Genomic DNA, 72,089 nt, shown 5'->3' with positions numbered 1-72,089 from the left:
GAAGAAATTTCTATGTACTTGCTAGCATGAACTTAGATCACCTCAAGAAGAAATTAAGTTCGTTCTAGTAGCTAGGTCTCGTATTCGAATTTTGAAAATAAAATTTTACGTAGTTAGGAAGCACTTTACTCTTTCAATAACGAATTCAACTAATCCGGAGAAAAAAAAGTTCATTATAGTAATTCACTAGTTAAGGTATATACCTATATTGACGGTGTAAAAATTTCTTTATAAGTGTATAATATTTTGATATGTTATAGAAGATTACTTCCCCTTTTTTAAGACTACCAATTAATGTTTGTATATTAAATTGATTTTAAGTTCTATCATATGACTTATAAGGTAACTATACATAACTATCTTGATAAGCCCTAATTGGTAATATTTATAAACTGCTATTAAAATTAATTAATAGTGCAATTTTTTCTTTACATTGTCATAGAATATAACTTAATTAAACCCTATAAAATTATTTATATTTGCCTTTTATATGACATGATGGTATAATTTTTTTTATATCAATACATGAAATTGTACTCTTACCTAATTGATCGGCAACCCTATATGTAGCTTCACTATGAAACTATATTCACACATTAATTCTAAAATTTATTGCTTTAACATTTATCAAAATGAATGAATATCTCACATTTAATTCATTGACAGCAAGCTCACTATTAATTGATAAATGCCACACAGCCACATAAAAATTTGACTGGCTGACATTCAAAGAAATTACATTTTCCACTGATTTTCTCTCGCAACTTGTCATAAATTTAATACTCCTACATTCTTCTCTTGCTCATTAATTTCAAATAAATGCACATACAGACACACACGAGTGCAACATCACATAGTTAATTAATTTAGTTAGATGAGAATTACCATGATTAAATGATTGAGGTTCATATGCAAGGCACATATCATATATCTATTGGTTTTGTGTAAACACTCCGTGCGGGCAAGTTTTTACCTCACATACTACCACCAGATAAGAATGCAAATATATAGGTTGGGTTTCACCTTTTGCTTTGTTCTTTCTAAAATTTCCAAAATAAGGAACTTTTCTTATTAGGGATAACTTCAAATATTTTGCGTTTATTTCTTGTTTTTGAAGGAACCTTGGTGCAAGGTAAAGTTATTTTCCTGTGACTTATAGGTCATGGGGTCGAGCCGTGGAATCAGCCATTGATACTTGCATTAGGGTAGGCTACGTACATCACACCTTTTTGGGGTACTGCGGCCTTTCTCCGGACCCTGCATAAACACAGAATATTTCGTGCACTGGAGTCTGGACTGCTTTTTTTTTTTCTTTTTTTTTTTTAGTGTTTGATAATATAAGATGTAAGATCTCTAGACTTTTAATACTGCAGAAAAAACAAGTCCTTGTTAGGTTGCTCATTTTGTGGATGATCTTAACTCATACGGTTCAACTAAAATTGCTCCTAGACATAATTTCATGTTCCTTTCACCAATTGAATGCCTATGAACATGTCAAACAGAATTAACACTCACAAAATAAATTAAAAATTTCTCCTCAATATATGATATCTTGTTCCTTTCACCAATTGCATTTTCTTCTTATTTCCACTCCCCTTTTTTCTTTTGTTACTTGTGGGGCTTTAAAGTCCAGAGGTGAATTCAAGATCTTGACATGGTGAGCTTAAAATGAGTGTGATTTTATACTATATATTATTATTAGATATTTTATAAGTTGTCACTAGCGTCATCTATTGTTTTAATTTGCACATAGATCGATCACTTTACTGGTTATTTGAAACGCTAAAATCGAAAGACAAGCGATCGAGAACACTAGAAACGCTTGCTATGAGCGCTAGAGGTGGATATGTGACACATCAAAACATTAACCAAATAAATATAATAATAATTTCAAAAAGTATTAGAACTCTCACGTACAAAAGATGAAAGTAGCAGAGATGAGGATGTTGAGATGGATGTGTGGGTGTACCAGGAGAGATATGATTAAGAATGAAGCTATCCGGGACAGAGTGGGAGTAGCCTCCGTAGAGGATAAGATGCGGGAGTCGAGACTGAGATGGTTCAGACATGTTAAGAGAAGAGGTATTGATGCTCCTATCAGGAGGTGTGAGAAGTTGGCCATGGAGAGTTTGAGAAGAGGTCGAGGTAGGCCTAAGAAGTACTGGGTAGAGGTGATTAGACAGGACATGGCGCTGTTTCAGCTCACTAAGGACATGAACCTTGATAGGAGGGTGTGAATGTCGACGGTTAAGGTAGAAGGTTAGTGGATAGTTTTAGTTGTTCACCGATAGTCTTAATAGCATGCATGTCCCTTCATATTCTTAGATTTTTATTACGTTATGTGGTTTTGTTCACCTCAGGTATTGCATTTTGCTATTATTTGGTACTACTTATCCTTTATCTCTCCCTTTTTCTTTTCTCTTCCGTCTTTCTTCCTTCCTTGCTTTCCTATTCTTCTTCTTGCCCTTCCTGAGCCGAGGGTCTATTAGAAACAGCCTCTCTACCTGCATTAGGTAGGGATAACGTCTGCGTATAGACTACCCTCCCCAGAGCCCACTAATTGGGATCATACTGAGTTTGTTGTTGTTGTATTAGAAATCGATTTTGTTTGAGAATAATTCAAAATAAACATCGATTTGTAATAATAAGTAGAGTTTTAGAGCTTCTACAAACTCAAACTTCAACTCACACGAGGAATCAAGTTGTGCTAATAGATCGATACTACAACAACAACAACAAAATATATTCAGTGTAATTTTATAAATGGTGGCTGGGAGGTTAGTGTGTACATAGACCTTATTCCTTTCTTGTGAAGATAGAAAAACTGTTTCTGAAGACCCTCGGGCCAAGAAAAACGAAAAAATAGTGGCGGAGCCACATGCACCCAAGGGGTGTCACCGATACCCCTTTGTCGGAAAATTACAATGTAGCTGGGTAATATTTTTAAAAATATGTATATATACTATATATTGACACTCCTTGACTTCTTGATGAGTTTATTTCTTTATATTTTGACTCCCTTTAATGAAAATTCTGGCTCCACCACTGCGAAAAATGAGGCAGAAATCAACAGACAGTAACATATCAACAAAATAATAAGCTAACTGAAGCAAAAGAAACAAGAGGTAATAATAGAACTGTAAGAGTACGAGAGTACTAAACTAATACTACTTATCAACTGGTACGGGACAAATACGCTCGACTATCATAAATTAGAATTCTGCGTACGTAATTGCAAAATTAGAACGTGTTATTTGTACATCATGGCTCTTTACAATTTTGAATTTAAGAAAATGACATTTAGATCTCTTATGTATAAAAGACAGATCTCTTACGTGTAAAAATAAATCTCCCAAAAAACTAAAAACAAGTTTGTAAAAAGCCAAAAAAAATAAATTTGTAAAGAGCCAAAAAACCAATTAATCCGAAATAGAACAGTGTGGGAGGGATGTCTCATCAAATTATTAGTGCGTGGGTGTATTGACAAGCTGGACTCACCAAAACCATGTAGCCAGCAACTGACAGAAACATGACTGCTAACCTTGTAAGTAAGTTGTACTGTACATAAGAGGACCAAACAAGAGATTCTTTACAGCCTATACACCACAAAGGAGAGAGGGTATCCTATTTTTTTGGTTTCTCACCCGGTGTTCGGTATCTTTATTGGAGTCCGATTATATTTGGATTTGCGTCGGGTAAGGCCCCATACAGGGGGTAGCGCTACCTACCAAAGATTTTTTCATTCTCGGGGGTCAAATTCGAGATCTCTGATTAAGGAAAGAGCAGTTCCATCCACTGCACCACATCACTTGACGGTAGAGGGTATCCTACTTACCACAATATAAAGGTATCTTATATCTAAATCACTTACCCACAAACATGGATATATAAAATTGATTCTTTTGTTTCGTAAAATGTTTCTTTTTTAATAATAATATCTAAATCCTTTTCTTAGCCCTTTATAATACAATTTCCAAATCAAGTGTTTCACGCGTCTTTCGACACATTGATACCAACAAATTTGTACTTCAAAGTTTTTTTGAGTTTGATACATATTAGAGGCCGAACAACATAATAATCATTACACTATTAAAAATACGGTGAGACGAATATGATCCCTCCATGACTCTATCCTTAATAGGAGGTTTTTAAATCGTATTCTGAGTATAGAAAATTATTGATAAAGAGTGTTACCCCGTTTAATGAGCCTTATGTGAGGGTGGGAGGGGGGAAGAGGAGCAAATCGCAATTAATCGAGGCCCCAATACAAGTACCGAATACCAGGTGGAAAACCATTATATTGTACTTTGTAGCATCTCAAAGGAAAAAATAAGTTGCATTAAATTTAGAAAGGTCTTCATTGAGAGAAATATTCATATAAGGCTAATGGATGCTAATATTGATAGAAATTCGGAAATACAATAAACATAATATGGAAATACAATCATAGAAGATGTGAACATAATAATAAAAGGTACGGAAATATATATGTGCTAAATATATCCTAATAATTATTATACTTGCATTTTAGGTCATTTAGAGGACTTAACAGGAAGTGTCTCTTTTTTTCTCGCAAAATTATCATTAACTAATTTCTATAAATATATCAAATAACATTGATAGTCATTAATTTAAAGAAGATTATATAAATAACAAAAGAGTTAACAATCATAAACGAGATTATTTATCTGATAAGGTAACTAAATACAAATTTGTCACAAAATTCTACCTCAAAAAAGAAAGAACAAAAGGGCAACAAATAAGGCAGTATGAAAATTAATGTTTTATTTTCCTGATTTTTAATAATTCTGGAAATGCTTTTTAACTGTGAAACCTAACAAAAAATTGTATAAAAAATTTCTTAATTTATTATCCTACATACATACATTTTTATTACAATTTTAAGTTTGTCTCCTAATAGGACTCATAAACAGATCTTTCCTATATTATTAGTTAATTGTACTAATTAGGAACATGAAATATTACAATAAAACTTACTAATAATTGGGGTTATTTGTAATTGACCATAACACTTTAAATAAAATAATTACACATGTAATTAGAAATTTGATAAAGTAATTCCAAAAGAGAAAATATCTCTTTCTAATTAAGACATCAATCAGTTTAAATGTAGTTCTCTCTTCTATTTGTCTATATTAAATTCCCACTTAAAACGTATCCATCATATTATCATGACTTTTTCAAAAGCTTAGGATTAATGATCAATCAAGTGCTAATTAATGAATATTAATTTGTACGTTTTTGCTTTCTATGCATGACAAGTGACCTTCCAACTACTCAAATTGACTACTACAAGAGGCAAAAATTAATGATTAATGGACCGTTACAAATGGAAAAAAAAAACAGAAAGAAATCAAAATTTTAAGAACCTATTGAATCCAAAACATTATACAGTCAAACCTCTTTATAACATCCCTGTATAACAATATTTCACTATAAAACCAAGCTTTTTCGGAACCAACTTTCATGTTTTGTCATAATATAACATAACATGTTATATTATAAAAAAAAATATGTTCTATATAACAACACTTCGCTATAACATTCAAAAATATTCGGAACAAATGAGACTATAATAAAGAGATTTGAATGTACATTTCTTCTATAGGTTATCTCTTTTTTTGTTTTAAAAAAAAATTAACCATCTAGATGGTTAAATTCAAAAAGCAGTTCGGTGCACAAAATATCTCGCATTCACGCAGGGCTTTCTTTGGATCTTGCGTGACCAAGAGTTGTCTTGTGCACATAGCTGCCCTTTTAATTTAACCATCTAGTATTGCTAGTTCACTTACCCGACTAATATGAGTTCGCGTCGAGTAAATTTACCCTAAGATGGGCATTCCCTACCAAGAAATTTTTCATTTTCGACTTATAAGTTCTATTTATTGAGCAAAACATAAAAAGCTTTAAGAAAGGAAAAGTATCTAAGAGAACAAAAAACATATTCTTTACTGCCACAAAACTAACAGTTTAATTAGACAAACAAAAATGGGAAGTTACAACGCCCCCCCCCCCCCCTACCCCCACCCCCACAAACACACAAAAAGAAGAAAAAGAAAAAGAAAAAAAAACGTCTACCCTATCCACCTTACCAACCTGAGAATCAAGGTCATAATTATTGCATAGAATGAAAGAGTTTGCCATTGTTGGTTTTGGAATCAAAAGCATATAAATCTCTTTAAGCAAACTAACGCCCCACCTTCAATTACATAACCAATAAAATAAAATAAAATCATAAATATGTCATATTACTTTAGGATCAATAATACTAAAATGGAGTATAACATTGCAGTAGCCGGAGAAGGACCGAATCACAAGGGTCTATTATACGCAACATTACCATATATTTTCATAAGTTGTTGTTTTTACGGTTCGAACCAGTTATGCCAAGACTCCCATTCGGAAGTGTAACATTAAAAGCTTAATATAAAAAAGTGAATATTTTTTGTAACTGACCAAAATAGAAAATAACTAAGAGCTCATTTAGATGGGACTTATTGTAAGTGACTTTTAAGCCAAAAGCTATAAGTTAGAAATTCGAGCCCGTTGGATTGGTTTAAAAAAAGTGACTTTTCAACAGAAATAACTTTTAAGCCAAAAAGTAGTAAGTTGGGGCTACCGAGCTTATTGCTTTTGGCTTGTTTTAAACAGTTTTTAACTTATTTTAAGCAATTTCTAACTTTACCAAATATTGAAAAAAGCTAAAAAGAACTTAATTTGGCCAGCTTAAAAGCCAAACGAAACACCCTCCTAGTTTTTGGCTTATTTTTGTCATTTTAGCTTAAAAACAAGGGTTTAAAAGCATTTTTTACTTTATCCAAACACTGCAAAATAACTAAAAAGTAACTTAAAATAAGTCAATCCAAACGGGCTCTAAAAACACTTGAAACGAAACAGTATATGGGAAGAAAGAAATGACATTTTTGTGCAAATACATCTCTTTAAGCAAATTAATACCCCACCTTCAACTTCATAACAAAGAAAACACTTATAAAAAGTGAGGAAAAAAAATTTAGTTATAACATAATTTTTGTGCATTATTGAAGGTAGTCAATTGTTGCAAGCCATAAAACCCCTAGACCAAAACTTAGAAAAATTTCACTAATTTCTTGCACAAATATGATAAGGAGATGGAGATTCAAAAGCTGCTATCCTTTTCTGGTTCTTCAAATCCTTATAAAAATTCTTGATAAATTCTTCAGCATCTTTATCAACTTGAGAATTAATATTCTCCTCTGAATCTTTTAAAGGAAATGGTGAATCAGTTATTCTTAATTGTCTCACCGTTGGACTTTTTCCAAATCCTGGTAATGCAAAAGGTGAAGCAACAACAGCTTGCTCATAATTTGTAGTTGTAGTATTTAATATCTCAAATACTTTTTGAACCACAGCTATTTCTTCTGGCTTATACCGATGATTTCGCCTACGTTTATTGGCGAAATAGAGGGGGAAATTAGGGCTATTACTGCAACTAAATTCGTATTCACGACGTGTAACCAAGGATGACATAGCCACATCATTGGATTTACAAGTGAAAGAAGATGAATATTGATGGTGTAACATTAGGTTGCTAATTGCTTTACCAGCAATTTTTCCTCTTTTTAACATATCTTGTAGAGAATTTTGTATGTCAAGAATGAGTTTGCTTTTTGATAAGCCTTTCCTCAACATGTAGAAAACAATTCTCACTACTTTCCATAATTTTTTTGCTATTAATTGAGGAGCACTTGACTCGATTTCCATTATTATTTGGGACGGATATCGACAGACTGAAATTAAGATTTTGCTCGTGAGTGTAATGGTATAAGTCTGACTGTGAGACCGACTAGTTTCTTGGAGAGGGAGAGAAAGAGGAGAGGGAGAGGGAGAGGGAGAGGGAGAGAGAGATGATGATGTGTTTGTTTGGTTGTGAATGAAGAGAGAAGAGGATTAAAGAGGTATATATATAGGTCTGTAAAATGAAGGAGAGTGGTCATAAAAATATTAGTTTAATAATATTGGTTTGTTTTGGGAGAAAAAAAAAACAAATTATTATTGCACTCTCTTTCAATGATAGCGAGTGGGTTAAAATAATATTTTTTTCAAAAAAGAAAAGGTTGTAAACTGATTAAAATAAATCAGTTCAAGATTCGGCTGCAAGTTCTCCAGTATATAGGGGGGAATTTCCTACCCCCTTCTTCCCTTTTGGACAACCAAAAGAAATAATAAAAATAGTGTATGCTTTAAAACTAGTCACTTAAAAAGAAAATGGAGAATTAACGGAGCGAAAAAAAATTATTTTTTAGTCGCTCCCAAATATAATAACCGATAAAAAAAATATTTTTTGGATATATGAGTTTTGCATTATTTACATATAATATACATATTTTATACATTTTTAGCTAGCGAATACAATTAATTTCGACCGACTAACCAATTTTGCATCCCCCGAAAAAATCAACAGACCAAAACAAGTTATTTAAAGAGAAAATGGAGGATTCGAAAATTTTCTATTAGAATGCAAATAACGTATTTTTTTCTTTTCTTTTTCTTTAATTTGCATTCTAATAGAAAAATTTTAACGTATTTTTTTCTTTTCTTTTTCTTTAATTTATTGACTTTAGGTGTGCAATAAAGAGAGTGAGCGTTCCACTTTTAATGCAACAATTTCTTTTTAACTTGCAAAAAACGCATTTTTTTTTCTTATATTTTTCTCTGGTTTTTTGACTTTAGGTATGCAATAAAGAGAGTGAGCATTTCATTTTTATTGCAATAATTTCTTTTTAACTTGCAAAAAACGCATTTTTTTTTCTTATATTTTTCTCTGGTTTTTTGACTTTAGGTATGCAATAAAGAGAGTGAGCATTTCATTTTTATTGCAATAATTTCTTTTTAACTTGCAAATAACGTATTTTTTCTATTATTTCTTGACTTTAAGTATGCAATAAAGAGTGTGAGCGTTTCATTTTTAGTGCAATAATTTCTTCTTAACTTACAAATAACGTATTTTTTTTTCATTCATTTTTCTCTGGTTTAATTTCTTGACTTTAGGAGGGTATGCAATAAAGAGAGTGAGTGAGCGTTTCATTTTTAGTGTAATGATTTTGTCTAAAATAAGTGGATAAACACATATGTTTGTTAATTTCTATTTTATTTAATTTCCACAACTAGACAAATGTTTCATTATACACAACGCGCGCATTTATACCAGTGTTTAACCAGAAAATTAGAATTTCGGTCAAAGCTTAATTTTAGAAAAACTCGGGTTACTGATAATCAAATAAGGAAACGACTAGATAATTAAAACGAAGAATTGAATTGAAAGATAACAAACTAAGCAAAGCAAAATAAATCAGTGTATTCCAATAATATTCTCTGTCCCTTTACAAATGTTATTCCTCTCCTTTTATAGCTATTTGTAAGTAATACGTTTCTTTCTTCTCATAACAGAACCATTATGAGCAATTAATGGCATTAATGTAACGTTATAATTGGCAATCGTAACTGTTTCGTGAAGATTCTATAGCGTTTTCCATCATTGATGCTCATTAATTACAGATAATACGTATCTGGACTTTTTGCTATCTAGGTTCATTCCTCCGATGTCTCTTTAAATTACCAAGAGGTCCGAGTAACCGTTCCTTCTTGTTTTCTTGAACCTTTGCTCGTACCTATTAAGGCTCGTGTCTCTTTGAATATTCTTTGCTAGCCGTCATTCTTTCATTGATCCACGTATCCTGACATGTCAGCACATAATTAATTCCAAATGTTAACTTGATTTTCCCAATACATATAGTCCCCTCACTTGCCATTTATTCATCCATTGAATATTTGGGAAGTGGATCTCATTATAGCGGTAATTTTTGCCGCCATTTTACATACCATTATGCCTTCTCCAGAACTGACATTTTGCATGTCACTTCCATTTAATGCAGGTGACACGTGGTGACTTTTGAGTGGTTCTGCAACCTTTCAGCACCTTTTAAGGCTTTTTTACGGCTTACATCAATCACGAAGTGACAGTTTTCATTCTGACGTTCCCATCATTACCTTTTTTGTTTGACGGTTGCTTTTGAGTATAAATATAACCTTTATTTTTTCTTTCTCATAAAAGTGTTCCATCATTGAATATTCAATCTTCTCTTCTTCCTCGTAGAGCTATGCCTTTTTCGAACCCTAATCCCCTAAAAGTTCTTATTGTTGATGAACTTCCTCTTGCTCCTACTAGAAGCAGAAGAGGGGGGAGATTACGCAGTCTAGGGTCGGTTGCTATTAGAGGTTCTTCTTCTCTACGTAGTTCCACTCCTCCTTCAACTTCTAGAACTAGGGCTTCTCTCACACATAGGTCCTCTGCTAGAAGTAAGGATTCCAATGAACCAATCCGTGAACCCACAATAGACGAGATTATCCCTTCTGAACTTTCTTTTTATACTGATAGAGAATCAATTAGAAACCAGGTTTCCTCTATGTCCTCCCATGATCATGCTGATGTTTTCCCTTCACGGATTACTGAAGGCTTGATTTCTGTTATTCGTAGAGACTGCCACTGGAGTTTTGATTTCCCAATTCTGATTCCTAATGCAAACCAAAGAATTTCTTCTTTTAAAGCTGGCTTTTCCTTTGTATATACGTACCTTTTTTACTTTGGGCTTTAGACTCCCTATTGATCCAGTTATTATTGAACTCTGTCGTTTCTTCAATGTGTGTTTAAGACAAGTTGGTCCTATTGTGTGGAGGGCTGTTGCATGTCTAAGGTACTTGGCTAATTTGGCTTAATTGCCTTTCACCTTTTTCCATATGATCCACCTCTACTCCCCCTAAATTGTTCCGACATGGGATCTTTACTTTGGTGGCGAGGAGTAAGAGGGTTTTAGTCAACCTTGAGGATGACAAGGACCATGGCTGTTACGCCAGATTTGTTGATGCTCCTACAGTAGGGTTAGTAGGTGAAGAAAATATAACATTCCCTGAAAAGTGGAATTTTGCACGTAAGTTTACTTTACAACTTTCTTTCTTTTCTTTTTCTCCTTCTCTTTTTTGAAAAAAGGGCTTGTCTTCCCGTGACTGTTTCACTTTTCTTTTCTTTTTTTTTAGCAACCATGGGAACTGTTGAAGATATTTTCAATTTCTGTGGTTGGGTAGAGAAATTGTTGACCATTGCTCCGATGGAAGCTAGATCTTGGAAATACCTCACAAACAGGTTTGGTTGGAAGGTTAAGACTCATGATAAAAACTTTATTCTTTTCCTTCTATTTCTGTTCACTCTTCCTTTAGAATGTATTTGACCCTTCTTTTTATCAGGGTTTCCTATTCGTGGTGTAAGTTCTGAGTCAATCGCAGCTTCTAGACTTTCTTTGGCAAGAGCTCAGGAGATTATCTTAAGTTCTTCATCAAAAAGGAAAAATGACAAACCCCAGGACTATGAGGAGGAAGAGGAACAGGATGGAGGTTCTTTGGTTAGAAGGTCGCGGGCTAGAAGACACATCATTTCGGATGACGAAGTTACAACTCCTCGTTCTGTACCTGTGATCGAGCCTGTCCACTTTAGTGAGTTCTGATGAAGAAACTCCCATGGCTACTCGTGACTTTGATGAACAACTTTTTTCGCGTGAGTTTGATAATGAAGGTTTTGACTTAGTGTCTGAGGAAGCACCTCTTGCCTCTTTCCCGTATTTGTTCCAGTGGAATGCCTTTTGCCTGATCATACTACTATTGTTTCTGCTTCGCCTCAAACCGTTATGACTTCCTCTACAATCCCCACTACTACTATTTCTCGAACTGAAGTTGGTTCTTCAAGTGGAAGTAGAGTGATGAAGCAAATTACCATTGAAGTTCCCGCTTATGGTAATTTTTTGAAGAAGTCAGGCCAAGCTGACCTATGGTTGAAACCCTTGATTGGTCCAGTTGAAAAATCCAAGCTAGAAAGTCATAGTTCTTTGACTTGGATGAATGATATCGTACAATCATCACTAAAGGTATTAATTTTTTTTCATGATCTATTCCATTCTCTTTTTGCTGAGATTCTTACCTTTTTTTATGTAGATCAATCTCATCGGTACGGAGATGATGAGAAGGGTTTCCCATACAGAGCAATTGATGCATGATTACTAAATTGAGGCAGACAATTGGAAAGAGCAGTATGAGAGTCTTCAGCTTGAAATGGAAGTTTTAGAAGAAAGAAAATGTACCTTAGATCAGCAGCTGAGAGTCATGGCATCGGAATTAGCAGTTGAAAAAGCTTCTTCCAACCAGGCGGGCAAGGATAAAAACCTCCTCGAGTCTTCTTTTGCTGAACAACGCTCCAAAATTACTGAAGAGATCAGAGGCGTTAAGGCTCTGCTAAATAAGAAAGAGGTTTATGCTGGTGAGCTTGTTCAAAAACTCACGTAGACCCAAGAAGATCTCCGAGTGTCTTCTGACAAGGTCAAGTTTTTGGAGAGTTCACTTTCCCCTTTACAGTCTTCTTACGATGCAGCTTTGGCTGAGAGAGAGAAGCTCAAAAGTGAAATTGACCATTGGAAAAGAGACTACGAGGATCTTGAGGGCAAGACTGTTGTTGAAGTAAGTTGAGACATTTTGAACACGAGCCATGATACTCTTATGGAGGTAAGCCAGGAAGGTTTAAATTGGATGCTGAGTTAGCCAAGATTAATGAATTAATAGAAAAAACTTAGCAAAGCCAGGGCTTTTCTTCACCCATGGCTGATACTCCCGAAAATGTTGAAGCTGATCCTGGTGCGGTGGATGTCCCAGCTCCTTCAGACCAAATCGAGCCTTCTGTTGCTGATGATGCCGTCCTGAACTCTTCTTCTAAACCTGCTCCCCAGTGAACATTTATTTGTGAAGTTTGACTCCTTTTTTTTTCTTTGGTGGAATGTGTAGTGATATTACCCCTGGTCCCATTTTGGGGGTTATGTATTTGGTAACAGCATGTCCCCTGGTCTTTTCGGGGCTTTTAAAATGACAATCAGTTTAAGACTAAGTTCATACTTAGTTTTAACTTAATATTATAAAGTTTTTATTTTAACTTAATTCTTTCGAGTTTCTGTTATACTCTTTTAATAATTTGCCTTGCTTTTTTATAAGCCCAAAGTCTTGCTTTTTAATATGTGGGTTTTTGTCTTACCCTTTTGGCTTTTTGCATTTTTAGAAATGCTTAATTAACTTCATGGATTTTTGAATCAAACATGAATTATAAAAGAGGGCCCTTTTATATACAACACTTAATGAAGAAGACGTCTCAACTTCATAATGGTGTAATCATACGAAAATAGAAATAAGAACACACATGTTTCTTGGAATAACTTTGAGAAAAGTTTTCATTCGAACTTGTCAAGCTTAAATAATACCTTACATGTATTTAATTATCTTCTATACTCTTCCGTAACTGTTTTCTTTACAACAGATTTGTAAAAAAGAAAATCCAAGGGTTTCTTTTATGACCCATGGCTAAATACTGCATTTAACCTAAATATTCATAAGATTTTGAAATTTGTATCCACGAGTGTATTTTTCACAGGTTTTTGGATCAGGCTTGCGTTTTTGGCTCGTGACTTTGCTCTAAAATTGATATTTATTGAGTAGACTCTAGACTTGACTTGAAATTTAATTGTTTCAGCCTTCTTTGCCTTTCTTATACATATATCATATGTATATTATATAGTCCCCCAAGTGTTTGAGATTTGAAGTATGAAATCTCGAGCACTTGATTATTCCTTTCATGCGGTCCTTTTCCTGAAAAGGAAAAACATACGGGACTCGGAGGTACGATTTTAGATGAAGACTGCTTAACCCATTTAAAATTCCATCAGAATAGTTGTAACCCTAGATCGGGAATTATGTTATTTCCACGTGTCTTTCATGTCGTAATTCATCGTTTAGTACGGGCTAGCTTTTTGCCTATCACCTAAAATCATTAGTAAAATTTTAATAATTCAAAAATAAAAATCGTGGGTGGGGATACCTAACTTCCTTTCCTTGGAAGTAGTATCTCTTCAGATGAACAACATTCCAATTTGAAGGTAGAATCTTGACATCCAATGTTTCAAGCTCGTATGCTCCTTTTCCTGCGATACCATGAATCTTGTAAGGCCCTTCCCATTTTGGACTTAACTTTCCTGCGTTGGCTGCCCTCATGGATAGGAAAACTTTCTTGAGTACATAGTCCCCAATCTTGAAGTATCTGAGACGAGCTTTCCAATTGTAATACCGCTCAATAACTTATTTTTGTGTTGTCATCCTTATTAATGCAGTTTCCCTCATTTCTTCAAGTAAATCCAGGTTTACCTGCATCTCTTCTTCGTTTGATTTTTCAGTAGCTTGAGTGTATCTCGTACTTGATTCCCCTATCTCGACTGTAATTAAGGCTTCAGCTCCGTATACAAGTGAAAACAATGTTTCTCTCGTACTTGTTTTTGCTGTTGTTGGGTAAGCCCACAAGACTCCAGGTATACCTCTGGCCAATTGCCTTTAGATTCTTTTAGTCTTTTCTTCAGGTTGTTGATAATGACTTTATTTCTTGATTTAGCTTGTCCATTACCCACCGGATGGTAAGGTGTTGAGGTAATCCTTTTAATTTTCCAACTTTGAAAAAATTCTGTGATTTGTGCGCCTGTAAATTGCGGGCCATTATCACATACCATTTCCTTTGGCACCCCAAATCGGCATATGATATTTTGCCAGATGAAGTCTCTGGCCTCTTTTTCTCATACCTGTCTGAAAGTTCCCGCTTCTACCCACTTAGAAAAATAGTCAGTGAGCACTAACAAAAATCTTACCTTGCCTTTGGCTTGTAGTAGTGGACCTACTATATCCATCCCCCACTAAATAAAAGGCCACGGTGCAACAACTGGATGTAATAATTCAACTGGTCGATGCATGTTGTTATCATATCTTTGGCACTTATCACATTTTTCCACAAAATTTTCCTCGTCTTCTTCCATTTTTGGCCAATAATAGCCGGCTCTAGTTATGGTTTTTACTAAAGATCTTCCTCCAGCATGATTGCCACAATGTCCCTCGTGTATTTCTCTCATCACATATTCCGTTTGAGAAGGCCCGAGACATCTTGCTAGAGGACCACCGAACATTTTTCGATAAATATTGCCTTGATTTAAACAGTAACGAGCAGCTTTTTGGCGAAGTGCTTGAGCCTTTTTCTTGTCTTCAGGTAGTATTCCATATTGCAGAAAATTAACAATCTCGTTTCTCCAATCACAAGTTAGATTATTGTAATTTACCTCGTTTTTGTCTTGGTCGAGCACTGAATGAAACAAATGTATCACTGAAGCGTTTTCTTCATTTGTTATTTCCGTAGCGGATGCAAGGTTAGCTAGAGCGTTTGCCTTGGCATTTTCTTCCCTTGGTATCTGCATGACTTTCTAAGTTTGAAATTGCCTGACCAAATCTCGTGCCTTTTCCAGGTATTGTTGCATCCTTGCTTCTCTAGCTGTATAAGTCCCCTGTATTTGGTTAACCACAAGCTGCGAATCGCTTTTGATTATAAACTGCTCTATTCCGAGCTCTCGCGCCAATTCCAAACCTGCAATAACAGCCTCATATTCTGCCTCATTATTAGTGATTGGATGACACTTTATTGCTTGTCGTATAGTTTCACCCGCAGGTGGTACCAGGACAATACCTAGACCTGCTCCTTTTACATTTGATGAATCGTCAGTAAATAAGGTCCAAGTACCCGGATTAGACCCGTTAAATACATGTAGTTCTTTTTCTGCTTCTAATTGTATCTCTTGGCTAAAATCTTCCACGAAATCTGCCAAAACTTGTGACTTTATTGCAGTTCTAGGTTGATATGTAATGTCATATTCGCTTAGTTCTATAGCCCACTTGGCTAATCTACCCGATAACTCTTGTTTATGCAATAGACGTAAGGGGTAGGCGGTGACCGCAGAGATAGGATGACATTAAAAATAATGTCTTAATTTCCTAGATGTCATAATTAAGGCTAATGCAAGTTTCTCTAAATGAGGATATCGAGTATCCGCATCTAACAAAGATTTACTAACATAATAAATTGGTGATTATTTACCTTGGTCTTCTCGAACTAATACGACACTTACCGCTACTTCTGAAACTGCAAGGTAGATAAGCAATTTCTCCTCATTTTTTGGTTTGGCTAGCAATGGTGGATTTGATAAGTACCCCTTCAAATTTTTAAGCGTTTGTTGACATTCCTCATACCATTCAAATTGGTTTTGCTTTTTTAAAGCTGAAAAAAATTTGAAGCACTTTTTTGATGACTTGGAAATAAACCTACCCAAGGCTGCTATTCTTCCTGTCAATCTTTGTACATCTTTTTTGCTTGTGAGTATATCCAGAATTTCTTCAATAGCTTTAATCTGTGCAGGATTTACTTCAATGCCACGGTTAGAAACAAGAAATCCCAAGAACTTACCTGATGAGACGCCAAATACACATTTCTTAGGATTTAACGTCATGTTAAATTTGTGAAGAATCTGAAATGTATCAGTCAAATGTTGAATATGGTCCCCTGTTTGTTGTGATTTGACCAACATATCATCTATATACACTTCCATGGTTTTTCCTAGGTGTTCTTGGAACATTTTAGTCACTAGCCTTTGGTATATGACCCCAACATTCTTTAAACCGAATGACATGACTTTGTAACAGTAAGTCCCCCTATCTGTGATGAAGGAAGTTTTTTCTTCATCTAGAGGACCCATTTTAATCTGATTATATCCTGAATAGGCATCTAAAAAGCTTAACAATTCATGCCCTGCAGTAGCATCAATTAATTGATCTATGTGCGGTAATGGAAAAGAATCTTTAAGACATGCTTTATTTAGATCAGTGTAATCTACACAAACTCGCCACTTACCATTCTTTTTGGGTACTACTACAGTATTAGCCAACCAATCTGGATACTTTACCTCGCGGATGAGCCCGATTTTTAAGAATTTTTGCACCTTATCTTGAATCACCTAGTTCTTGAAGGAGCCTTGCTTCCTTTTCTTTTATTTGACATGTGGGTATGATGGATCTTCATTTAATTTGTGGATCATTACCTCCGGTGCTATACCTGTCATATCTGAATGGGACCAAGTAAAACAATCTGCGTTAGCCTTTAAAAATTCAATCAACTTACATTTCATTTTTGGGCTGAGGTTGGTTCCAATATAGACTTTTCAGTGTGGTGAATGTACAAATAGCACCACATCTTCCAGTTCTTCGATCGTTCTTTTGATATTTTCATTTTCTTCTGGTTCCTGAATAGTATCGAGCCTCGAATCAACATCTGTTCTCCCATCTTCAGTTGAGGTTCGTGTTGTTGTGTCCTCAACTAAATTTTGTGATTGCTATTTTCGTCACTTTTTGCGTTTGAATCTGTTATGGAATTAATGCTGCAGCTTGTTGGTTACCACGGATTTTCCGTATTCCCCATTGTGATGGAAACTTGATAACTTGATGTAAGGTAGATGGAACAGTGTCCATCTCGTGAATCCATGGTCTGCCGAGAATCATATTGTAAGCCATATCCATTTCTACCACCTGAAATTTCATATTTTTGACTACTCCTTCTGCGAATGTGGAGAGTATTATCTCCCCTTTTGTTACGACGCTCGAGTTGTCAAAATCAGACAAGGTGTGTGCCTTGGGTATCAACTTATCATCGTCTTGCATCTCGTTTACCACTCTTAACAGAATGATATTCACAGAACTACCTGGATTAATCAAAACTCGTTTTACATTAGTATCATGTACAAGTAAAGATATTACCAGTGCATCATTATGAGGGATTAGCACGCCATCTGCATCTGCATTATCAAATATAATACTATCTTCTTCCAAAACCTGTCGTACTCGCTTCCCATATGTAACTGTAACTTTTGACTCTTTCTTTGCTGCCTTATATTGTAACGACCTGAATCGTCGTTTCCTGTATTTTCGTCTCGTATTCCTCGTTAAATGCTTATTCAGTTTCAATATGTGTACTTGGTGAATTTGAGTCAATTCGGATCGAGTTTGGTATGAAATGGGACAATTAGTCTCTTTAAGGAAGAATTAGTTTGGAAAAGTCAACTGGACGTTGACTTGTGAGTTAGAGGGCTCGGAATTGAATTCCGATGATTCAGTTAGTTTCGGGGGATGATTTAAGGCCTAGGAGCGCAATCGGAATTAATTTTGGAGGTCCGGTGAAGAAATTAGCTCATTTTGGCGAAGTTAGTATTTTGGCGATTTCCGGTTGATAGGTGAAATTTTGATCCGACGGTCGGAATGGAATTCCGAGAAATTCTGTAGCTTCGTTATGTCATTTTGGACTTGTGTGCAAAATTTGAAGTCAATCGGACGTGATTTGATAGGTTTCGGCATCAGAAATAGAAGTTGGAAATTCTAAAGTTCATAAAACTTGGATTGGAGGTTGATTCATGATTTTAGCATTGTTTGATGTGATTTGAGGCCTCGAGAAAGTCCGTAATGTATTTTGGGACTGGTTGGTATTATTGGTCGGGGTCCCGGGGGCCTCGGGTGTGTTTCGGATGCCCAACGGGTCATTTTTGGAAGATTTTTGCCGTTTTGAGCATAAATGTAATGATCTAAAGGTTCATTTTTAGTTATAGAGATCCAAATTTGATTTCGAGACTTCCAAAATTTAAATCATGAATTATAGGACTGATCTGTAAATTTTGGTTTAATTTCATCAAGTCGCGATTGGTTTTTTGACGTGAAATGTGAGTTAATTGTTTAACGTGCGAAATGGGTATTAAACTGGGCAAACGAGCTCCGAATTGAGTTTTGATTGAAGGGTTGTGTTTGTATTATTATTTGTGACTCATAGGAACAAGAATAGTCTAATTCCGAGTTTGTATGATGGAGTTAGAGCCATTTTAGTGAAAAATGGTTGTGCTGCAAAATTCTTAAAAGCTGATGTATTTTCTGCAGCAGTGAACAGTACCCGCGCATGAACGGTAACCGCGTGGGTGAACAATGACCTCACGCGCATGAACAGTGCCCCCGCGTGAACAGTACCGAAATTATTTGGACAGATGTAATGTCCAGCAGTCCGAGTTTGGTCATTTTTTTGACTTCCAAGCTCGGATTTTGGGCAATTTTTAGCAAGAAATCTTGGGAAATCTTGAGGTAAGTCACTTGTGATTATTTCTACTCCATAATATTGAATTATCATTGAATAATCCGACTAGATTACATGTTTTTGAGGAGTAATTGAAGATTTAGGCCTAGGGATTTGAAAATAAGATTTGAAGATTTGAGGGGCCATTTGAACTCCGATTTTGGTAAATTTTATATGTACGGACTCGTGGAGAGATGAGGAATCCGGTTATATAACTTTCGTAATTTTTCTAGAAGTGGGCCCGGGGCTCGGGTTTTGCGAATTTCGTGAATTTCGATATTTTTCGAGTCTTTTCGATTGGGTTATATTCCCTTAGCCTATTGTAATGTATTCATTGTGGTTTTGACCAGATTCGACGCGCGAAGAGGTAAATTCGAGAGGCAAGGGCATAGCGGAGTAGACGTTGGACCGTCTTGAGGTGAGTAATGATTTTAAATGATGCACTGAGGGTTTGAAACCCCGGATTGCACAACATACTGCTATGTTGAGATGAGACACGCATTGTATGACGAGCGCGGGGTCATTTACTATTGGGGATTGTGACTTGGTCCATCCCAGTTGATATTTTTACCGCGTAATTGATAAAGATTTATTGTTTTTCACTATGATTGGGCTTATTGCCATATTTGGGCTTCGTGCCAATTATCTGAAATCTTTTGTGAATTTACATCACTATTTTCCTCACGAATTGAAATATTATTTGAACTCAGTCCAATTGAATTATATTATTTTGTGAACTCAGCTACATTTATACTCAACTCGAGATTTAATGATATTTATAATGCTGTTGAGCTGAGCACTATTGTTTTACTGATGCCCAAGAGGCTTATGATTATTTTCTGGACTGATTGAGGCCGAGGGCCATACGTGAGGATATGTTGAGTGATGTGAGGAGGCTTTCAGGCCTCGAGTGTTATATGAGGAGGCTTTCAGGCCTCGAGTGTTATATGAGGAGGCTTTCAGGCCTCGTGTGTGATGTGTGAAGGCTTTCAGGCCTATTGATATTGCGCTTGGGCTGTAGGAGCCCCTCCGGAGTCTGTACACACCCCCAGTGAGCGCAGGGTACCCAGGTGAGTTGGGAGTGGGCCCGAGAGGCCGTTGCTTGTGTGTGGTGAGTTGGGAGTGAGCCTGAGGGGCTGATGTTGTGTGCTGGTGAGTTGGGAGTGAGCCCGAGGGGCTGATACTATACTGAGATTTACATATTGAGCCCAAGGGGTAAGCTTTTGATTTATCCTTTCTGTGAAAATTATTTGTCTTTACTGTTTTAAAAGAAGAATTATCTGATACTCACTATTTTACTGTATAACTGATTTTACGCTTGGGATAGCGCTATATTGTGCCATTATGAGATTTCATGTTTTCAGTCGTTATTTATTTTTATTACTCACTGGGTCGGAGTACTCACATTACTCCCTGCACTATGTGTGCAGATATAGGCAGAGCTGAGTTCACTCCTGAGCGCTGATTCTTTCCAGACCAGGCGGTGACTAGGAGTAACGAGGTAGTTGTTGACGTCCGCAACCCCGTTTTCTCCCTTATCTTTGTTATTTATGATAATTCCAGACTTTGTAAAATATTAGTAAACTCTGTAGTAGCTCATGACTTGTGACACCCTGATTTCGGGCTGAGTTGGGAGGGTTTTCCTTGTTCTATCACGTTTATTTCGCATTTAAGATTATATTGCCCATGATTTAGACTTATTCCTGCTAAGTAATTATAAAGAGATGTACTGTTTTGTTGATTGGCTGGCCTTGTCCTCACGAGAGGCGCCATCACGACCGGGTTGGGATTTTGGGTCGTGACAAGTTGGTATCAGAGCTTAGCTTACTAGGTCTCGCGAGTCATAAGCAGGTTTAGTAGAGTCTCGCGGATCGGTACGGAGACGTCTGTATTTATCCTCGAGAGGTTGCAGAACCTTTAGGAAAACTTCATATTCTTGAATTCTTATCGTGCGTCCTTGATTCAGCTGGAAAAAAAAAGTAACTCTTATAATTCCATCCACGTGTTCGTATGCACGAACGAGTGCTCAGTATTAGATGTGCCTTGATGGCTTGTAATTCCCCAGACGAAGGGCGAGACGTAATCGCTATGAGTTTGATGTTAGGCCAGTCTGGAGGACTTGAGGCTAGATCCTTGCTTATGGCTTGAGCACTGAAGTGCTGATTGTGCGAGCAAGAGTTTTGAAATTATATGTCTGGTATTGTCCCTATTAGTGGGAATAATGGTTGGATAGCCACGTGAGGAGTATGTTAGTACTGCGAGATATATCTATATGACTTGGAGGTGACGAGGAAGGGCGTCAGGATAATAAATGAACTATTAAGTGTTTAATTTTCATTGTGATCTGATGTGTAGCCCCGAGTTATGGGCGCGTGAAGAATCTTTTCATGTCTCCTATTTGGAGTGAAGTAAATTTCATGTTACGGTATGAGTTTAGACTCAGGAAGACTAAGTGATTGTGTAATGTGAATGACGGTGGAAGGTATACAAAAATTTTAATTAGAAGTGAAACATGTGGGTTATCTCCTGTGGAGTATTCTAAGGTGGTGCGATTCTTATACTGTCTATTAGAAGATCTCATTTACAAGTAAAGAATATGCGTTGAAATCTAAATTTGGTCGCCTAGAGAGTGGGCTTAACTGTTATGTGAGTGAATGCAAGAATTGCAGAAGAGTTAAAATTCTAGATGATTTGTGTTTCCACAAGCTTATGAAGGAGTGAGTTCAATCTCACTATGGTATTACGACAATAATAGAGTATGCGCGTTATGATTTATTGAGTGTGTTTTGATCTATGTCTTTGAGCCAAGTTGGGGAGTTTGTTATTAAATAAGTTGATTGCACGATTTTGTGCTATATTGGTTCCAGTTTGAGGCGTGTTGGTGAGTCGGTTTTTGCTTACGGGGATTAAGGTCGATCAGGCGGTGGACGGGCCTGTTTTTTTTATGTTATTGTTTCAAATGATGTCATTATAGGAATTGTCCAGTCTACCACAGATATGCCTCTGTATTATTCGATCCCGGTTCCACCTATTCTTATGTGTCCTCATATTTTGCTCATTATTTGGGTACGTCCCGAGAGTTTCCTTCTTTACATGTTCATGTATCTACCCCGGTGGGTGATACTGTTGTTGTGGACCGTGTGTACCGGTCATGTGTTGTGATTATTGAGGGTTTGGAGACCCGAGTTGATCTATTACTATTGAGCATGGTAGATTTTGATATTATTCTAGGCATGGATTGGTTATCTCCATATCATGCTATTCTAGACTGTCATGCTAAGACAGTTACTTTGGCTATTCCGGGTGTTCCGAGGATCGAGTGGCGTGGCATGACTGATTATGTCTCTAGCAGAGTAATTTCTTTCTTGAAAGCCCAGCGTATGGTTGGGAAGGGTTATCTATCATATCTGGCTTTTGTGCGGGATGTTGGAGCTGAGACTCCTAGTATTGATTCTGTCCCAGTTGTGAGGGACTTTCCTGATGTATTTCCTGCAGACCTGTCGGGCATGCCGCCGGACAGGGATATTGATTTTGGCATTGACTTAGTGCCGGGCACTCAGCCCATTTATATTCCACCATATCGTATGGCACCAGCAGAGCTGAAAGAATTGAAGGAGCAGCTTCAGGAACTCCTAGATAAGGGGTTCATTCGGCCTAGCGTGTCCCCCTAGGGTGCACCTGTTTTATTTGTGAAGAAGAAAGATGGCACAATGAGAATGTGCATTGATTATAGGCAGCTGAATAAGGTAACAGTGAAGAACAAGTATACTTTGCCTCGCATTGATGACTTATTTGATAAGCTTCAGGGAGCGAGGGTATTTTCTAAGATTGATCTCCGTTCGGGCTATCACCAGTTGAAAATTAGGGAGTCGGATATTCCCAAGACTGCCTTCAGGACTAGATATGGTCACTATGAATTTTTGGTTATGTCTTTCGGGCTGACCAATGCCCTAGCAGCGTTCATGCATTTGATGAACAGTGTATTTCAGCCTTATCTGGATGTATTGTTATTGTATTCATTGATGATATCCTGGTGTACTCGCATAGCCAGGAGGAGCATGCCCAACATTTGCGTGTAATGTTGCAGAGATTGAGAGAGGAGAAGCTTTATGCAAAATTCTCCAAATGTGAATTTTGGCTAAGTTCTGTGGCATTTTAGGGACACATAGTGTCCAGCGAGGGTATACAGGTTGATCCAAGAAAGATAGAAGCAGTGCAGAGTTGGTCTAGACCGTCCTCCGTCATAGAGATTCGGAGTTTTTTTGGGCTAGCAGGCTATTATCACCGATTTTTTCAGGGGTTTTCTTTTATTGCATCGCCTTTGACCAAGTTGACTCAGAAAGGTGCCCCATTTGTATGGTCCGGCGAGTGTGAGGAGAGCTTTCAGAAGCTCAAGGCACTTCTGACCACAGCTCCAGTGTTGGTGTTACCATCAGCTACAGGTTCATACACGGTATATTGTGATGCTTCCAGAGTTGGGATTAGTTGTGTGCTAATGCAGGAGGGTAGAGTTATTGCTTATGCTTCTCGTCAGTTGAAGCCCCATGAGAAGAACTACCATGTTCATGATTTGGAGTTGGCTGCTATAGTTCATGCCTTAAAAATTTGGAGGCACTATTTATATGGCGTATCTTGTGAGGTATTCACTGATCATCGCAGTCTTCAACATTTATTTAAACAAAAAGATCTTAATTTGAGGCAGCGGATATGGCTTGAGTTACTTAAAGACTATGATATTACCATTCTATATCATCCGGGAAAGGCCAATGTAGTGGCCGATGCGTTGAGCCAAAAGGCAATTAGTATGGGGAGTTTGGCTTACATCCCAGTTGGGGAGAGGCCTCTTGCAGTTGATGTTCAGACCTTGGCCAATCAGTTGGTGCGGTTAGATATTTCTGAGCCTAGCCGGGTATTGGCTAGTGTGGTTTCTCGATCTTCCTTATATGATCGCATCAGAGAGCACCAGTATGATGATCCGCATTTGCTTGTCCTTAAGGACAGAGTTCAGCATGATAATGCCAAAGATGTGACTATAGGTGATGATGGCGTATTGAGGATGCAGGGCCGTATTTGTGTGCCCGATGTTGATGGGCTTAGAGATTTGATTCTTGAGGAGGCCCACAGTTCGCGGTATTCCATCCATCCGGGTGCTGCGAAGATGTATCAGGACTTGAGACAGCATTACTGGTGGAGGAGAATGAGGAAAGACATTGTGGGATATGTGGCTCGGTGTCTCAACTGTCAGCAGGTGAAATATGAGCATCAGAGACCAGGCGGTTTGCTTCAGCAGATGATTATTCCTGAGTGGAAATGGGAGAGAGTTACTATGGATTTCGTGAGTGGCCTTCCTCGGACTTTGAAGAATTTTGATTCGATTTGGGTCGTTGTGGATAGGCTGACCAAGTCAGCGCATTTCATTCCGGTGTGTACCACATATTCTGCGGAGCGGCTGGCTAGGATCTTTATTCAGGAGATTGTGCGGTTGCATGGTGTTCCAGTTACTATTATTTCAGATAGAGGTACTCAATTCACTTCTCAGTTTTGGAGAACTTTTCAGCATGAGTTGGGCACTCGGGTGGAGTTGAGTTCAGCATTTCATCCTCAGACGTACGGACAGTCCGAGCGTACTATTCAGATATTGGAGGATATGTTGCGTGCCTGCGTGATTGATTTTGGAGGTTCTTGGGTTGAATTTTTACCACTTGCAGAGTTTGCCTACAACAACAGCTATCAGTCCAGTATTCAGATGGCACCGTATGAGGCCTTATAAGGGAGACGGTGTAATACTCCAGTGGGTTGGTTTGAGACCGGTGAGGCTAGGTTGTTGGGGACAGATTTGGTCAAGGATGCCTTAGAAAAGGTGAAGGTGATTCAGGAAAGACTTCGCACAGCTCAGTCGCGTCAGAAGAGTTATGCGAATCGGAAGGTCCGAGATGTGTCATTTATGGAGGGCAAGAAGGTTTTGCTGAAGGTTTCGCTGATGAAAGGTGTTATGAGGTTCGGAAATAAAGGGAAGTTGAGTCCGCGGTTTATTGGACCATTTGAGGTACTTAGGAGGATTGGAGAGGTGGCTTACGAGCTTGCTTTGCCGCCTAGATTGTCGGGTGTTCATCCGGTATTCCATGTGTCCATGCTCCGGAAGTACATTGGGGACCCGTCTCATATTTTAGATTTCAGTACAATACAGTTAGATGAAAATTTGACTTATAATGTGGCCCCAGTGGCTATTTTGAGTCGACATGTTCAAAAATTGAGATAAAAAAATATAGCATCAGTTAAAGTACAGTGGATAGGTCGGCCCATGGAGGAGGCTACTTGGGAGACCGAGCAGGAGATGCGGAGCAGGTACCCGCACCTATTTGAAACTCCAGGTATGTTTCTTAACTTGCTCGAGGACGAACGTTTGTTTTAGTTGGGGAGAATGTAACGACCCGAACCGTCGTTTCCTGTATTTTCGTTCTGTATTCCCCGTTAAATGCTTATTCATGTTTCAATATGTGTACTTGGTGAATTTGAGTCAATTCGGATCGAGTTTGGTATGAAATGGGACAATTAGTCTCTTTGAGGAAGAATTAGTTTGGAAAAGTCAATTGGACGTTGACTTGTGAGTTAGAGGGCTAGGAATTGAATTCCGATGATTCGGTTAGTTTCGGGGGATGATTTAAGTCCTAGGAGAGCAATCGGAATTAATTTTGGAGGTCCGGTGAAGAAATTAGCTCATTTTGGCGAAGTTAGTATTTTGGCGATTTCCGGTTGATAGGTGAAATTTTGATCCGACGGTCGGAATGGAATTCCGAGAATTTCTGTAGCTTTGTTATGTCATTTTGGACTTGTGTGCAAAATTTGAAGTCAATCGGACGTGATTTGATAGGTTTCGGCATCAGAAATAGAAGTTGGAAATTCTAAAGTTCATAAAACTTGGATTGGAGGTTGATTCATGATTTTAGCATTGTTTGATGTGATTTGAGGCCTCGAGCAAGTCCTTAATGTATTTTGGGACTGGTTGGTATTGTTGGTCGGGGTCCCGGGGGCCTCGGGTGTGTTTCGGATGCCCAACGGGTCATTTTTGGAAGATTTTTACCGTTTTGAGCATAAATGTAATGATCTAAAGGTTCATTTTTAGTTATAGAGATCCAAATTTGATTTCGAGACTTCCAGAATTTAAATCATGAATTATAGGACTGATCTGTAAATTTTGGTTTAATTTCATCAAGTCGCGATTGGTTTTTTGACGTGAAATGTGAGTTAATTATTTAACGAGCGAAATGGGTATTGAACTGTGTAAACGAGCTCCGAATTGAGTTTAGATTGAAGGGTTGTGTTCATATTATTATTTGTGACTCATAGGAACAAGAATCGTCTAATTCCGAGTTCGTATGATGGAGTTAGAGCCATTTTAGTGAAAAATGACTGTGCTGCAAAATTCTTAAAAGCTGTTGTATTTTCTGCAGCAGTGAACAGTACCCGCGCGTGAATAGTAACCGCGCGGGTGAATAGTACCCGCGCGTGAATAGCAGTCCGAGTTTGGTCATTTTTCTTGACTTCCAAGCTCGGATTTTGGGCGATTTTTAGCAAGAAATCTTGGGAAATCTTGAGGTAAGTCACTTGTGATTATTTCTACTCCATAATATTGAATTATCATCGAATAATCCGACTAAATTACATTTTTTTGAGGAGTAAATTGAAGATTTAGGCCTAGGGATTTGAAAATAAGATTTGAAGATTTGAGGGGTCATTTGAACTCCGATTTTGGTAAATTTTATGTGTACGGACTCGTGGCGAGACGAGGAATCCGGTGATGTAACTTTCGTAATTTTTCGAGAAGTGGGCCCGGGGCTTGGGTTTTGCGAATTTCGTGAATTTCGATATTTTTCGAGTCTTTTCGATTGGGTTATATTCCCTTAGCCTATTGTAATGTATTCGTTGTGGTTTTGACCAGATTCGACGCGCGAAGAGGTAAATTCGAGAGGCAAGGGCATAGCGGAGTAGACGTTGGACCGTCTTGAGGTGAGTAATGATTTTAAATGATGCACTGAGGGTTTGAAACCCCGGATTGCACAACATACTGCTATGTTGAGATGAGACACGCGTTGTATGACGAGCGCGGGGTCATTTACTATTGGGGATTGTGACTTGGTCCATCCCAGTTGATATTTTTACCGCGTAATTGATAAAGATTTATTGTTTTTCACTATGATTGGGCTTATTGCCATATTTGGGCTTCGTGCCAATTATCTGAAATCTTTTGTGAATTTACATCACTATTTTCCTCACGAATTGAAATATTATTTGAACTCAGTCCAATTGAATTATATTATTTTGTGAACTCAGCTACATTTATACTCAACTCGAGATTTAATGATATTTATAATGCTGTTGAGCTGAGCACTATTGTTTTACTGATGCCCAAGAGGCTTATGATTATTTTCTGGACTGATTGAGGCCGAGGGCCATACGTGAGGATATGTTGAGTGATGTGAGGAGGCTTTCAGGCCTCGAGTGTTATATGAGGAGGCTTTCAGGCCTCGTGTGTGATGTGTGAAGGCTTTCAGGCCTATTGATATTGCGCTTGGGCTGTAGGAGCCCCTCCGGAGTCTGTACACACCCCCAGTGAGCGCAGGGTACCCAGGTGAGTTGGGAGTGGGCCCGAGAGGCCGTTGCTTGTGTGTGGTGAGTTGGGAGTGAGCCCGAGGGGCTGATGTTGTGTGCTGGTGAGTTGGGAGTGAGCCCGAGGGGCTGATACTATACTGAGATTTACATATTGAGCCCGAGGGGCAAGCTTTTGATTTATCCTTACTGTGGAAATTATTTGTCTTTACTGTTTTAAAAGAAGAATTATCTGATACTCACTATTTTACTGTATAACTGATTTTACTGCTTGGGATAGCGCTATATTGTGCCGTTATGAGATTTCATGTTTTCAGTCGTTATTTATTTTTATTACTCACTGGGTCGGAGTACTCACATTACTCCCTGCACCATGTGTGCAGATACAGGCAGAGCTGAGTTCGCTCCTGAGCGCTGATTCTTTCCAGACCAGGCGGTGACTAGGAGTAACGAGGTAGCTGTTGACGTCCGCAGCCCCGTTTTCTCCCTTATCTTTGTTATTTATGATAATTCCAGACTTTGTAAAATATTAGTAAACTCTGTAGTAGCTCATGACTTGTGACACCCCGATTTCGGGCTGAGTTGGGAGGGTTTTCCTTGTTCTATCACGTTTATTTCGTATTTAAGATTATATTGCCCATGATTTAGACTTATTCCTGCTAAGTAATTATAAAGAGATGTACTGTTTTGTTGATTGGCTGGCCTTGTCCTCACGAGAGGTGCCATCACGACCGGGTTGGGATTTTGGGTCGTGACATATATGTTATGCCATTGATCTCTTCTCCCCCACTCTCTATCTCTTGATCTATGATCGTACCTTGGGTTTTCCTATTTTGAACGCGAGTCTCTTCCTGCTGGTCCCTTGTAAGGCTCGTATCTATTTTTGCTGGACCTTTTTTCGGTTTCAGCTCGTCTTGAACTTACCCTTTCATCTTTTCGAGACTGAATGATGGTATCTTCTTCTATCCACAGCTTCGTGCTGTATCTATTATAAACATCATTCCAAGTTATTGCTGGAAATTCTCGTAAACTTTCCTTGAGTCTCCTCGTGACTTCTGAACTTTTTCATTTAGATTACTGGCAAAGGCCATAGCCTTCCAGTTGTCACATACACGTGGCAACACATCCTCTCACGCTGGAATCTGTCTACGAATTCTCTGAGCAGCTATGTATCCCCTTGTTTTATTTTGAAAATGTCCTCCATTCTTTTTTCAACTTTTTGAGCTCCCGAGTGTGCTTTGATAAATGAGTCTGCAAGCTTAGCAAAAGAATCTATAGAATTTTCGGGTAGAAGAGAGTACCATGTTAATGCTCCTTTATTGAGTGTTTCTCTGAATTTTTTGACCAATACTGATTCAATTTCTTGTTTGGTCAAGTTTTTTCCCTTTACACCGGTTGTGAATGCAGTTATGTGATCCCGTGGATCAGTTTTTGCATCATATTTCGGCATATCGGGCATTTTGAATTTCTTCGGAATTGGTAGAGGAGAAGTACTTGGCTTCTAAGGTTGTTGTGAGTATTTGTCCATATCTATTCCCTTGATTATAGGCGGCACTCCAGGTATTTGCTCTATGCAGTCACTCTGCTCCTTGAGCTGTTTCTGCAAAGTTAGTACTAAATTTTGTAAATCAGAATTAACTGGGTTACCTGGCCCTCCATCACGAGACTCGCTGAGAGTTCTGCCACTGCCTGAGTTAACGAGTCCTGAGCGAGGATTTTCTAGGGTGTTGTTGTTTGGAGTTGGTGTTGGTGGTAAAATCGGCAACTGGTTAGTGAAAGCCTGAAGAGCATTGCTAACCTGTTGAGCGATTAATTTTTTGAAAGCCTCATCGATAGCTTGATCATTTTCAAGCCGCTAATTTTCATTCGATTCAGATCTGTCAGGAGTCCCCTCTCGTGATTTTCGAGGAGAATGTTGTGGTGAGGGAGCTGAAGTTCTGTCATCTTGTTGGTTCAGCTGATGTTGCGGATCTTCTTGGTGTTCTAAATTTTGTTGGTTGTTGTCGTTGATATTTGACATGATTGTTTTGACAAACGAATCGATTTGGAAAGCAAAAGATTGTCAGATTCCCGGTAACGAACTCAATTTGTTTAATCAAAAAAATTAGAATTTCGATCAAAGCTTAATTTTAGAAGAGCTCGGGTTACTGATAATCAAATAAAAAAACGACTAGATAATTAAAAGAAAGAATTGAATTGAAAGATAATAAATTAAGCAAAGCAAAATAAATCAGTATATTCCAATAATATTCTCTGTCCCTTTACAAATGTTATTCCTCTCATTTTATAGCTATTTCTAAGTAATACGTTTCTTTCCTCTCATAACAGAGCCATTATGAGCAATTAGTGGCATTAATGTAACATTATAATTGACAATCGTAAATGTGTCATGAAGATTCTATATCCATTATCAATGCTCATTAATTACTGATAATACGTATCTGGACTTTTTGCTATCTAGGTTCATTCCTCTGATATCTCTTTAAATTACCAAGAGGTTCGAGTAACCGTTCCTTCTTGTTTTCTTGAACCTTTGCCCGTACTTATTAAGGCTCGTGTCTCTTTGAATGTTCTTTGCCAGCTATCATTCTTTCATTGATCCACGTATCCTGACATGTCAGCACATAATTAATTCCAAATGTTAACTTGATTTTTTCCAATACAACCAGGGGCGGCCTGACGAGTTTTGTGGCCTAAAGCTAAACTTTACGAGGGGCCTTAACTTCTTTTTTTTAAAAAAAATATTTATTTATTTGAAGTCTATTTTTCTAACGTTTCTTAGACACCAAGTTATTAATAATTTTTTTATAATCATAACTCCTAATAAGTCTTTCTTAATTGATAATATAGCTAGCCCATTTAACCTTTCTTGATATATTGTTGATCTTAGATAAGATTTTATTAATTTTAATTTTGAAAAATTCTTTTCGCCGAAGCGATGGTAACAAGAGTTATTAACATTATTTCATAAGCATTACATGCATTACAAAAAGAATCAAATCTTTTTATTTGACCAAGTTCAATTAAACTATTATCTTCTAATTGTACTATTTTTCTTAATACTTTTAATTCCGAAAATAAATCTAAACCATTATTATCAAATTGATTATTATGCTTTTAAGGAACATTCAAGATTAATACAATATTTTTTTCAAATTTTCATCATCTAGTGATCTTAATTTTTACTGCTAAATGGAAAACCAAAAATAGTTTTATATCTTTCGAATTGTTCAAATCTATTTTGAAATAAAAAAAATAGCCTTGTCTACGATATATAAAGTAATCAACTCCAAAGGATTCTTCGGAAGATTTTGAGATCTTATTATCAACATTTTCATCAAATTGTTACTTCTTATATATCACACGTTTCCTATGAAATTTGGGTTCGATATTCATTTCAAGTGTAATTTTCTTGACAGATATTATAGTAGTTGTATATTCTTTTCTCTATATTTGTTAAAGAAAGAAATCAAAAAATTTTAATTTACAGAATCCTTTTTTAAATTTATACATCACATATTAAGTGGGACAGTAAATGAGGCCTCCACCAATATAGAGCCTAAAGCAAGTTTTACTAAGCATTCATATATTTGCATATTTTTACTCGGAAACAGTTAAAAAAAATCTACTGAGACACTATCCAATAGTAATAAAATTGACTTAATGGGGGACTTTAATTTTCCTGCCTAATTGTAGAAGTGGGCCAGAAACATTCATGTGTGAAATTGTGGTGGAAATTTCTTAAATTGGATATTTTTTGGAACATTAATTATTTCGAAGTTGTTTAATATATTACTAGAAGCTGTCTTCCAGCTTCGAGGATATTTTAATTGAACAAATGTCAAGGTTCCGCCCTATATATCCCACGGGTTTAATCATTAAAAATACTTAGAGATCATATCTGAAATATCAAAAATTAGGATGACTTAAACACTTAATGATTAGTAATAATGTAATATAGACAAGGCTTGCGTTTTCAAGGGTTGGAGTAAAATAATTGCACCAAAGTCTTTCTTGGGAAGTTAGCATGATTTTCGTTTGACACATACTGTTTTTTTATTCGGAAAATAGCACGTGCTCTCAAAATAATAGTCAAATATAATATATTACTGTATGTTTAATACAAAAATTATATAAACTTTATACACTTTTTCGATTAATGAATGTAAATAGTTTTTGATGCAGATTAAAAGTAAAAAAAAAAATCCTTTTTTTATTTCCTTTTTGGATGGAGTAGCTTGAAGTAAGAGAAAGAGAAAACTTAGATAAAATCAAAAGTACACGTTGGGATTGTGGTGAGATGGATATGAAGTGTTGGGAATAAAATATCGTTCGGTCGGGAGCGCTTCCTCTTTAATAGGTCTTACACGACAAAGATTTGTATTAGTTAGCAGTAGTGGATCCTCATTATTGGCTACAAATTCACGTGAATCCAACTAATTTTTGCTCATATGCTATATATATATATATAGAAATTTACTGAATATCTATAAATATATGACTGTGAACTCAATTATTATTGTAGTGTTAACTTGAGATCGGTGTAGGAACCGAATAAACTTTAAATTCTGAATCTGCCTTTATTCACAGGGAGCCTAGATGGATGCCGAACACCATGTTGGAAATCAAAAAGAAAAAGAAACTTGCGCCCACAGGAAATTAAATCATCATTTTCTCGTTTCATTTCTGAAGAAATATAGGCTCAAGCATAGACGGACCTAAGATTTGAAGATTGTGGTGTATTTTTGGATTCAACCAAAATTTGTTTTGTATGTAAGGTGTCCAGTACTAATATATCACTATTTTCTAAATATATATATAAGTATACATGAAATTTTTGTCGAACTTGACGGATGCCGGTAAACCCTCTCGATATAGGATAGGTCCGCCTCTGGGCTCAAGTTGTTAGAAAACATGCTTAATTAATACGTTTTCATTTTTAATAAGAAATTAAATAAAAAAAGAATGTTGTTCAAATCACATCATAGTACGGATGTCTTCAAGTTTATTTTGGATGGAGTATTTATTTTTTTCCTTTGTCAGTGGATTTTAAAAAACATTTCATGCAGGTCACATGAAAAGTAGTGGCAATTATTTAATGTAAAATAATAAGTGGAGTATAGTACTTTTCATTTTTAATACATAATGTAATTGCGTCGTAAATTCTATTTATATTTTACCTTCTGTTTACTCCCTTGTCTTTTAGAGGATAAAGAGCATCTCATATGTTCCCAATTCCCCGAAAGCTAAATCATGTGTATATATATTCTTGTTATCCGTCACTACTGGAAAATTGGTCTACAGTAACGGTTGGAAAACCGTTCCAACAGACTGCAAAATCGTTGCCATTGGGATATTGGAACGGTTTAAAGACCGTCACATCAGCCGGCGTACCCATAGGTCTACTGGAATGGTTCTTGCAATGGTTTGCATAGCCGTGACAATAGATAAGTCTATCGCAACGGTTTTCCCTTTCTCTGTTGGAACGATTATTTTTTTCAATTGGAACGGTTCAAAACCATTACTGTATTGTTTATACAACGGTTTTTAACCGTTACCATATTATTTAAAGCAACACTTATGTAAGCTATTGCTACGGTTATGTTGGATATAGCCGCGGTTTCTTTAGGCTATGGTAACGGTTATATTTATATTTGGAACAGTTTATGGGACCTATTGCAACGGTTTACATAGTCTACTGGAACGCCATTTATGTCCTATTGGAACGGTTCTGGTAGGCTATTGTATCAGTTCAGTTAAAACCAAAATATAGCACCTGTTATAAATAAATATTTATACATATAATAAATTATAATAATACTAAAATTTAAATACACAATAAAATGAAACTATTAATAATATAAAATTATCCATAAAGCAAATGTTCTACCCCATGAGTGCATAAGTTTAGTACATTTCAAAAGAGTAAATAAGTTTCAAAAATGTTGGTAACAAAAGATTACTAGAATATTCATCTATAACAATACAAAATTCATTTCAAGTAAGGTCTAGTTCTTCATCATTCATTTCTTGATCTACTCCACCTACAAAAGAGGATAAATAAAGTTATTACCCTTCAACCAAATCCGGTCTAAGAATACTCAAGCATTTAACTATTTTTGTTCTTCTTTTATTAATCCAACTTATTCATCTCAACAAACTATACACAACATTATAATAATCTGGTATTATTACCAAAGACCAAGACTTTCAAACTATTAAGCTATGATGGCAAAGTAAAGAATAATTCATAAGAAGAATCACAAACATAATTACAAAACCAGCACGAAACATCCACTATTTAAACCGTTATTTCAGCTGATCAATGACCATTATATTGCCTCTCAGTAAGTACACCAGAGTGATAAACATTTAGGTGATACATTGCCTCTGGCATCAATTCCTTTAACTCAGGATGTGCAGCAATTGATGAGCGATCTACTCCCTCGAGAGCAGTGAATACTCGTGCTTGTTCCAGAGCCTCACTGTTACCAGCATGTGATACTAGGTAGCAGAGGAGAACCAATCCATTCAATTTTGATTGTTCATTTCCTCTCAACAGTCTCATCACGGGAGGAACACCTCTGAATTCGATAATTGTTTTTGAGTGCTTCATACCCAAGAAATTCTAAGGACAAGTAAACTTCCCAAGTGAGGCAGCAGCTTCTGCTGCTACGTCTAGGTTCCTATTACTTAGTTGCTCAACTAAAGGACCAATTACACGTGTTTCTCTCGCTGGAAATGTCCTAGCAAGTGAACCAACTGATCTAACAGTTTTGTAGAGAAACTAAACAAAACATTTTAAAACAATGACATTTCTGAAATTTAGCCCTAAACATCAGTAAGTTGCATATTACCAGTATATGTTTACTGTATAAGTTGCATATTATCAGTAGATAGGTGTTATCTTTAACCACTTTAAGTTCAGAGATGCCTTATTATGTGATCTAAGCATCAGTAAGTGACAAAGAAGGATATGTACACTTGCTTTATTAATTCTATTGAAGGTTCAACATTTCAGGATCCTTGAATATGTTCATGTCACTTAGGACAGGTCAGCATGCATTTCAATAATCTTCAGAACAATCTAGAGCATATATATATATATATATATATATATATATATATAGCTGAGACCCCTACTTCACTCAACACTTATATTAACAGCCATGTCCAGGCTTCCCAAATCATCAATCCGCTAAACCAGCAGAGAGATCAATGCAGATAGGAAAGTTAGTTTTAATTTTGTTTGGACCTAACGAGCATAATATCTTGTTGTGACAATGTATAGTTTAACAGTTTTTTCAAATTGCAAGATCCAAATATCACTCCAGTTCATGATTAAGTTCTTCTATACATAGTGATGTCAATAAACAGGTTACACCAACAAACTTTCCATTTTGAATCCTACCGGCATAATACATGTTCAACATCATTTCATCAATCTATTAGGTTACCAAAGTGAACAGTTACCCATATTGACAAAAGAAGTCTTCTCAAATCGTGTCTTAGACATCACATGATCATGAAAGATCCAAAAACATAAATGGTCAAAACTAAACAGATAGATGAATGCAGATCATCATTTAGCAGGACTACTGTGGCACCCTAGGTTAAAATGTACCCATACCAGTGTTTTTGAGAGCGTGAAACACAAAAAAGCGACAAGGGCTCGCCTCGCTTCAAAAGCGAAGCGCACGCTTTATTAAAGTGAAGCGCAATTCTTAAAAAACATAATGTAAAATTATAAATAATCAAAAATTTCAATTTAAATACTTAAAAGTAGGTACTAGGTACCACCAAATCATCAACAAACCATAGGACAAGCAAAATAAAAATAATACATATATATATATAATTAATTTTATATGCTGAAATATAATAACGCAGAAGCAGAAGCAGAAGCAGAAATAGAAGAAGCAAAAAAGCAAAAGCAGCAGAAGAAGCAGAAACAGACGCAGAAGAAGAAGCAACAGAAGCAGAAGAAGCAGAAGCAGAAGAAAAATAAGCAGAAGAAGAAGCAGAAGCAGAAGCAAAAGAAGCAGAAGAAGAAGCAGCAGAAAAATAAGAAATGAGAAGAAGAAAGGAAGAAGAAAGGAGAAAGAAATTACCTGGACTGGAGAAGCAGTGGTCGAGCTCAAGCTTGAGAGAGAAGGGCAACCCTAGCCTTTTGTCGATGTCTCTATTTTGACGGGGAGAAGTAGTGGTCTGTTGTGACTATTTAGGGGTCTTTTTTTTAGTGAAGCGCGCGCTTTTCAAGATCGCATCGCTTCGAGTAGCCAGAAGCGATACAGTGTCGCTTAGCGCTTTAAGCGACGAAGTGATCGCTTTTCTAATGGGTCCATACCTTCATTAAATTATCATGATGACATACAAACCATTTTTTAACTAGACAGTATCAATATAGACAAAGTATGACTACGATCTAAGGTTCTTTAGTTAAACAATCAGATTATCGTGATGAGATAGGCACAACCATTAGGGTAGGCACAACTGATTAGAATTGCTAAAGATATTGGCAAAGTACATCAAGAAGATCTTAAACAAAAGAAGCAAAAAGTTCCAACACACAGACGTTGCATCTCTACCTTTTAAATTCAAGTGAAGTTGATTGTTATAATATTTGGTACGTACTGACCTTGATTGTTACTACCAGTAGATGGTCAACTGTTTAGTTGAACAATAGCTTGTTGTGCAGAGGAAGTATCTACAGGTGAACGTGCACTAAACCTTAACATGTCAGGATCAAGTCGCAAATCTAGGTTCAGATGCTGAAGTCGTGCGATGACGTTCATTGTAATATTTTGTTCCATAGCATCCTTTTGTCCGTTCAACTTTTCATACATTCTTTGTTGTATCCTCTCTTCTATTTCCTCTATTTTTTGCTGCATCCTCTCATCAGAAGATCCAAGATTCCCTTTTTGCCCTTTTAACACAGTCTTGGTAACCCCTCGTCCATACAATCTCACACGACCTGGATGTTCAGGTCCCATGACTGATGTAAAATCGTCAGTTGAATGATTGACATATTCACTTTCCTGAGTAGATTGTATTCTTTCCATTTCAACCTACAAACCAAATGCGAGAAAAAAGAGTTTTAATTAACTAAAGTTGAATCAATAATTAAGAACAAATAAATAAGCATGACAAACTTTAAATTAGAAATTTCGTACAATTTTACTAATTGTATTGTCATATGAGCTTTTGTATACTCGACCAAGTTTTCTTTTTCTTATAGCCACAAACATGTCCTTACTTGATACAGTATCTGAAGTATCAGAGATTTTCTTCTTTTTTCCTAGTTACATGAAAACAAGTATAAGAATCTTTCCATATAAAATTAGCAAGTTCATAATTTTAAAAAAAATAAGAAAGATAAAACATCAAACCTCGCGAATTAGAGCAAAAGGTGTTTTGCCATCTGTGTGTGGACACTTCAATTTATTTCGATTCTCTGTATTGGTTTCGGACATTTTCTGCAAATAAACGAGTCAACCAAATAGAAATCAACAATTATGCCCATTACCCACATCATGACCCAAGACTACACTCATAGTATTAAAGTTTGCTTGATTAAGTACTGTCATTGCTCTAGAAAAAAAGGTTGAAAGTCAGGTAGTTGCAAATTCATCTCTATAACTTCTTTGATTAAAGGACTTGGTAGTAGATGTTGAAGTGAATACATCTGAAGAGCTTAGATATATTCATCCCAATACCATGCACTTAGATGAATGTTAAGGGGAGATTAGTTAGCCAATACTGCATCATCCTCTTAAAATATATGTGCACAGATATGCATTTTGAGATTGAAGGGACATGTGTATCTCATAAACTGGGATCATTTTTCGTGCAAGTGTACAAGGACGAAGCAACATCAGATTATACTTTATTTCAGCAAGAAGATTAACTTGTGCCTCTACAAGTGAGATACAAACAACACAAGACAAAATTTCCTGTACATGGATTTTACTCACTATGGACTTTATAGGATCTTATTGGAAAACCAATCAGGATTGTGATTTTACAAGTTTTAAAATAAGTTAATTAACTGAAGTTGAGTTTCCAAGTATGATGATTGCTTGTTCATTTTTCTATATAATAGATAAGCTAGCTGCTTGTAATGCCTCAAATTGAAATGGTTGGACTATAAAATGATACCAGTAAGACAGGGCAACTACTACCAAGGGGTGGGTGACAATGTGACTGACTGAGCTGGGACTTAAAAAGCTATGGCAAGAAGTCAGAACAGTTCCTAAGTGTGACTGACTCACCGAAGACTAGACTGACTCACCGAAGACTAGAAAAGAGATTCTGGATGTAATTACCTTGTGAGGATCGGAGTTCCAATAGTTAAGAAGATTCTTAAAGTGAGATTCTGGAACATCTACTGGCCTATTCTTCATACGAAGCTCATCATTCTCATAGGCTGTGAAGTGGTTTTCTTCAATTGACTATTATACTTTCTCTAAGCACTACAAACTGATTCAAAAATCCATTTTTTCGCCTCGTCAGGAATGTCATATTTTTCCTACAAATTTAGTGCAATTGGGTTAGTGTAAGAAATAAGAAATATCATCCATGTTTATTGGACATTGGTTCATACCTTGATATATTTCTACATATCATCTTTTGTATCTAGTTTCCTCCAATTAACTACATTAAGAGGACAAAAATTCCCACTCCTTGCCAATGTGCCAAGGAAGCTACCCAACTCTTTTACAACCTCTTTAGTAGGACCAATGGGTTGATTAAACTCATTTAGAGTGATTATTTTACGCTCTTTTCTAACATGAACACTTGGCATTTGAGTACGACCTCTTTTTCTTTTTGGCGAGGAGGGGCCTGCAATAGTACAAAACAAAGATAATCATTAATCACTATATTTAGTTAAGTTTATGATTAAAATTTATATATATTTGCCTTATTCCTCAAATTGTTCAATTGCTTCATGATTGGTAGAATCATCAGATCTTTCATGTACTCCCTGTGATGCAGGAGTGATGCAATCCATATTCGCTTGTTGCACTTGTTCATGTACTCCTTGTGTTGCTGAAGAGGTGCAATTCTGTGACACTTGCTGCACTTGTTCTTGCAATTGAGATCCACCTTCGGATTGTCGTTCTTCATTTGCATTTGACCTTATAGATTTCAAGAATGTTTTTGTTGTCAACGACGAAACCTTTTGGTTTCGCAAAGATGAGGGTAATCCACCTTCTGATTGTCGTTCTTCATTTGTATTAGAACGTGTAGCTTGGAAGGTTCTTTTTGTTGTCAACGACGAAACCCTTTGATTTCGAAAAGATGCAAGTGATCCAGCTGGAATGCGGTTGAATATTTTCTTATTTTTGCTTGAGCACCCTTCTTGATTCATGACTATTCAAATATTTTTCAGATTCTGAAAAGCAAACACAATATAGGTTAGCAAAGGAAGAGAACTGATTGACCAACATACAAAAGGAGTTGAGGTGCTTAGAAGTGATATCAAAGTGCAGATCAACATTTCAATATCACATGAAGAGAGGCACATCATGATAGGCATATGTTATCACTGTATCGCACACACAATCAACAACAAAACTGATTGCTTCAATGATGTGCGCATCTGGTGCAAACATGGCCAAACATGTGCGCATCTGGTGTAAAATATCACTAAGATTATCATCAGAAAATAAGACAATGAACAGAATTTCAAGAAATTACCTAAGACCAAGTCTTTTAAAATGCTCCGCTCAAAATACAACCAGCAAAATATCACTCATTTCAGCACTAGCTCCAGCTCCTAGATAACACCAAAGGAATCCAAGAAACTCCATCAATCAGAAAGAGGAGATAACTCAAAAAGAGTAAAATTTAACTTAGAGAAAAGTGGAACATTTACAAAAAAGAGTCTATAAAGCCAAGAAAAAAGGAAGCTTGTTAGATTGTCCAAAGTCATGCCCATTTATATTTATTCTTAGATTTGAAAAATGGATCATCTTTTTAGATTCTTTCCAATATTCTTGTCCTCTTTCCATGGACCAATAGCAATCAGCAACATGTAAGCAAGGATGCCCTGTGATAAGGAATAGGATGCAAAATGCACCATGTAAAATATACTCTTTAAGGACCACAGAGTTGCTATAATTTCATGGAGGATAGAAATTACCAACTGTGCTTCACACTTGAAGACTTGGACAGCTGAACCAGAAGAGGACGTGAGAGAAGGGACAGCCTCAACAACCGAACAAAAGTATCCGAAATCTCTATCATTTAATTCAATATCGACAATAATGTTACCAGATCTCAAATCCTGCAAAATTGAAGCATGTCAGAATAATTTTATAAAGGAAATAAATAAAAATAATCATTAAATATTTATTTAAAAAGGCATTATCACTCACTCTAAAAAGAATATACTTAAAAGATTTCAGAATTTTCTTATTTAATCATCTGCTTCCATCCAGTCCCAATCAGTATCATCAAACCCATCCTCCTCTTCCGATGTTTCCACTATTGTATCGTGTGAATTTTGTGCATTAGATGGAGTATCAATGATATCAACGGGTACGTCTTCTCTTGACCATCTAATGTCAACATCAAGTAATCTAGATGAGGAACTAATGTCATTATTAGGTTCCCTCCAAAATGTGTCTCCAATATTAGGACAGTTCTCTTCCTCTAGATCATACAAATCAACAGGTACTTTGCTCCTCGCATAATAAACATCTTTCTCAGTTGGATCCTCCACATAAAAAATTTGATAAACTTGTGATGCCAACACAAAAGGGTCATCTCTACTGCATAATCTATTGAAGTACACCCGAGTTAACCCATAATCATCTATTTCATTACGAAACCAATCACATCTAAACAGTACAACCCTAAAACAACCCCAATAATCAATCTCAATGATATCCTGAATCGCTCCATAATAGATAACCTCACCATTGATGGGATTTTGGTCCCTAGAACTAGCAAAACTATCTGTTATTGCCGATAAAGTCACTCCACTATTTTGAGTCTTGCATCGGGAATCCCGTTCTTTGGTATGAAATCGGTATCCATTAATAAAATATGTAGTATATCTTTTGGCTACCATAGTAGGTACTTTAGCTAGCAATCTTAAATAATCTGGCGCAACAATATTTTTAACTTTCTGTTTAAACCAATTGCTGAATTCTCGACTGTGATCCCTCGCTCTTACCCATGCATTTGATCTACTATGAATAACAATTAAATTTTTATGTTCCCTGCAATCAAGAACATTTCAATTTTAATCATATAATAAAAAAATTATATAAATATAGATAAATGTTTATATAATTTATCTTACTCGATAAACTTTTCCATTTGTTCATCTCCAGTATTGAACAGAGCATATTGATGTGTTTCAAAGCATAACTGCGAATCCATGAGAAAAGTATCTTTTTATTACTTCCAATTGGATGGCCTATATTAGGGAATATAGGTGACAAATTTTGAGAGCACTCATCATCCACAGTTTGGTACCTACTAAATTTTGTCTTAACGCCATCATGTAGATATCTCAAACAAAAAGTCAAGCACTCATCGGCCACAAACCCCTCTGCTATTGATGCTTCTGGACAAGATCGATTACGTACAAATGCCTTGTACTTACATAGGTTCCTCTAAATGGGATACATCCAACGGAGATGAGCCGGACCCCCAAGCTTAATTTCATTCACCAAATGAATAGGCAAATGTGGCATTATGTCAAAAAATGTTGGATGGAAAATCTTTTCAAGCTCGCATGTTATTTCAACAATTTCCGACTGTATTGTTTCAAGATCTCTTTGCCTTATGACCTTACTACATATAGCTCTAAAAAAATTTCCCAACCTAATCAAGGCCAATAAAACATGTTTGGGCAACACTTTTCTAACAGCAACTTGGAGCAAGTAATGCATTATAAAATGAGCGTCATGACTCTTGTACCCTAATATTTTCAACTCTTTCACTTGCATGCGTTCTGAAATATTCGAAGCACACCCTTTTGGTAATTTAGCATTTTTTATGACAGTACAAAATAAACTTTTCAGTTTTGGTTCCATGTAGAAACAAGATTTAGCCACACTTATAGTTCCATCACTATTTATTCTTGGTTGTAGCTCCTTTCGTATCCCCATTTCTTGTAAGTCATAGCGAGATTTTTCATGATCATTTGATTTTCCATCTATTTCTAATAAAGTCCCAAGCAAACTATCACATATGTTTTTCTCGATGTGCATCACATCAAGATTGTGCCTCAATTTGTTATGCACCCAATATGGCAATTCAAAAAAATGGATCTCTTTTTCCACGGACCCTTATCACTCCGAGGCCTTTTTTTAGTGCTCTTTCCAAAGATATTGTTGAATTCAAGCAGCTCTTCAAAGACTTCTTCAACCGACAAGGGAGCAGGTGCAGGTCTATGTTCCTCCTTACCATCAAAAGACTTCTTATCTCTTCGGAATGGATGATCACGAGGCAAAAGTCTTCGATGGCCCAAGTAATACATCTTGTGACTATGTTTGAGATATTGAGAACATGTGTCATAATTGCAAGTGGGGCATGCTAATCTCCCCTTAGTACTCTATCTTGAAAGCATTGTTAATGCTGGAAAGTCACTAACTATCCACAATAAGGCAGCACACATTCGGAAAGATTGGTTGGTTTCAGCATCAAATGTGTCTATCCTAGTTCCCATAGCTCCTTCAATTCTTCAATTAATGGACGTAGGTACACATCTCTATCATTTCCGGGAGATGATGAACCAGGAATGATCATAGACAACATTATATACTCCGGCTTCATGCAAATCCACGATGATAAATTATAGTTCATTAATATAACAGGCCACGTGCTATGAGAAATGCTCATGGTCCGAAACGGGTTGAAACCATCACTTGAAAGAACCAATCTAACATTCCGAGGATCTCTAGAGAAGTCTGGATGCAAAGAATCAAAAGCCTTCCAAGCTTCCCCATCAGCAGGATGTCTTATATTCCCATCATTGGGTCGCTCATTAGCATGCCATCTCATTGCAGCAGCCGTTTCAGGACACATGAATATCCTCTGAAGCCTAGACTTTAAAGAAAAGTACCTTAAAACCTTTATAGGGATTTTAGAGTTTGCTTTAGTCAAAGGACTGACACTCTTCCATCTTGAAGACCCACAAATAGAGCAATTATCCATATTCGCATTTTTTTTTTCAAAATAACATGCAATCATTAGAGCATGCATGTATTTTTTTATAATGAAGACCCAAATCTTTTATCATGTTTCTAGCCTTGTTGAAAGATTCCGGTACCTGAGCAAATGGAAATGCCTCTTTTATCAACTCTAATAAATCAGAGAAAGCCACATTACTCAACCCATGCAATGATTTAAGCAAGTACAATCGAATAATGAAACTCAGTTTACTAAAATTTTCACACCCCGGATATAACTCTTGTTTTCCTTCCTCCAGCAATTTAAAAAACTTCTTTGCATCTTCAGATAGTCTTTCCCCAACTTCTTCTTCATCCTCTTCCTGGCCCTCTATGTTTCTAAATGTATCATGAAGTAGTCCATCAATATCGTCACGCATGGTAGAACCTTCATCATTATTGCTTGGATGAGGTGTATTTCTCGAGGAAAATCCTTCCCCATGGAAAACCCATTTGGTATAACCATCAACAAACCCATGAACAACCAAATGATCCTCCACCACATTTCTATAATACCAATAGTGATTCATGCACTTTTTGCAAGGGCATAATATTTCATTTCCTTGGGCGGCTCGTTCAAATGCCTTATCAAGAAAATCATTCACTCCACGGATATACTCATCCGTCCATCTCAGGAGATTCATCCAACTTTTATCACCATTATCCATAGATATCCTATACGATAAAAGTAAATCAACAAAACTAATCAAATAAACCAAAAGCATACTAATTTGACATTGACCACTGCTTTTAAGGCATGACCCTCTACACTATAACAAGCACGTGAGCATCTGAAGACAACAAAGTGTTAATGTTTGATGGAACTAAGGACATGGCTACATAATTGCATTCATGCTTTCCATTTCCAAAGAGTTGAGCACCTATGCCCGTGAAATTGTTGCACTTTTGTATTAATAGAAGCATAAATCCAACAAAAGACCAAGTCAAACAAAAGACAACATAGTCTCATCACAACCCATCAGAACAATATAATATACATGGTAGAAGAATAATAATTTACTAAAAAAAGAATATGTCACCAAAGTTCAGATTCATAGCATGAGTTATGCTAAAATCACGAGTAACAAGTATTCTCTAAGATTCAAACCCTTGAATTTTGGCAATTCTGAAGAACTTTATATGCGTAAAAGCTATATTGGTTCATCACAACTTACTGCAATAGCTCTTGCAATGTTGTTAACCACGACATTTCTTTCATGGACAACTATTCTAGGATATTATTTACCTTTGTCATAGTTATATTAAAGGGCTAAAGAGAATAAAAGAATTTTATATTTAAAACCAGAAAAACTTCAAACATGTTAAAGATTTTCCTCTATTAGAGTTTTTCTGGGGTATGGGCAATTAAAGCAGTTAAGAGATAAATTTCACCACCATATATTAGTGCAGTTATGATAGATAAATCACGTGCTTGATTCAAGCTTCATATAAGATGTAATATAAAGCACTCATATACAAAATATTATGACCTTTTGCACAGGCGTGAAATTTTTCGTCAGTTAATTGCTTACCAACAGGCTGCTTGCATGTAGCTTGCCAAGAAACATATACCATAATGGCTTTTAAAACATATACTTACATAATTGATAAGCTAAGAAAATGGGCATGGAATAACTATTTTCTCTTTATTGTCTTAAGCTTATATGCATGCGTTGATTCATGAAACCATGCTTCAGTTCACAATATTATTTGAAAATGAGAGTTCATAGAACCTAATAAGCAGGAACATATAGTAGATATCCAGTTTAGAGCAAAGTATACAATGAAAAAGAGAGGGATAATAGGAGTTTGGACTTGTTAAAGCAATAATCTGAAACCTTCTTTAATAAAGCAACAATTTTGGACTTTCACATGTAAGAGCTTTCTAAGCTAGAAGTAATAAGTATTATGTAAACAGGTGGAGCTGTATTAACTCACCAAATATCATCGGTGTCCCTAGTTTGACATATGTTGGGGGATTTCGTACTGGAGGATTTCGCATAAACATTTAAACAAACTAGCACAGAGAACATGGTTTATTCTGTTGCAGTTAGAATAATTGTTTATTCTGAAGAACATGGTTTTGGTGGGATATAAACAAAGAGATTTGAATACTTGTTGAAAACTGACTGCTAGACCCGACTTATAAAAAATCTCCAAAGCTGCTTCGGTCATCTCCCAAAATGCTTTGGTATTTTGTGTGCCTTAACTAAGTTAGAAAATTAATTCGAGAAACTAAGCTAGAATATACACTGAAGTGAAATCATATACATTTCTCACACCATAAAGCTTAAAGGAAAAAAGAACGATTATAGAATATAATGCCCAAATTACAAAGGAAAAATTACCTGAAGTTGATTTCTCACTGATTGCCTTTTGGGTCGAAACTTTCTCGCGATTTAAAATATTTTCTACACAGTAATCGTTGCCTTTAAATTATTCCTCTGTTCTTCAGATCCTTCGAGTGAAACAAATGGAGTTTGAGACTTTGGGGTTTGGGAGTTTTGGGTTAGCAATCGAGATTTGGGGATTTTTAGTTAACAAATAGATTTGGGGATTTGGGAATTTAGGACCAAATGCAGATGAGATGAAAGTAAATCACCATCAATGAGATTTGAGGAAGTTTTCTGGTGATTTACGAATAAACCAAACGCTGGGGATTTGGGACGGTGATTTGCGAATGAGGGATTTGGGATGGTGATTTGAGGAAGGTGAGAATAGGTTCGCTGGTAATTTGAGGAAGGTTAGAATTTAGGTTTGGTAACGTTTGCTGCCAAGAATACGAGCTTGATGAGGAAGACGAGAGCATTGGAAGTGTCGAATAAATTTTAATTTAGTTATTATATTTACCAAAATAAAATAAATAAGAAATAAAAGGAAAAAGGGGTTATATTGGCGGGTTTAGCAAAATTCAGGGGGGAAAATGAGGAGGGAACAAAATACCCGTTCCTATATTACAAAATTTCTAAAATCGTTACTACAAATAGTCCTATTGGGACGGTTGACAACACCGTTCCTATAAAGAAGACCTATGGTAATGGTGAACTGTCAACGGGAACAGTTTAGTATCTAAAGTGTGCTGGTTTCATCCAAACTCTATTGTAACGGTTGTAACCGTTACCGTACCTAATCTATTGCAACGGTTTAATAACCGTTGCCAAAACAACTGTTCCCGTAGGCCTATTTTCCAGTAGTGCGTTTTTAGTATATTGTTTTGATATATATCTAATGAAAAATATATTCCAATTAATTCGCGATAAGTTTGGTGAATATGTTCTTTCACAAGTATTTAAAATCCAAATGACCGAGGGGACATCCCAAATGAGAAGTTTAGGGTTCGAAATCCTCTTGCATACTTTCACTATTAGAAATTCGGCAAAAATCGAACGATCATGGTCGGTCAAAAAAACGACCAATTCTTTGGAGCAAAAATGCGAAAAACTATTTTTGAGTCCCGTGAAAGTTACGGTTTTTCATTTAAAATAATTTAAAAATAATATTAGAAAATCGGTTAATTTGGCCGGTTATTTTAAAAAACCGACCAACTTTGGTTGGTTATTTTCGTGCGAAAATACAATTAAAGAGTATAAATCAAATAAAAGACAGTCTTAAAATAAAATGCACCAATGGTCCAGTGGTAAAATAGGATCCTGCTATAGTACAGACCCCGGTTCAATTCTCAAATAGTGCATTTTTTAATTACATAATTAAAAAACCGATCCCATGTATACTCAAAGAACAGAAAAAAAGAGAGTTGTATTTGAAGATTCGCCAATATTTGCCATCATTTATATGATAGTAATAAAATAACTTTAATTCCCGGCAAAAGAAAAACAATTAAATTTCGCCTTAAAAGTCAAAGACGGCTGGAATCTAGAAAATTGAGAGGCAAAATATTTGGTAGTCCAAGTATGGTTTGTGGCCAGATTAAACGCCTTGCTTCAAACGGCTGACCTGGACCAAAAACGAAAAAATGAACAAGAGGAAGTTGTATTGGACAACTTAATTAAATGAACGACGAATAGAATTGACAAGACAAACAATTAGTTTAATATGGTTTTTAAGTTAGTTGGAAGAACTCGAGGCTCTAAGTTGTGTAGGAGGACGACAGTTAAATACTTTCAAAAATGAGTCAAATTTGCTCATGTGCTATTTGAAAAAGATTGATTATGTTCTCTGTTGTACTATCGGTCCCCCAATATCTAAAGGTTATAAAAGCGGGCAAGAGGCATGGGCAGAGCTAGTGTAATAATCCGACCGGTTGTTTTGAGCATTTGTATTCCATTTAGCCGTTTAAAGTCTTGAGTAGCTCTATATGACGTATTATGACTTATGTGAATTGTCGGTTTTGGTTTTCAAGTATTTCGGAATTTGTTTGGAGAATGAGTTTTATGATTTAAGCTTTAAGTTGGAAGAATTGACCAAATTGGATTTTTGCATATTTGACCTCAGATCGGAGTTTTGATGGTTCCGATAGGTCTGGATGGTAATTTTGAATTTCGGCATATGCCCAGATTTGCATTTAGACACTTCTAGGAGGTTTCGGCACAAATTGGCGAAAATTGGAAATTTGAAGGTTTGAAATGTTCATAAGTTTAACCGGGAGTTGATTTTGATGATATCGGGTTCCGATTGTGGTTCCGGAAATTTCAATAGCTTTGTATGTCACGTGGGACTTGTGCCCAAAATTTAAGTTCATTCCGAGTTGAATTAATGTGGTTCGGCACGAGTTTTGGAAATCGAAAGTTCATTAAATTTGAATTGGGGTGAGATTCGTAGTTTTGACATTGTTTGATGTGATTTGAGGCCTCGATTAGGACTGTGTTATGTTATGGGACTTGTTAGTATATTCGGACGAGGTCCCAAGGGGCTCGAGCATGTTTTGGATTGGTTCGGATCATTTTTGGTCTAAGTTGAATTTTCTGAGGCTGCTGGTTCTGGTGTTCCGCGCCTGCAATTGATATTGCGCAGGTACGATGGTCGTAGAAGCGGAGCTGGTATCGCACTTGCAAAAAAGGGTTGTGTTTGGAGCTATCGCATATGCGAAAAATTGGGCGCATCTGCGTCGTAGAGGCGGGAAAAGGGCCGCAAAAGCGACGTGAAGTGCAGAAACGTGTGTGGTTTGTTGCACCTGTGTGTAAACAGAAGCAGGAAAATTCTGCAAGTGCGATGGGCTGGTCTTCAGTGTTCTTCCGCAAGAGCGAGATTTTGGTTGCCAAAGCGACGCCGCATAAGTGCAATTTGGTCTGTAGATGCAATCAAGCCTGGGGCAGAACTATATATCGAGATTTTTGGTCGTTTATTCACATTTTGGGATTTTGGAGCTCGGTTTGGGTGACTTTTGAGATGAATTTCAGCACACGAATTGGTGTAAACGTTCTTGACTCGTTTGTTATTATATTTCATGAATTAATCTTCGTTTTCGGCGTTTAATTATTGATTTTTACAGAGGAATCGGAGGAATTGTCTATAATTTCATAAAATAAGTTTCGAGTTTTGAACACCGATTCGAAATCGAATTTGAGTGAAACTAGTATGGTTGGACTCGTAATTGAATGTGTTGTAAGATTCCGTGAGTTTTGTCGGATTCCGAGGTGCGGACTCTAGTTTGACTTTTTGGTTGACTTCGGGGTTTTGATCAAAGATTCAACCTTTATTATTTAGAATTGTTTCGTTAGGTATTATTTGATGTATTTGAGTTGCCTTTGGTTAGTTTCGAGCCGTTCGGAGGATGATTGAGCCGGATGGCGCTTCTAGTGTATCGAATTGGCTTGTTTGAGGTAAGTATCTTATCTAACTTTGTTGGAAAAAATTTTCCTACTAATTGCTTTTTTTGTTACATGCAGGGGTGATGCATATATGAGGTGACGAGTGTATATGCATGTGCTAGGGTTAATCATGCTCGGGGGTAAATTATATGATTAATTGTGCCTTATAGAATTACGTGACCTTCTTGTTTCATGTCTCACTTGACTTCTACATTACTAAGAATATGAAGTTAAATGTTAGAAACCGAGATTTAGCTTATTATAACTTTATAAATTTGACGGATTTTTGTGAAGCCATTGATATATTAAATTCGGTCATCACTATATTTAATCATTAATACATTGCTACGACCGTCATTCTTGAGATATTGGATTCCATAATTGAGTTAAAGATCAATTTTGAGACTTGTCGAAATACTTGAACAATAAAGTACTTGAGGAAGATATAAGCTGCGAGTGATGTTCATTTAGAATACTTGCTTAAATACTCTCCTTGATGTTATTCATACTTCCTACCTTGATTGTCAATGATATACATATGCTTGGTGAGGAAGAGTGTAAAGCACGAAGGGTGATGTTGTGCCATTGCATATACATTATCATGTGAGGAAGAGTGTAAAGCATGAAAGGTGATGTCGTGCTATTTTATTTACATTATCATGTGAGGATGAAAGTAAAAGCACGGAGGGTTATGCCATGCCGTTTCATTTATATTATCGTGTTCTCACTTACATTAACGTGAGGATAAGAGTAAAAGCTCGAAGGATGATGCCGTACCATTTTATTTATATTATCATGAGTTCATGGTACGAATGGTGTTTCCGTACATGCGAGGACGAGGGACATGCATTATGTTGTGATATCTTTTCCTTGTGTATACATTTATGCCTTTACCCGGAGTTGTTACTGTTGCACCTGTGTTATCTACGTGACTTGTCGTTGTTGTTCCGTCTTTGTCCTCTATCTCGATTGTTGTTATGTTGTCCATGCCTTCTATCTGTTTAACTTGTAAATATTATGCCTTCCTTCTTGTTGTTATATCTACATCCATGTCGTTTCTATTTTATTGCACTTTAGTATAAGCCTTTTATCATGTTAATCATTCATGCCTCTATTTGTTAGCTCATAAAGATCATGCTTTTCCCTCTTATTTGTTATATCCACATCTATGCCTTCTACCATGCTAGTTAGGTGAAATTATGTTCTTCTTTCCTAATTGTTGTCATTACTCCTATACCTCCTACCTAGTCTATTACTGTTGTCCATATGTACTGCATTGTTCATTATTGCTACTTGTGTATTTTCTACTTTGTCATTAATATTATCAGCATTTCTTTCACCTGGTTGGTATTGTTATACGTATACTAGTGAGGATAAGATAAATGCACGAAGGGTGTTGCTGTGCCATTTAATTTGACGTCTTGAGTATATTCCTCACACTATGAAAGTATGGATTTACTACAGTGATTTGCTGGTTATCGCTCTAAGGAAAGGACTTGTCGTGATATTGAGGAATATTAACCATGATTTCTTCTAGTAATCATTTACAGCTTCGCATATTTGTTTCCTTGTACCATATTATGTTATGTTCTAATATTTTTCTATTGTTAGTTGACTGCATAGGTTATATCCGCGAGTATCTTTTAACTAAAAAGTTTCGTCACTACTTCACCGAGGTTAGTCAAGCTAGTTACTGAGTACATAGGGACGGTTGTACTCATACTACACTTATGCACCTCGCGTGCAGATTTTGGAAAGGAGTTGCGGTGGATGACGGGGGCTGACTCTGAAGATGTTCGTGCCTTCTGGATGTGGCTACCACATGTCTCTAAGTAGTTCTAGAGTTGAATTCTGTTATGTACAGTTCAAACATAAGTTGTATTTATTTCATATACGTTTTTACAATAATCCAGTCTTAGCAGCTCATATCTTGTATTGCCAGTCCTTGGGATATTGTATGCAATCCAGGTATATCAATTGTTGATCACCTTTATTTTATTAGAATTGTGTTAACTGTTAATTGCCTGACCTAACGGGTCGGGTTAGGTGTCATCACGATTAGTGTATCTTTGTTAACTGTTAATTGGCTGGCCTAACGGGTCAGATTAGGTGCCATCACGACTAATGGATTTCGGGTCGTGACGGCTAGGGATGGAAGTGGGTTAATCCAGACCCTCTTCGTCGAAATCAGGGAAAAACTAGAAGTGTGAATGTGGGTTCAACTTAACCTAATAATAATTTTTGCTCGAGCAGTATATTTATGTTAAAAAATTCATCAGAATATATACAAATATTAAATTTTGATCCCAGTTATTAATACTTGAAGTTATCATCCTAAAATTCGAAACCTATAAAATTGAAATTCTAGCTTCGGCTCTAGTTGAAATACAATACTAATAATTAAAGTCAGACATCTCTATAACATCATCGCCATATAATAACCATTCATTATAAAATTTAAGTTTTTTGTTGGAACCAATTTTCATGTTATGTTATGACATATGTTTTATATAATAGCACTTTATTATACAACCAAAAAAATATGAAACAAACAAGGCTGTTATAGAAAGATTTATCGACACAATATGAAAAGTGAATGATTATTGGCTGCATCGATCTTTCCGTTGTGGTACTTTTTTCTTTATTACTTTTGCTCTTTTCTTTTGCCAGGTCTTGACCATTTCCTGGACCATACTCCAAAAAGAATTTTGAAAAAAGATTAAAAATATAATAACTTGAAAAGTTTACTTTGATTGGAAAACAAAATTGAGAAAACATGTGGTTTCAAGTAATTGACTAATAGCCCATTTGGTCAAGCTTCAAAAATCAGTTTATTTTGAGAATTTTTTTTTTTAAAAAGTGTTTTTCTCAAAAGTACTTTTGGTGTGAAGCAGTTTGTGTTTGGTTAATTAGTTTGAAAAGCACTTTTGAGCAGCAATTAGTGTTTGACCAAGTTTTAAAAAACTATTTCTAAGTGTATTTTTCTCAAAGTGCTTCTCAAAAAGTACTTTTGGAGAGACGCTATTTTTTTCTGTTTCTCCTTAAAAACACTTTTTTTCCTTCCAAAAGCTTGGCCAAACATCTCAATTTTTGGCCAAAAGTGTTTTTGGCTAAAAAAAAAGCACTTTTGGCCAAAAAGAAACTTAGCCAAACAAGCTATAATTCTTCTTGTTAATATGTACTGGTATTGTAAAATTTGTTTACACTTCTATCAGTATATAACTAAATCTTAATAGGAAGAATTTAAATTTTGTGCACGAGAAGAACAAACTCTAAACTATTCTTTACGTCATTAGAAGTTGTAATTAGATAAAGATTGACATAATTAACATCTACTTGTCTTACTTAAACTATGGGCTATCAGGTCAACAAAACCTACCAAGTCTGCTAATAACAGTTATAGACATCTTCTAGTTGTTTGTAATTAACGTTAATATTTTAACTGAAGCTCCAAAGACTCAGAAACAAAGTATCTCTGTTGCTGCATCAGGTTCCATTAATAAATTCAGCCACTAGCTATAGAATTGAGTGTTTTGTTAATTTAATTAATCAGTAAGCAAATAAAAGTATCTATTACTAATAAATAACTATACAGGGTGTTTAAATTAAATTAATAGGATCACTTTCCTCATGAAAGTGAAGTGCTATTGGAAGAAATTAAAGAAATGCCTACACTCAATGTTGTGGTCTAATAGTCAATAAAGTGAGGAAGAATCACGAGGTCACACGTTAAAATTTCAACGATGATTTCTTCTCAGTTGCCTAAGCTTTGACGGACAGAGTTACCCCGAGGCGGAGCTAGGATTTGAAGTTTATGAGTTCTGAATTCGTCACCAAACCCATAGCTCATCGTAGTTACTGGGTTCGCAATTAAATATTTATTCAAATTTTATGAATTTTCTAATACAAAGATATGGTTTAAGCAACAACTACTGGTTCGTCCGATCCCGTAACTAATGCTCTCCCTCCACCCCTGGAACTACCTAACAGATATCGAATTAAATTGGTCGAGCTGCAAGCAAGCTGATTCGGACAACACCGTCACAAAAAAAATTAAAGAAATGACATCAACATCACTAGGGCACTTGATGTAACAATAATTCATGTTGGAGACATTGCTTTGTGACTTTTGCTTTAGTGAGGAGCAAACTGCAAAAGTATGTTTTGTTTAAACTCGATTCTTACGTGATTGGTCTGGTTAGTACTTATAATACTGTGGATTGTTTTCTTTTGGAGATACCAAAGATCCTAGGTTTTGTCATTCCACCAAACGGATATTTATTTTTGGTAGGTCTAAAATAGATACTACTTGATTAGTAATACTAAACCAATTTCTTTTTGATGCCTTCCCAAACCCTTCTAGTTAAATCTTAATTTTCTCCTTATTCCCTTCCTTGGGGGTGTCAAAACCTTTTAAAAATATGACCAAATCGATGGAACTGACTTTAGTCGAATTGAATTTTAGGTTATTCTTCATAATTGTATATATGATATGGGCCTATAACCATAGTGATTAATTAGGGAGAAATTTAAAAATAGCCAGATTTATAACTGGTCGTTAAAAACTAGCCCGGTTTCAAAAGTAATCGAAATTTAGCCACTTTTCATGTAAAGATAAATCTGTGCGAAAATACTGTTCAAAACCCGAAAAATACGCCAGTATATTATACTGGAGTTCCAGCATAAGTATGTTTGAACTCCAGCATAGTATACTGGAGTTCCAGGATAAGTATGCTGGAATTCCAGCATAATATGATGGATTTCCAGCAAGTATAATTGTCTAGTATAATATACTGGAGTTTGGAGCACCGGTGCTCCAGTCTCCAGTATATTATACTAGAGTCAGCAAAGTATACCGGTCCAGCATAATATGCTGGAGTTCATACACAGGTGTACCGAACTTCAGTATATTATGCTGGACCGGTCTCTGTTACAGCGAAATAGTAGCTATTTTTCATTGACTTCGTAAACACTGACTATTTTTGAATATCAGTTCGAAAACTGGCTATACCGTGCTATTTTTACTAAAAACTATGTACATAAAATATCTACTTTTATGAAAAGACCATGAATTCACGTTCTTCGCCCGTTGACGTATATTATTGGTGGTCACGGCCAAAAGACATGTTATTTTCAGGGTCTTTTTCTTAGTTCTCCCCAAATTAGTTCTTGGTAAACCTCTTTCTCCCTTAATGCATGCTTTCTTATCACCCATCAATTAACAACTAGCATTCACCCCCTTCTCTCTTAATGCAGGCCTTCTTATCACCAATCAATTAACAACTTGCATTCATAGTCTCAACCACGAATATATTATTTTTCCAATTTCAATCCATTAAACTTAAAGTTTTAAACAAATAATAGAATTTTGATGTTGAGTTCTTTAGTGAAGGCAACCTTGGATCGACAATAAAGTTGTATTCCATACATGTAACCTATAGGTCACGAGTTCAAGTCCTGAAAACAACTACTAATGCTTGTATTAGAGTAGACTGTCTGCATCACATCCTTAGAATATGGCCCTTTCCCAGACACAAAATGCTTCGTACACTGGACTAACCTGCCAATATTGAGTTCTTTAGTAATGGTGTATGCTTTCATTGATCACCACGTCTCACGCATAAAATTGCCTCTTGGGTCCTCAATGAAAGATTGGTCACTTGGAACAAATTGCAAGTGCAATAACTACAAGATGTAAATGATTGATTGAAGGCGAAAGTATCATACATTTGAAATTGTGACTAAGTGGTGGAATAATTGTGTGGGTATCATACATGTGTCCTTCTGGCGAAAGTGGTTGAAGAGCTATTTGAATGCACCCGAACAATTTTTTTGGCTACAATCTATACCATAATTGAAGTTCAAGTCAAACAAAAAAGGAACAAATTTTTAATTTGGAAAATATGTTTGTAAAACCTTTAGAATTCAAGTTTCTTTTAAAAAAATATACCTTGCAGTTTATTTAGGGGTGGCAATTTGAGCCCAAATTCATCCAACTCGCCCAACCCGTCCAGAGATTAATCGATTGAGCTACAAACATTTTAGCTCATGGGTTAATTTGGGTTGAGCCCAATTTAACACATTATTTTTATAGCCCATTCTAACCCATTAAGCAGCCCAAATACAACCTATGAAACTCACCCAAAACAAAGAGCTCTCAATTTTCTGTTCTTTTGTTTTTCTGCACTACTCACCCTACCCCTCCCTCTCGCGCAAACCCTCTCAAATTTATTTATTTTTTGTATTTTTAATTTTCTATTTTTTTGTTTTTCTGCACCACTCACCCCTACCCCTGGCAAACCCCTCAAAATTATTTTTTTTACTTTTTTTTTGTATTTTTAATTTTCTGTTTTTTTTCCTACACCACCCTACCCCCCCCCCTCCGCGCAAACCCCCTCAAAAAAGTTTTTAACTTTTTTTTTTGTATTTTAAATTTCCTGTTTTATGTTTTTTCGTTTTTCTACACCACTCACCCACTCTGACTCCCCTACCCCCACCCCTACCCGCTAAATATTTTTTAACTTCCACATTTTAAGGTAAAAGGCTTTTTTATGCAAGATGAACATAGTTCTAAAATATGGGTCAAATTGGGTGCGTTAGGTTCTGACCCATTGTTTAGCCCATCTTAGCCCAAGTACACTTTGGGCTGAGTTGGGCAATGATCCATTTATTGACCTGCCCAAATTCAGCCCAATCTGCCCATTTGCCACCCACAAGTTTATTATACGGAAAGTGACCTATAAGAAGTTTACACCTGGCAATTACTTCATCGTAACCTTTGCATAGTTTCTTATGCTTCGATATCCCACAATAGCATTTAAAGCCAAAATTTTTAAGGTTTTTAACATGGCCTCTAGACCAAAAATAATTACAATCGTTAGTCAAATATATAAGGTTCATTGAGATCTTTATGGACGTACATTGTAAATCGAAATTGTAAGATAAACGGATCAAAAAATTGGAAATCAACAAATTATAGTACTCCACTTTTCTACAGCTAATAATATTGATGAAGCTTTTTCTATGTAAAAAACCACTGCATCATTATAAACGAGGAAATGATCTCCTATGATCGGTTATAGTTTCAATATTAGAAAACAATCCTACAAAGATCTCCTGTGCTTTATTTATTTACCGATCTCTTGTGTTATATATTACAGTTATACATATATTATTCATCTGCCAGCTATTATTAGTTTAAAAAATTAGGCGGGCAGCTATTTAAGTTAATTCTTCAATTTTGGAAGCACTCAAGTACTGAATGTAGATTTCTTTGGTCATTCTATAGTGGTATTCTGTTTATTTCTCACATGTGTAAGCTAACACATTAGATAAATTCCAATTCTGCTAATATCTTGTATGAGCAATTTTGAAAAAGAAAACTTATTCCAAGTTCCTCACCTAAAGAATAAAAGTTTAAGAAGTGTGAGCCAACTGTTTTTGTCATGTTATAATTGATCCTACTCTAATGAATTCTAATATATTAAACTTGCATTTGAAATGTCATATCTCTAAGCACTTCATCTTTAGTCTCAATACAAGAACTGTTTACAACAACTGTTAAAAAGCATGAATAATACCACAGCTAGTAGCCGGAACAACAACAACAACAACAACAATAAATCAAGTGAATTCCTACAAGTGGGGTCTGGGGAGGATGAGATGTACACAACCTTACCCCTACTCTGGAAGGCAGAGAGGCTGTTTCCAGAAGCCCCTCGGTTAGCTAGTAGCCAGAACCAGAGAGTTAAAACAGTCAAGGCCAAAGTAGTTTTTCAGTTTATATTTATCATAGTTGTTTGCATCTGGTTGCTGTATCAGATTCGAAATTCTTACAATTGTGATCGAATCAGAAGTAGGATCACCGATGAAGGTGATTCTCAACATGAAGACACAAACATTATGAAGAAATCTGAATATGTTGTAAATAGGGCAGAAGTAGAATTTCAGACTAATGAAACAGAAATTTCTAGCTTTCATGACGAGAATGGAATTCCAGAAGAGGTTCGCAATGTAAAATACACGATGACTGAGTTGGATAATGAGCTTAAGATCAGTATGTACCTGGAAACAACATTAAGTTCGGATGGTGAACGTGTAAAAGCAAGCGTTGCTACCTGAGAGATCAGACAATTTAGTTTGAGTGAGAATGAGTTGAAAGAAGACAGGCATATTGTTATAACAGGAAACAGAACTTTGGCAAAGTATAGCAGTTATTGATACGGAAACTGGATTGTAGATTGCTAGAGTATCAAGAACAGAAAGATGACAACACTCTATTGAATCATATTCTGTCAGTTTAACCAACAAATACATCAGGTTACAGCTGAGAGGTATGTCTAACCAGTAAATACATGAGTCATTGTACAAGTATAATAAGGTTTGGTAATTCTAGTGCCAAAAGGTTTTGTGCTAGCAAATTTTTGCTACTTAACCCATTATTCTTTTCTTTTCTTCCTTTCTTTTTGTGGTACAACTCTATTGCCTTGCATAGGTTTTTGAGTGGTCTTCAACCATTTTGTTCAATAAAACAACCTTTCTGTTTGATTAACTTCATTTACTCAGTTGATTATGCCCTGAATCATGATACAAAGATGCCATAAAAACTTGCACAGGGTATTTACACCAAACCAAACAATTTAACTTTAGTTAAAATTAAAGTGACAATAGATAACGCTTAATCATGATTAAGTGATAATATGTGTATAAAAGACATACGTCTTATAATCATTGATTTGGTATAAACATCCAGTATGGATAAATTTTTCCTGAAAAGATACCTAGGTCACATGATTATTGTGCAAAGAGCGAGTTCCTTTGGACCAAAAGATCATTAAGACGAAAGCAAAGGCCTTACACCAGAAAACACAGACAATTTGCACTAAAAAAACAAAAAAATTCCCTGAAATTTCACATATCCAAACAAATTTATATATCCAACGGTCAAAATCACATAATTTAATTAAGCGATATGTATTCATCATCTTCCAATTCATCACTGGTTGTCAAGGAGGAAAGCAGTTGCAGCAATAATTGAACATGTTCCAACAGCCTGAAGATTGAGAGGATGACTTAAAACAATTTTAACTTCACACTGCAATAGCGGAGATATGTTACAACAGCATGAATATCAATAGTAGAAGAGTAATTTCATGCTGATGCAAATAGTAAAATGAAAGACAACTTGATGTTGAACTTCTGCAAGGCATTGGCAGAGATGCAGCCAAGATGGATCCAGAAAAATAAGGGCGCTATCACGGGAAGAGAACTCAACGGCCCTTATCGAAAGCAATACGAGTTCTGCTAGACGTTTCATAACCATCTCGCGTGGTGCCAGCACTGGCCCTCATGGTGCCTCCACTACCAACACTCGACATGGCTTTCTTTCCCTTCTTAACCTCTGTCAAGAACTGGTCCAAACCAAATGGATCAGCTTCCTCAACTTGCTTCTCAAATTGCACAGGTCCATCTCTTGTACTAGCCCTCTCGGATGTTCCAGCAAATGCCTTGTCAGGCTTAAAGCGATCTGTCTTCATGATCTTGTCCAGCTGCTCATCTGAACCTCCATAAATTTCAGAATCAACATCTTTCTTCGGTCTGTATAGAGTAGAAAGAGTGGGCTGAGCAGTAAATAGGCCCTTGTCATAGACGTTGTAGGCATCATCAGTTGCAAATCCAGAATCCATGCCTTTCTCCTGGTTAAACAATCTCTGGTCATACATGACCTCTCCTCTTGATGTGCCAGTAGAAGCCATCCCAAGAGCCACTTTTTCGCTGACATCACGGTCTCTATCTCTGGTGATCTTACTCTTCTTACCCATCGCAGCATCTTTTGCCTCCAATCTCTTCTCCCTCTCTCTCTCCCGACGTCGCTCCTCACGTATCTTGTCTCGCGGTAATCTCGCCTCCCTGTCTTCCCTTGACTCTTTGGGGTGATCTCTTGGACGCTCATAATCCACACTCATATCATCAACATTCATGGTGTCTCTCTCAGAAGGCACAGGTGCAGCAGCTGGGGGTGCTACACCAGTTCTCTCAGATCTTGCCTTGCGGGCCAACTCCCGAAGTTCCACTTCTTTCTTTTCCTTCTCTTTCATGATCATCTCTTTCTGAACCTTTGACCGCATTGCAACTGCTTCTCTGGCTTTCTGTTCTGCAACATACAGAGCCTCTGATAGTTTTGCAAAATTATCATTGATCTGGACCTCTTGAAGTCCCCTGCCATCAGCAGCAAGACGCTTATCCAGTGGGATCGTGTAACCTTTGGGGTTCTTCCAGTTTGATATACAAGGCGGAATTTTCCAATCCTGCTGGTCCTTCACTGTAACAGGACGAGGAGGAGAATGCATAACAGGCACAGGTGGAGAACCAGAGGCCTTAGGAACCCTTTTGTGTTTGAACTTCGGTGGCTCTATCGGGTCCACAGGCATCTCTACCATCCTAATAATTCTCTCCTTTGCACCCGAGTTAAAAGCTGCCGATTGCTGGGAAGGCTTATACTTAATAAACTTGGAGTCTTGAGATTGTGTGGGAACATTTTTGGGTTGTGCAGCACTCAACCGCACATTTACAATCTTCTCAAGTGCTGCCTTAGTCTCCTGCATTGTCTCATCGATTACTTTCTGCTTCTCGTCCAAATCCATCTCTTCTTCATCCTCGTCCTTCACAAACTTCGGGATAAGATCCTTGTGCTGAGAATAAACAATTTTCTTTGTGTTCTCGCCCTGCCTCACAATTGCATCATATCTTACTTCACCATGCTCGTCCACGGTAACAGGCAAAGTCTTTCCCCCAGCTTTCCAGTCTTTCTTTCTGCCCATATCGAGTGGATACTGAGCGTAATGGATTTCAGGGAATGCTCCTCCATCCCCAAAATCCTCGAGCTTAGATGGCTTAAAACCAGCCCGTTTTAGATAAGAGGGCACCGGAGTTGCCTTGATAACAGCAGATTTCTCTGCCTCAGTTGCACCGAACCTATTCTTGAACCACGGGTCATTTGTATGGTCATAAAATGTACTGGTAGCTGATTTTGCTGCTGGGAGAAGTTCCTTGAGAGACGCCATGCTGAAGACCCTGGATTTAAAATTCCTCCACCTACTGTACAGAGAGAAAAAGACAGGTACAAGTCAGTAGATCAATAAACTATATCTCAATGAACCTTAAAAAATATGCCGCTGATAAAAAGGAACCAACTAAATACTAAGTAGTACCAAATACCTAAACTTCAATATCACCATAAAAGGGGTTAATTACTTAATTATCGAAACTCTAACGTATTAACCTTAGCTTAACAACTGGTGTTGATGGATTGATTGGAACAAAGAGATATTATCAGGGAAACAGACGTGGCAACAACAACAATAACGCCTCGGTCCCAAACAAGTTGAGGTCGGCTATATGAATCATCACTGAACACGTTACTCCATTTAAACTCATCTGATGCCAAAATTATGGGCATACAGAAAAAAAGTATTCGATATTCTGTTAATTTTCTGCACGTATAAACCTATGAAAGGTTAAATCCCTACTAGGAAGCAACGGACCTACTGTAATAGTGCTAACGTCTAAAACTGCTTAAAACACACGAAATACTGATAAAGATTCAATCTTTTGGCCATATTCACTATTTAACTAGCAAAAATACAAAGCACTATACAAAGCATATTTGAGGCTATTATTTATGCACCGAGAGTATATACAAAGCATAAGATCTAAATCACAGTTCGTAATTCACAAAAATAATTGAATAAAAAAGAGATTAGGGTTTCGGCCTGAAGAGATGCGCATAGAAGCAAATACAGGGAGAGAAGAAAGGTGCTTACAATTCGATTTCACAGCTGAATTCGCCGGAGAAGGAGATGAAGGAAAGCACCCGCCGGAGCGTGGAGTGAACTCGCCGAAGAAGACGTCGGAATTGGGAGTACTATTTAATCAATCGGAATTTGGATTCTCCTTTTCGAAGCCGGTTTATTTTCGGCCAGTCCAACTCGTTTGAAGGAATGGGGGTTGTAGGTTTGAAATATTTATAAGGCCTACTTTATCCTATTCTTTTTTTTTTCTTATATAAAAGGGAATAAGAAATTGACCCATTCTACCTTATATATAATTTCTCTAGTAATTGATACTATAAAAACATTTTTTTAATATTATTCCAATTAGGAGAAGTTATTAATGTAAGAAATATTAATTATGTGGCACTAATTGCATTTTCAAAAAAAAAAATCCAGAATAAAATTTTCAATTAATTATCTTATTTGGTAAAAGATTTAATTATCTTATTCAAGTTAATGAATTAATAAATTTCATCCAATAACACAAAATTTAAGTGTTTTGTTATATATGACAGAAGTTTTATTTTATTTATTAATTTTTTTTACGAGAAAGTCACATTTAGTGTTTGATAATAAGAAAATATTTTTCGGGGATTCTTATTATTGTTGCATGGTACGATCTTCAATAACAAAATAAATAAATAATAACATAGTATGAGAAAAACATTTTATCTTCAATAAATGCTATTAACAGGTACTGCATGGTTAACCAAAAAAAAATTGATTCAAAGATGAAATAAATCAATAAAATCTGAAATAGAGTTTGAAAAATCACAACTCTCATGAAATATATGCAGTTGCAATTTTAAGATTTGACCGAGGAGTTTCTGTAATAATACAAAGTTTTAGGAACCAGGTGCAATTTCACTTTCTGCAATGTAACATACTTTTCCATTTTTACCCCGGAACCAAAAGAGTAAGACAATTAAAAAAGCCAAGTAGCACTACCGAATAAAAGACTGCCACGTTGCTGTATGTCCGAGGAAACCAATTGAAACATTCGAACCAGGATGGGCGAAAAATATGGTCTCTTACATTTGGAAAAAGTTTAAATAGCCTTTTAAATATAATCTGAGCAATTTGATCCTTTAAATTTGCAAAAAATCAGCATTTTTAGTCCTTATTAAATATTTAACCGAACTTTTTTTTTAAAATTTAATAAGAAATATTAAAGAAAAGAAGATTTAAGGAGATCTCACATCCAGAGGTGCATTGCAATTTTTCCAGTATTTGGTCTATTTTTTTTTTATATTTCGGTTGTATTTTTTTGAGGTGTAATTTATGCTATTTTTAATACTTTTAGTGTCTAATATAACTTTGGGTGTTATAATTTTTGGCATTTGATGGGTGGTATCTATTATTAAATTATTTCTTTCACAATTTCCTTTAAATTTAAAATTATGAATCTGTTAAATATTTGACCGAGACTAGAATTGCTCTCAACTCAAAAGGTCAAAACTGTTCAAAAACATACTTAAGGGACCAGTTTGTCATTTTTCACCAAAATGGCGATAAGAAATTAATGGCTTAATAGACATTTTAGTTAAATCGGGAGGACTAATCCGTCTTTTCAAATGTCAGCTTCTACAAAGTCTCCTCAAAGACCAAAAACCCTGCGCGCAACTGTACTGTCACTCTCTTTAGCTCCAAACTCCAAAGCTTTCAGTTGGCCGTTAATGGCGGCCTCTTCAGATACCGTAGTAACGCCGTCAAGCCTCCGTCAGGCTTTCGGCAATGTCTTCTCATTATTCATTCTCATTCTCATCGGTGTTCTCGCTTTCTCGATCCGTCTTTTCTCCGTAAATTCCTTTAATTCAAATCTGTTATTTGAAGTTAATTTCCTAGCGTGTAATTTAGATCTGATTTTTGATTTTCTTATTTTCCAGCATTTTTACATTTTCATTTGATCACGTGTGATTGATTTGTGCTTTTTAACAGGTGATTAAGTATGAAAGTGTTATTCACGAGTTCGATCCTTATTTCAATTACAGAGTTACTCAGGTTTGGCTTTTATTCTTTATTTTTTAGAAAAGTGTAAAGTAATTAATTTTATTTATGTGGTACTATATTTTTTGTTATTTTGTTTTAAATGATGTACTGCAGCATAAATGTACTTATTAGAGTGATAGAGCGAGGACTGGATCGTACATTTTGGCTCCTTTTTAGAGAATGATTACAAGAACTATTTGAATTGAGCTGAATTTAGGGTTAAGGATGCATGAGAAGAATTTAAACGATCAACGACAATAGATCCGATGACTTGAAAAAATGAAATGTATAATTAGGTGCAATATAAGCAGGTTGATGCATTTACGTTATGCATTCAAGGGCACAGTTACCCTGTACTTGTGCTGGTGGAGTAGCATGTTCCTAGTGGAGTACACTTAAGCTGGCCCGGACACCATCGTCACAAAAAGAAGTGGATATACATTATATATTGTCATTGTTTTCTGTGGAGTGCTTTGATACAGTATTAAATAGAATAAATGTTACTAAAGAAAACATGAAGATAGAATACGTTATGTTTTCTATCCATGATCATTCAATCAACTATGCCTCAATATACGCGTTACTTAATGAAGAACCCTTTTTTCTCCCCATTTTTTTTTTGGATTAACTGAAACAAATTCAAACTCGGTGGATAACCAACGCAGCTCACCCATCTACCCCCTACACTTAAATACCAGATATGGTCTTCTTGTGGGGCGGTTTCATTGTGATGTTCTATCCCAATTCAAACTTCAAACTCATGACATGTGCCTAGCACACATCTCGTGTTGTACTACGTTAGTAGTACCTTTAATGTTAACCGATGGCGCTTTTCTCCACACTCTTCTATATGCTACAATATCTTCTCAAGGGTATCATGGGTGAGCTTTTATACCATACAAAGTTAAACCCATTCAAAAAATGTTAACTTTATTTTTGGATCTATTCTATTTGAAATGTACTATGATATTTCAATCCTGTCTCAATAACCTTGCCCAATCCTTGGACAGTTTAATGGGATGGGCGAGTAATTAGAACTACATTGACAAATTTTAGTGGCATCCTTGCGTACTATCATTAATGAGAAATTTGCGAAAGTTGTAGTGTTTTTGATTTACTTCCAGGATAGACAAGATGGTAGCTCGTAGAAGATTAAATTTGCTTTACTTACCATATCATGCGAACACCGTAAAGTTTTCAAAGTTGATAAGTCCATTATGTATATTTAGATGCCCTGGAAAGCTACATAAGTCATATTATTTGGTCAATTTACCTTCAGTAGGTGTTTGTTAGAATGTCTAGTTCTGGGCGCAAAAAGTGGGACTTCCTTTCCAACATTTACACTATTATTCATGGAAACCAGTAAATTGGGTACTTTAGAAGAACTGGCAAGAGAAAGCTTATTTCCACTTTGGAATTAGTCAATTTGTAAGTTACATGAGCTTTTAACTATAATAATATGTTGGTATAGTGCAGTTATTCGTACTAATTTTGACTACCCAAAAAGAACATACTGATTTTGGGAAGTATGGTGTCCGTTGATACTGAATTAACGTTGGAGTAGGTCAGATGAACTTTAGTGCTCCTTCTGAGTGTTTTGATAAAGCAATCCTGTAAAAAGTTTGTTTTAGGTCATCACTTTTTGGATTCTTATGCTCTAGATTTTTCATATTTTACACTGTCAATTGTGGTGCTAATCTTGGATCTCTTTGATCATGAAGCTTTGTTTTTGCTGCTTACTCAATTAGAATTTTATCTCCCTCGGAAAAGTTCTATCTTGTCTCCATTCTTGTAGAGCATTTCCCTGGATGATAATAATTATCATATAATTATTGTTATTTTACTAGCATTCATATTAAATGTTTGTCGGTACCACAAAACAATCTGAAGTATAACCACGCTTTGCCAACTGCAGTTTCTGACAAAGAATGGAATTTACGACTTCTGGAATTGGTTTGATGATCGGACCTGGTAATTTCGATTGTAGGAGTGAATTAGTTATTCCACACAATGTTGTCATGACTTATAAGTTCTTAATTGAAAATGACAGGTAATTAAGTTTTCCTTCTCTGATAGGTACCCACTTGGACGAGTGATTGGTGGAACTGTTTACCCTGGACTGACATTGACCGCTGGCACCTTGTGGTGGTGTGTATTATGGATCATTATTCTTGAGCACTCTTTTCTAGTTACCAGTCTTCAGATTATGGGAATCTTTGTTGTGTTTAAATTTATGAACTGATCAATTCATCCACCTCGTTTTCCTTATCTTTGAGTGTTATGATATTCAGGCACCAAGGGAATAATGGTTTTATCTATATATTTATTGGCAGGATACTTAATTCTCTGAATATTCCTCTTTCTGTGGAAACTGTTTGTGTATTTACTGCTCCTACATTCTCTGCCTTTGCTGCTTGGGCAACATACCTTCTGACAAAGGTTCGTTATCTGGCTTGATTAAATCTTTTTTCACTTTACCAAATTGACATAGATGCTTCTTGTTGCTTTTGTTCTTTTGAAAGTGTAGCAACCTAGACAAATTTCTCTGTTGTGAAGCGAGAGCTCTAAGTCCTACGACTCTGCTTTTGTAGGAAGTTAAAGGGCCTGGGGCTGGACTAACTGCTGCAGCTCTATTAGCCATGGTAAATTCTTTTGCATGCATTTTCATTTGATGATTCCAAAACGTGAGTTACATGACCCTTGGATGGTTTTTAGCTTTTATGTTGGATGCATTGGGTTCAGAAAGAACACAAACTATTGGGTGCGTGCCACTGCACAAATGTGTACTCAAGCCCTCAGCCAACTTTATTATACATTCTTTTTAATCTTCATTATACCTTTAACTTATTATACTCTTTTAGGACAACGTAGCATTTTTCTTTGTCAAAAAGAAAGTAGCATCTTGTTTTGGCTTTACAATATATTTGGTAGTCTAGACTTACCTTTTATTCGGGAAAAATTGCTTGTCCACTTTGTTACAATGGTGAGTTTCATTTTCATGCTGCCTGCAGGTTCCGTCCTATATATCTCGATCAGTGGCCGGAAGCTACGACAATGAAGCTGTGGCCATATTTGCCTTGATCTTCACTTTCTATCTCTATATAAAGGTTCAGTCATGTTCAGCTTTTAACTAAGTTGTGTTACATGCAATATTTCCAGTGTCTATCCTTCTATCGTTAAGATTTTGGCGTTCCACTTTTATTTTGGTGGAATGATGGTGATTGTTTGGTGCAGACACTGAACACGGGTTCCCTCTTTTATGCTACTCTAAATGCCTTGGCATACTTTTACATGGTAGGCATTTACTTCCTCATGGTGATTGCTTATTTTACCTCATTCTGTTCTTTACTATATCTTTGCTTTTGAATTTATCGTAGTTCCATGTTCTTTCAGGTTTGCTCATGGGGAGGATATACCTTTATTATCAACCTTATTCCAATGCACGCCCTACTTTGCATCGTAACAGGGCGCTATTCTTCACGGCTTTACATTGCCTACGCTCCATTGGTAAGCACTAGTACCTGGGAACCTTATGCTTTATTGATAACAATTTGCAGTGGTGATTCCAAAGTCAATTTGTTTGCAAAAATATTCATAAAGTTTTGTGTCATCTTAAAAGGAGTGTTTTAATGAGTAAATTTCCGCATTAAAATCTTCTGGTCTCAATACATTGCCATTTACAATTTTCTACAAAGTTGAGTTTGTTTTATTCTTCTAACTATCATACGGCTGCAGGTTATCTTGGGAACGCTATTGGCTGCTTTGGTCCCTGTTGTAGGTTTTAATGCAGTCATGACATCAGAACATTTTGCTTCATTTCTGGTAAGGTTCATTTCTACTCTTTTATCTCAGTAGTTCAGTCGTGGTCGAGCATACATGATTGATGATGCATTCTTGCATATTACCAGCCTACTTTAAGATATTCTCAACGTACCACATTCGTCGAGATTAGCCTTGGCTGTCCTTATTTCATTATTGAAGTGTGAGGATATTAGAATCCTCAGGCTGAAATCATCCTGTTGCATTGGGATTGCATGGTTTTGGGTTGTATGATTATGATTGTAGTGCTACTATTTCATTACCACTGCCTTCCTCTCCATCCAGTCCCCACTTTCTTGCTTAGTAGATGTCAAAATTCTATCTACTTAATGTAAAGCCTTCTAAACAAATAACCAATACATTTTTCCATTTCATTTGAAATGCGGCATCACTTGATGAGATTAAAAGTTTAAATTCATTGAAAGTATAGACTACTTCTACTTTGGTCCCACTCACAATTAATAATATAATAAACTTGAACTACTTCAACCTCTTTCTAACTCAAACTAAGGCCATTTTAATATGTTTGTAGGAGCATTAGATTAAACACATATACACTATACCAGTCTATGTCTTATTCTACTATGCTTTGTGATTATCAGCTTTTATAAAAGGGGCAGATTAGGCCTAGTTTTCGTCTTTGTTAGAAAAAGGAACTAGGAAGTTCTTTATCTTTATGAAAAAAGATTGCTGGAATACTAGAAAAGTAGCTTAGTTGCCTTTATGGGGGTGGAATAGTTAAATGGATGACAGGAAACACTTTTAAATGAAAATGAATGATTATATTTGTGATGATATCTAGAATACAAACCAATCTGACCATGTTTGCAATTGTTATGGACATTTCCGGGTCCTCATTAAATTAACACGTGCGCTGAAATTTCTGATGGCTGTGTACAGGTGTTCATAATTCTCAATGTTGTGGGGCTTGTCTATTACATCAAAGGGATTCTCACACCAAAAATGTTCAAAGTAGCTGTGACTCTTGTTATATCTGCAGGCTTGTAAGCTCCTCTAATTTATATGAATAGCTTGCTATACTCATGCCTAGTGGAGATTTAATGAATTTAATTGGATCAACCCCTTTTCAATAATTTATTTCTGTTTTTGAATTCTGTTATTTGCTCCGGTGATGATTGCTTCTTTTTTCGTTATTCAGGATTGTTTGCTGCGCTGTGGTAGCTGTGCTAATTGCACTTGTTGCCTCTAGCCCAACAAAGGGATGGAGTGGACGAAGCCTTAGCCTGCTTGACCCGTAATCTCCTTGCTTTATGATTCGTGTTGTCATCTTCTATGGATACTTTACATTTTCTTTAGTTTCCTACTGCAAAAAGAGGACACAGTGATTCAAGTGAAAAGCGATCTCGTTTTTGAATTTGACTTTAAAGGTGAAAAAAAGAAGAGAAAATAGGAGAAAAAAGCTTTTGCTATCTTTGTGTTAGGACTTAGGACTCCTCTCCAAGTATGCTTTAGTCTTCTACTTGTTATCATTGTCTTCTTGTACTTTGTTTGCCATTCAATGACTCTTCGTCTACTGCTGTGTCTCAACGTTTTTCTTTGCTAGTGTACAATCCTCTTCTGTTACTGTTTTGAGAACTTACCTTTCTATCGGCTTGTTGAAGTAGCGTTTTATTGATGTATTTTTTGGACTGTTGGATGTAGAAATTAGTAATATTAATGGGATTTTTGATGTTATAAGTACTCAATTCATGAATGATCTGTAATTTTTAATTTTCCTTAAATTGTACACGCACCTTCTTGCTTGTAACTAAAGCTCTTGCTTCTAGTCGCTCTTAAAAATCTTGGAATCTCTACTTTGTGCTTTTCGGGCTTTTTGTCCTTTGTTAAATTCTGGGGGCGCTGCTTCTAGGAGATTTAAGATTCCACAATTCTGACTAAAAATCTCATTGATTCTTATTTTGTTATGATTCTGGTGCCATTGCTCCTTTTATACTTATATTCGCCCATGCAGCGTACTGAAGCAACTTTCTGTCTGTTCTTGTCTTTGAATTGAGACAGAACTTATGCGAGCAAGTATATACCAATTATTGCCAGTGTTAGCGAACATCAACCACCTACTTGGCCTTCTTACTTTATGGACATAAATGTATTAGCATTCTTGGTCCCCGCAGGCATTATTGTAAGTGTCAATTTTCAATTCCATTTATCTTGACTTTCTCATGTTGTTAATTTTATCTTTCTCTAGGCTTTGAATCAATCTTTCCTTTTGCCATGTGCAGGCATGCTTTTTGCCGCTGACTGATGCTAGCTCCTTTGTGATTCTTTATTTAGTGACTTCAGTATACTTTTCTGGTGTTATGGTAAGGGATATCAAGATTTTCTGGTTTGTTTTTTCTATTTTCTTTAAGCTTCCCTTTTGAGCATCATTCCATTTGCTGAAATCACAGGTCCGCCTAATGCTTGTACTGGCCCCAGCGGCATGTATAATGTCTGGGATTGCTCTGTCATCAGCTTTTGGTGTTTTTACTCGATCAATCAAATTTGCATCAATTGGTAAACAGGTTGATGTAAGTGTCTTTGTTGTTCTTTAGAAGGTTATGCCAATCGTTAGCTATTTGATAATTCCGAACTAATACTTGTCATTTTGTTCGCTATCAAGGCAGGGGATACTGGTAATGGTGTTACGCAGAATGATGTGGTGAAGCCTGATAAAACTGAAGAACCACCAAAGGAAAAAGCTTCAAGAAAAAAGAAGAAAGAAAAGGAGAATGTGGAAAAAACTCCTATTGTTGCTAAAAGTGAGAGGAGGCTTTTGATGTTACCCATGGAGGCTTCTGTTGTTGCTATTCTTTTACTTATGTTGCTGGGTGCCTTTTATGTGGTATGTACCTTTGCTCTGCCATGATGAATTACCTATGTACCTTTTACTTACTACATTCCCATGTAGTAATTCCTTTATTATGTTTACATATACTATGAATTAAATTCTTTTTCTTTCCTGTCTGATAATGATACCATTTTTAGAGGAAACATGTCATAATAATTTTGCTTGGTTGAGGTGGTGCTTTTGCCAGTAGATTAATTGTTAAATAAGCGACCATTTTTTAGTTCTTTTAACGGTACAATTCTTGATTGCTACCTTTTTCTGTTGATTCCCTGACAAAGGTACTTGGAGAAAGCAAGCTCTTAAGACTAGTCAAGCTTCAAATTCAATAGCTAGATGATGGTCCATGCCTTAGGTCAGGGTGTCGCATTACTAATATTTGGAGGATTCTATCCCACTGCTGAAAACAAACTCTTTTTCTTTTTTCCTCGAGAAAGGAATTTTCCCCTCATTGCTTGGCAATCTGGATGCTATCTCCCTTTTCATTCATGTATCAGCCATCATTTTTCCTAGTTGCTGTTTCTGAGAATATAAGGGAAAGAGTGGATAGGGAATTAATGCTGACCTATCCTGAATAGGAGAAAAATAGAGATCAAATTCTATACAGGAAGTCCTTCCTCAGTACAAGTTAGTTAACTTTGGTAGTGCATTCCTTTATTGATAGATTGCTGCTTTAAGGCTGATGAGTAACTTGGATCAGTAAATTAAGTGCGCATACACGCATATGCGCACACACAGACATTGGTGAGAGAAGGGACTGTAGGATGATTGAATTCCTCCGGACACATGAAAACAACCCAACAAGCTAACCCAACTTAGCTGTGGCTAACAGTTGCTTTCAGTGGGAACTCTTCCCTGGGGATGATTAGGAACATATGTCCTGGGTTGCTTGCATGCTTTCCATGGGAACTGTGCTCTTGAAATGATTAGGAGCATATGTCCTAGGTTGATGATCCCTGCGTGAGCTACCTTTTTGTTTTGTTGATAGCAATATAGAGATAGAAGTAGCTGCAAATGAAGGATGATCTATTATGTCGGAGGTACACTTCTTTTATGGGTATATGTCATAGTAAACTAATAAAATAAATGAAAAGTTCCAGGAACTCACTGTTGGCATGTGCTGCAGTCCTCATTTCCTAGTGAGGGAAACATCTTAAACTTACGGCTCAGGAAATGACAAAAACAGAAAGCTCTAAATTCTTTTTTGTATGTACTTGCTGAAATGCAAACCTGGTTTTAAGGCAAGAGGAATACAATCTCCTATAGCAATACATAGTCTGTCAGTTTGTAGATGAAATTTGATCTGTCTTTGATGAATATCTCAATTTGATGACTTAGAACAAATTGCTTGTCCCGTTCATGTGTTGTGTTAGTTTTAGTTGTACACAACTATCTCAGCGCCATCCCAAACTGAAAATGGGGGGGACACGGCATCTCAAAGTAAGCACAGATTACATGACAACAATTCAGCTGATAATTGTTACCTAAATTCCATAGGAATCAATGGAAATACCTTATGCCATTTGCATTTCTTCAAGTACTCATATTCCCTTGCAATGTAGACCTTTCTTTTTTAAAAAATTCTCCGTTATTTCTTTGTTGACTTTTTTGAGAAAAAGGTAATTGTATTATAATTTTATTTCTCTGTTGACTTGATCTATAACTAAATTTCCATATAGGTTCATTGTGTCTGGGCAGCTGCAGAAGCTTATTCAGCTCCATCTATTGTCCTAACATCACATTCGCATGATGGACTTCATGTATTTGATGACTTCAGAGAGGCTTATGCATGGTTGAGCCACAATACTGATGTAGATGATAAAGTAAGTTCTATTGCACAAATTTCTGGTTTACTTTTGGAATGGATGTGGTGACGGAGCAGTTATTTGATATATAGTGGTGCAGTAGGATATTGTACTGGTGGCCAAGAATTTGCTTAAAGTATATTTTCATATGGACTCAATTCAGCTAGTAATTTATTATATTTGCTTGTCTGAGAGTTTGATGTCGCTTGGTAATTTGTACCAGCTGAAAATATCTTTTTAGAATATTCTTAGGTAACTATTTAACTTTCTGAGATTATTGGTGGAATACTAGCCAAGATTCTATTGGGGTTTGTTTTCCAGAGAGATGGAATACTAGAGAATGTGTGATCTGAAGATTGTTGTTCAAACCCAGTTGGCATTCGATGAGTAATTAGACCCTCACAGCTGATATTGGAACACGAATTTGGAGTTGGCTTCATAAATTAATGCAAACCTTTGCTGCCAAAAGTTTACATGAAGCATGCTCGCCGTAAGGAGAGGCGGAGTGCAAATTGGGGCTCCGATGACTTATGTAGTGCTTTAGTGGAGCGCTGAGGTGTGCATCTTAGCAAAAACCAGCCAACCTACAATTGTTTTTTTAGTATTAGATGAATTCATAAGGTCCACAGATTCCTTCTTGAAATTCTTATGAAGAAGGTTCCTTCTTGAGAAAGAAGGCACACAACAATAAGGCAAAACGATATATTTTAGAAAATGCTCTGGATGCATATGTTAATGATTGGTGTGATGCGAAATTAGAAATACAGTGTGAGCAAGCTAGTCACTATATCTAAATTTTAGAAACTTAAACTTGTTCATTTGAATCAAAATTGAATATAGTTTTATATGTGATCAAAATGGTTTTTTACTTTGTAAATTATACTTCGTTGCTTTATTTTCAATTCTTTTACCCAAGTAATTATTCAGTGTTTGTAGTTATTTTCCTGCTACATGCATACATAATATATGTGTGTGCGCGCGCTCAAACACTGATGTATGTGTCATTCTGCTAACTCTTTTCAGGTGGCATCATGGTGGGATTATGGCTATCAGACGACTGCCATGGCAAATCGCACTGTTATTGTTGATAATAACACCTGGAATAATACACACATTGCAACAGTTG

General features: G+C 36.3%; 5 protein-coding genes and 1 long non-coding RNA gene across 6 annotated transcripts in view; 2 read left to right on the top strand and 4 right to left on the bottom strand.

The window, feature by feature from the left end:
* Nucleotides 1–1,922: 1,922 nt before the first annotated feature.
* On the top strand, nucleotides 1,923–2,237 carry LOC138870244 (uncharacterized). Its single transcript, XM_070148037.1, has one exon. The coding sequence runs from the start codon at nucleotides 1,923–1,925 to the stop codon at nucleotides 2,235–2,237; it is 315 nt and encodes a 104-aa protein (XP_070004138.1).
* Nucleotides 2,238–6,901: 4,664 nt separating this feature from the next.
* Nucleotides 6,902–7,931, bottom strand: LOC104212204 (uncharacterized). Its single transcript, XM_009761421.2, has one exon. It carries the CDS (start codon nucleotides 7,762–7,764, stop codon nucleotides 7,123–7,125), a length of 642 nt encoding a protein of 213 aa, XP_009759723.1. The 5' UTR covers nucleotides 7,765–7,931; the 3' UTR covers nucleotides 6,902–7,122.
* A 6,891-nt stretch (nucleotides 7,932–14,822) lies between these two features.
* Nucleotides 14,823–15,374, bottom strand: LOC104212205 (uncharacterized). Its single transcript, XM_009761422.2, has one exon. The coding sequence runs from the start codon at nucleotides 15,372–15,374 to the stop codon at nucleotides 14,823–14,825; it is 552 nt and encodes a 183-aa protein (XP_009759724.2).
* An 18,302-nt stretch (nucleotides 15,375–33,676) lies between these two features.
* LOC104234208 (uncharacterized) lies at nucleotides 33,677–37,009 on the bottom strand. Its single transcript, XR_011400600.1, has 3 exons — nucleotides 36,892–37,009; nucleotides 36,357–36,786; nucleotides 33,677–33,762 (listed from the first exon to the last, which is right to left on the bottom strand). It is a non-coding gene; the product is annotated as an uncharacterized lncRNA (long non-coding RNA).
* Nucleotides 37,010–57,556: 20,547 nt separating this feature from the next.
* On the bottom strand, nucleotides 57,557–60,684 carry LOC104225464 (SNW/SKI-interacting protein A-like). Its single transcript, XM_009777264.2, has 2 exons — nucleotides 60,497–60,684; nucleotides 57,557–59,771 (listed from the first exon to the last, which is right to left on the bottom strand). Exon 2 carries the CDS (start codon nucleotides 59,735–59,737, stop codon nucleotides 57,944–57,946), a length of 1,794 nt encoding a protein of 597 aa, XP_009775566.1. The 5' UTR covers nucleotides 59,738–59,771; nucleotides 60,497–60,684; the 3' UTR covers nucleotides 57,557–57,943.
* A 1,433-nt stretch (nucleotides 60,685–62,117) lies between these two features.
* The window catches only part of LOC104225463 (dolichyl-diphosphooligosaccharide--protein glycosyltransferase subunit STT3A), a 12,933-nt gene continuing 2,961 nt past the window's right edge, over nucleotides 62,118–72,089 (top strand). The window contains exons 1-18 of the mRNA XM_009777263.2: nucleotides 62,118–62,304; nucleotides 62,444–62,506; nucleotides 64,410–64,465; nucleotides 64,571–64,642; nucleotides 64,828–64,933; nucleotides 65,086–65,136; nucleotides 65,506–65,601; nucleotides 65,729–65,788; nucleotides 65,888–66,001; nucleotides 66,230–66,316; nucleotides 67,214–67,317; nucleotides 67,473–67,568; nucleotides 68,333–68,453; nucleotides 68,554–68,634; nucleotides 68,722–68,841; nucleotides 68,934–69,155; nucleotides 70,838–70,981; nucleotides 71,987–72,089. The exon at nucleotides 71,987–72,089 is cut by the window's right edge and continues 84 nt beyond it. Coding sequence (XP_009775565.1) covers nucleotides 62,182–62,304; nucleotides 62,444–62,506; nucleotides 64,410–64,465; nucleotides 64,571–64,642; nucleotides 64,828–64,933; nucleotides 65,086–65,136; nucleotides 65,506–65,601; nucleotides 65,729–65,788; nucleotides 65,888–66,001; nucleotides 66,230–66,316; nucleotides 67,214–67,317; nucleotides 67,473–67,568; nucleotides 68,333–68,453; nucleotides 68,554–68,634; nucleotides 68,722–68,841; nucleotides 68,934–69,155; nucleotides 70,838–70,981; nucleotides 71,987–72,089 — 1,819 coding nt within the window. The 5' untranslated portion in view covers nucleotides 62,118–62,181. The remainder of the gene's footprint in view (nucleotides 62,305–62,443; nucleotides 62,507–64,409; nucleotides 64,466–64,570; nucleotides 64,643–64,827; nucleotides 64,934–65,085; nucleotides 65,137–65,505; nucleotides 65,602–65,728; nucleotides 65,789–65,887; nucleotides 66,002–66,229; nucleotides 66,317–67,213; nucleotides 67,318–67,472; nucleotides 67,569–68,332; nucleotides 68,454–68,553; nucleotides 68,635–68,721; nucleotides 68,842–68,933; nucleotides 69,156–70,837; nucleotides 70,982–71,986) is intronic.

The sequence above is a fragment of the Nicotiana sylvestris genome, chromosome 6 (assembly GCF_000393655.2).
Source record: "Nicotiana sylvestris chromosome 6, ASM39365v2, whole genome shotgun sequence".
In the NCBI taxonomy this organism is placed as follows: domain Eukaryota; kingdom Viridiplantae; phylum Streptophyta; class Magnoliopsida; order Solanales; family Solanaceae; genus Nicotiana; species Nicotiana sylvestris.
This window is presented reverse-complemented; position numbering and strand designations above follow the sequence as displayed.

What these genes read in the sequence shown, in the direction of transcription:
- LOC138870244 (XM_070148037.1), top strand. Translation starts at nt 1,923, where the DNA reads ATGAAAGTAGCAGAGATGAGGATGTTGAGATGGATGTGTGGGTGTACC.
- LOC104212204 (XM_009761421.2), bottom strand. Translation starts at nt 7,764, where the DNA reads ATGGAAATCGAGTCAAGTGCTCCTCAATTAATAGCAAAAAAATTATGG.
- LOC104212205 (XM_009761422.2), bottom strand. Translation starts at nt 15,374, where the DNA reads ATGCAGATACCAAGGGAAGAAAATGCCAAGGCAAACGCTCTAGCTAAC.
- LOC104225464 (XM_009777264.2), bottom strand. Translation starts at nt 59,737, where the DNA reads ATGGCGTCTCTCAAGGAACTTCTCCCAGCAGCAAAATCAGCTACCAGT.